Genomic DNA, 62,805 nt, shown 5'->3' with positions numbered 1-62,805 from the left:
GTATCTGAGTTACCGGCATTTTTGAAAAAAGGTCAGAAGTGTCTATCACTGAAAAACCAGGTAAAATATATTTGTGCCAAAATAAGACCAATAATAAGACATCACTCTCCGACAGCTACATATCCATTAGTGCTAGGGTCTCACTGGAAGGAAGAGGAGGCTGGCCTCGAACACGCTGAGAAGCCTACCCAGACACAGCCTGCTGGATGTTAAAGTCAAAAGCAGGGTGCCCGTGAGTCAGACGCTCCGGGAGCTTACTCAGCGCGGGAGGGAGAGGTTTCAGGGCCAACATGGGTGTGTTGGACTGGCCAACACTCAGGTGCAGAACATCCTGTTCCTGCTTTTTGTTCCTTGCATTGTACCCGTAACGAAAAATGCAGCCCAGCCTATTAGTGCTCAGCCTTTATAGTCCACAGTGCTAATAAGGTAAATATAAAACCCGGTAAACTCAGCACTGGGTCAGTGTCTGCTGATTCAACTCAAAAAGTTGAATACGGGTCTGGGCCATGAGGCCAGGGATGCTGAGGACTACGTCCCAGATGACACCGTAGTCCCTCATGACGACAGCCCACCTGTTCACCCTGACGATGGTCTGACCGGCCAGGTGAAGTGGACAAAGCGCCAGGCACACGGTCTGGACAAGGTGGCTGCCGCTGGGCCACTGAGCAGTCCAATTCTGTCCAAAAGGTAACGAGAGGAAGAGACATCGTGCGCACGCACGTCTGTGGAGACAAAATACGACATGCGCACGCATAAATCTTTGACAGGCTACTTACTTGAATCCCTAGTCGATACCCAAACTGTAGAAAGAAGAACACACACATCAGTGCCACATATATAGTACCGACACGGTCGCGGTTTGCTTAGTGAACACTTACAATGAACGCGGTACACCGCTGCACGTCTGCAATACAGACAATACCGCAATACGGTCGATCTCGAGTTGTGAAGCACCACTTCGGACGCGCATGCAAGCTAACTGGGTGCATTTAATCAGCCATTTTAATGTCATCTAGCCAGATAGTCAGACACTCTGAATTTTACACATAAATGACCGAGACGAGCGACCGATTTAGCAATTAGCAAGTTGTGCTTGCTAATTTCGCCCATTAAATCTCACTTTTACATTCTTGACGTACGTAGACGGGGAATAAAAACCAGGTAAAGAACCAGAGCGTAAAACCTACCGAAAACGGATCGAAGGGCTAAACTTCAAACAACAGGAGAAACCGGCTGTGCTGATCTCCACTGTAATCCGGAGACAGTCAGCTGGTGTTCGGCACCTTTTCCAGTCGCGCTAGTTTACTAGCTAGTTGGCTAACGTACGACAGCTTTCTTTCAGAGTAATCTAACAAAGCGGATGTGTTCAGATTCCACTCATACTGAATAAAATGTACTAAAGGTCATAAAGACGGTGAACTACCATGGCGTTGTTCAAGCATAACCCACTAATGCTAGTATTCAAGAAAGCTACTGAAAACACATCTGCTAATGTTGATTTCTAGCTAACGCTAGTTTAGCTGCACTGTAGCTACAGTACAGTACAGCATTGACCTGTTCCAGCCTCTCCATCTGTATTTCTCTCCAGTGTCTTGGCTGTTTTGTTTTGTTTTTTGATGATTTTTGCCCTGGTTTTCTCTCTGAACTGTGAACTCTCTTCTTCTTTGTGTACTGTGAGGACGAGCGTCAGGTGCTGTGCTGATCTCCACTGTCATCCGACTCCAAACACACCTGTACCGGCGTCTCATTAGAGGCGCAGACCTGAATGAACTCCAACGTCCACGAACGCTCCACCTTTACTGTTGATGGTTTATATGAAATTCACGAAGAGCTGTTTGTCCAGAAAATATTAATGTGTCTGCTGAATATAAGCATGCACAATATATAAAAATATTTGGATGTATTACTCATTGCATTGTTAAGTTTAAAATCTTGTACACTCGATGAGAATCTGGAATGCCATAAATTCCAGTATAACAAATGTAAAGGGGACACATCCGGTTTTAATTGGACCAAAATGCCGAAGAAATTGAGGAAGTTGATGGAGGGCAAAAAATTAAAAAGGAAACATTTAAAATTTATAAAGTGGCTGCAAAATAAGAAAGTACTACAAAGAGATTAAATGCGATCTTTGTCATCACACAATGAACCTACACAATAGCGACTGCTGGGACTGATGTGAATGGTAGACTAACGAGCTTACTTAGATGTTTTAGTGTAACTTTAATTTACAACGTATAGGTGGGAGCAGCTAACACACGCAGGCTTATATGTCTTACTTTATACAACAAGTGTGGACTGAGTGGCCATTTGAACTGTAATCAAACAGATTTTTGTTCAGCACATCTAGATACTTTCTGCAGTGTGGAAATATTTTAATGGTGCAACCGCAAACATCCATGTGTAACAAGCAGGAATAATTGTTTTATTCAAATCAAGTAAATTGTTTGATTAAAAGAAGCAAAAATAACCAGAGCAGTTCACATGACCAAATTAACTTAATTAACAAATAAACTTTACAATTTTACTGAGTACATTCAATATCTTAGTAAGGAAGTGTTAAATACATTTATTCAGTTATATAATCAATTTAGCACCATTATGTCCCTTCAGGTTTTCTCAAGTTTCTTGTCAAAATTGTCTAAGAAAGTGAGAGAGGCTTGTGTGGTGGCGATGGAAGAACTCAGAAGAAGGAAAGGAGGATGCAGACAGTTCACTGTCATAGATGAGAGTAACTTCAGGCATAGAAGAAATGCAGGTGCATCTTTTATGTGGGTATATAATTTTGTATAGTCTTAATAATGTATAATGGACATACACGTCTTCATGCTTCATACCTGTAATTTTTTCATCTTGTTAATAGTTCTTAATTAATGTAATAATGCTTTACTTTTTATGTTACACGGTATGGAAGAGGGCGGATGGCCGGGCGTTGTGGAGGAGGCAGTGGGTCTCTGGGATGCTGGGTGAAAATGCTGTCCACACTAAACAAGGACAGCCAGTTCTTCACCTAGTTCAGAGAAGGTCCAGAAGGGAACTAGTGCCACTTATCATTCAGCATGTAAGGAGGCGATCCACAATCCTCAGTGGTGAGTGGCGTGTCTACAGGCAGGCTCTGTCTCAGGTTGGCTACAGACATTACACAGTTAACCACAGTATATCATACATGGATGCTCCTACAGGGGCTCACATGCAGAATATAAGGAGGGCCTGGATAACATACAAGGAAACTGTTTGGAGGTTTAGAAGTAACCGGACAGAGGAGCTGTTAAAGGATCACTGGACAGTAATAGAAATGTATGAACGGCTAGCAAAAAAACACAATAATGGCCCTCTAGGACGATTCATTCATGATCTTGGAAAACTCCATGAATGAGAACTCCTACTATGCATATTTATTAACAAGCACATTAGTCTGAAGACATCAAGTCTTTTTTTTAATGTGTGTTTTATAAATTATTACCAAGTCATTTATACATTTCTTAACAGACAACTTAAAATGATACGTTTATTTGAAAGTGTGTCGTTTATAAATGGCCTACAGACATTTATAGATATTCGTGTCTATTGAATAGTTTTCACCTTAGCAGCTGTAAAATGCTACAGATAATTTCTATATGACAAATAATTTAGAAACTACAGCTGCTGTTTGTTACTGTTTAACAAATAATTTGTATGGCTACACTTTTTAATTATTTTAACAGGTTCACAAAGAATCTTAGGAGCCAGGATTAATAAAGCTGTCATTTTAATAATATATTAACTAATGGTGCATATCCTCTGAATTCCTGAATTGGTCACCATTAATTCTGAAATTGTAACATACATATTTACATTAACATTTAAGGTGTTTAGCAGACTCTCTTATCCAGAGTGACTGTTGTGCATAACACAATAGCATATTTCATAAATGCAATTAAAACTTTTTAATTTTTTAATAAGTTTTAATAAGTGCAAAACTAATGTTCAAGTAAGTGCATCTTCAGTCGGCGTATGAAGACAGTGAGGGACTCTGGTGTTCAGACAACCAGAGAAACTTCACCACCTGCAGGGCTACAACAAGGAGTCTTGATGCTTGTCTTCCAGGCCTCTTAAAGGATGGAGGTTAAGCAGGTTGCACCTGAAGTTCAATGAGTTCTAGGTACAGGTTGGGTTTCACCATTGTAAGGCTCGTGACATGACAGCAACTGGTTATGGCTACAGCAAAGTTTTACACGAGCGGACAGAGTTACCAGGGCATTCTTATATCTTATAAAGTGTAGGCAAGAAAACCTGTAGACTGTGAATATTACAGCAGGACATGTACAGTCCCAAGATGCCTCAAAGACATGTAGACTGTGAATATTACAGCAGGACATGTCCTCAAAGACAATGCCCACACAGAGGGTTTATTGTAAAACATGTTAAAAGAAGGCAAGAGGTAAGGAAACATCTCTTGTTATTCTAGGAAATACGACCTGCCACCTAAAGCCCCTGGAGCCCCAACTCCAAACCCTACACACAGTAACCTAACAACATTCTGAACATTTACTTTAACTAAATGCAGTTCCATTGTTCCTGCACGTATGCAATGGCACAATTCATTATCTAATAAAGAATAGCACTTAAAAACCCAATTAAGCATAACATCTGACTTCCTGATCTGTTCATGATCAGATAATTATGAAGTCAGAGCTTAGATACATCTTATAAATGATCACTAATATATTAATTCATGATGAATAACACTAACTCATTAGTTCATGATTAGTTCATTATGAATTACAAGCATATAAATGCTCTATAAACTATCGTTATTATAAAGTGTGAGCCTTAAATGCTTCATGCCCTCTCCATTCCCTCTTCTCTGACCTGTCTCCCAGATGGAGGGACGAACTAACACTCTTGCTTTCTTCAAACATAGACTGGACTCATTTATTTGTGGAGTATTTTAAGATTATTTGTTTGTACAGTAGTTAAAGAGTACTTATTTGTGGAGTATTTAAGAATATTTATTTATGGACTATTTTAAGAGCATTTATTTGTAGAGTATTTTAATCCTGCACATATGGAAATATCATTGCAATGGTCCACTAGTAAAGACACACGGATACACTCCTAGTGGATACAAAAGAAAAGGTATTTATTGGCTCTCAATATGCAGTGCAAACAAAAAGCCATATCCAATAAAAAACAAACAAAAATATTCAAAAAAAGGAAAATGCAGTATTTACAAGTATTTACAAGTTCAAGGGGAAAAAATCCCGCAATCATAAATTCTCCAACATCAATCAACTTCAAAACACAACTCTAGTGAATTTTCCCTTAGAAACATATATAAGGAAACATCACCACAGGAAATTATGTGACATCACTTCCTTTCTTTGGGAAGGAAAATTCCCCATAAAAGTCCCCTTCAACACAGGCTACAGTTTCTTTTCACTCTAAAACAACATGGAAGCTTCTCCACAAAAGTAATCACAGGTAAGTTAATTTTTCTCTTTATCTACTTTGTTTTACCGACTTAGTTAAAATAAACAAACTTTCCTGGCAAGATAAACATTAAACTTAAACTCCAGAAACAAAATTATAAGAACAATATTTAATCTCAAATACTTACAGTACCTTTCTCTAATGAGTGTGGGGAATCATACGTGACATCCCTCTGCCCAACACAAAACAACCCATGTTGAGTTTCATGATAAAGTCCTCAGGAACGGCTGTGGAAAAAACTTTACTGATACATTGGTCTGGACTCAACCCATGTATCACTCATTCAGGAATCTGAAATTGGCCTTGTGCTCTGCTCTAGCACTTGGCCTACCAAATTATAATCTGACCTTCCACCTTTACGTTTCTGAAAACGGCTCCACAGCCATGGGTGTCCTGGCCCAGGAGCATGGTGGCAGTTATCACCCTGTGGCCTACCTTTCCAAACCTTTTGATTCGGTCGTTCAAGGCATGCCGGCCTGCTTACGCGCCGTGGCTGCCGCTGCCCTGCTGGTCACTGACGTAGAGAAATTGGCACTGTCTCATCCAATGGTTCTTCACACTTCACATCAAGTTATTACTATTCTGAATAACATTCAAACACAGCACATGACAGCACAGCAACGTTCAGGCCTTGAGGCCATCCTCTGTGCCACTCGGAACTTAACCATTAAATCACACATGACCCTGCGCTCACCTGCTAGTCTGTTACAATCATTTTTGACATCGCTAAATCATTCTGCTGACTCTGTGCCCCACGACTGCATGGAGGTTATTCATGAGTCCTCTAGCATGCGTTCTGAACTTTCTAGCACGTTGCTGGAAGGCAGCTATTACATTTTTGTAGATGGCTCATGTTTTAAACCGTCTGACTCTCAAATTGTCTGTGGTTATTCTGTCTGATTTCTGCGTAACCTCATTTGGGAGGCTCACTCTGTCCTTTACAGGTCTTCTCAAGCAGCTGAACTAATGGCATTGACCAGGGCCTGCCATCTATTCCAGGATCAGTTTGTCACCATATACACTGACTCCTGTTATGCGTTTGGGGTTGTTCATGACTTGGGTAAGATTTGGCACTCCAGGAGGTTCCGCAGCTCAGACGGTAAACCCATATCTAATCCAGGACTAGTCTCTGCACTTTTGTCTGCATGTACACTACCAGCTCGGCTGGCTATCGTAAAGGTCAAGGGTCATGACACAACCTCTGAATCTGAGCACAAGGTGGTCAGCAGTGTTGTGAGATCAGAATGATGCCCAGTGCCACCACCAATTGTCACCATTTGAGGTAATTTATGGTAGACTATTTACCACCCCATGTGCCAGAGGTAACCCAGGTGTTTTTCTTTGAGGTGACATGGACGTGATCCTGGTTGACTACACCAAAATGTTGATTGAGAAATTGAACAGTCCTCAGGCACCCAACGCAACGTTTCTGCTACACATTTGACTCCTGCAAATTAGCTGACAAACAGTTGCAGATATTCTTTTTAGCGTTATTACCTCAAAGTTTGAGAGTGGCGGGAGTGTAGCTCAGTGCTAGAGTGCATACTTTGCATGTCAGAGGTCCTTGGTTCCATACTCAGCACCTCCAGCCTAGTTGACTGATCTTTAGAACAACTGCATGTGCTTTAGAATTTAGATATATCCTCTCTAGAAGGGGTTCATTTTGGAAGCATATACAGCTGTGCTTTATGCTGATGCTCTCGATAGTGCACGATCAGCTTCCAATGACAGTTACTCATGAGTCAGAAGGCTGTCAATATTTTAGTAACTTCCAACCCTTTCAAGGCTTTTCTATTGTCAGACTTAAGGTGCAAGCTCGTGCATTGTTAAAGACCAGTTCATGACTTGCTTCTAAGGCATGATGGCCAAGTGGCAAGGTGTTAGTTTTGTAAACCAAAGCCCACAGTTTCAATCCCTGTTTGTGCCTTTCAGAAGATTGTATTCATCTGAGAGCTTCAACTTTGTTCATGGAAGCCAGACAAAGATGTGCTGAGGGTAAACATGTTTCTCCAAATCTCAGGCTCTTTTCTTTCTTGTTTTCCCCTCATGCTCTCTCTCCTTAGGGAAATAGTTCAGGGACACATACTCTTGTGTCATAAGTATCTGGCGAAAAGCCTTTATACAACATCCACCACTCTCCTAGCTCACCGCAAGCAGTAAAACACACACCACTTTGAGCCGCTCTCCTCCAGTCATATATCCTTCTTTGTTTATTTGTCGTGAATGCCGCCATAGCTTCAACGACTGGTGCAGTTGATCCAGTTTGGGTTAAAGATGATGGGTGTATCACATGAGCTTCATAAACCAGATGTTTCGACTCAAACAAACTGCACCTTGTTTTGTCCATTAATAAAACAAGATGTGGTCTTGACTGCATGGGCCTTAAAGTCTTGCCATGGTCCTCGTCTGAGAACGGAGGTCCATACAGAGATCCATAATAGCTGATGCTTTGTGGATAATTCCTGCCAGACTACTGGCTAGTGGAGTTGATGACAGATCTCACACTGGAGCTCTGCATTTCTGACAGGGTAGTCAGGGCAGTTTGCAATGTATCATTACAGTACACTGGAAAATAGAGAGCTTAGATCAGTGTAGGGGTGAATAGAGGGCTTAGATCAGTGTAGGGGTGAATAGAGGGCTTAGATCAGTGTAGGGGTGAATAGAGGGCTTAGATCAGTGTACTGGTGAATAGAGCGCTTAGATCAGTGTACTGGTGAATAGAGGGCTTAGATCAGTGTATAGAGGGGTGAATAGAGGGCTTAGATCAGTGTATAGAGGGGTGAATAGAGGGCTTAGATCAGTGTAGGGGTGAATAGAGGGCTTAGATCAGTGTACTGGTGAATAGAGCGCTTAGATCAGTGTACTGGTGAATAGAGGGCTTAGATCAGTGTAGGGGTGAATAGAGGGCTTAGATCAGTGTAGGGGTGAATAGAGGGCTTAGATCAGTGTAGGGGTGAATAGAGGGCTTAGATCAGTGTAGGGGTGAATAGAGGGCTTAGATCAGTGTACTGTGTGACACTCGTCTGTCCTCTGTAACAGCTGACCCTGATGCTTGGATTGGCTGGAATGGCCAAGTACTCTCTCAGTCAGCCAGGTGGGGTGGAAGGGCAGAGGGCAGAGGCCACAAGGTACAGGTGGAGAACGGGAGGTGCAGGTGGTGGAGGGCAGTGTTACCGAAGGCCAGCATGCAAGAATGAGAGTGAGAGAATGTGACATTGAGAGAGACAGATAGAGAGAGAGAATGTGAGAGTGTGTGTGTGTGTGTGTGTGTGTGTGTGTGTGTGTGAGCAGGAGGGAGAGAGAGTGAGAGAAAAAACACACAAACACACACACACCTGATAGTTAGACATGACATGACAGAAGAGTGAAAGGTTCATTCAGCCAATGCGAATGTTCTGCGTTCAATACTTAATTAAATCTATTTATTAACAATTTACTATTTGCCATACAGTAGACAGCTCTGCCTTGAGATCTGAAGTAAATTTATTTTTTATTTAATATAGAATGTAACGTGAAAAATAAATTCTGGTTTTAAAAAATTTCTCTTTTCTACCACTGTCAGTGTTACACACTACCACCTGTTAGTAGATCGACTCTGGTTTTGTAGATTAATTCCTTTGTCACTTTATCAGATGCCTAAATGACAGAAAAAATACATATACCCTCTGACAGCAGGTGAGTGTAAACAAGCAATGTTAACACAAACAACTCCACCAACAAACAAATATGTACAAGACAAGCCTTATAGGAGCAAAGAAACACAGAGGACCAAGGAGTGGAACTGATCGAGATGAAAATACATTTTTCAGGATTTGCTAAATTGCAGCTGTACCTAGAACAGCTTTATTGTTTTAGGATGGTTTGCACAGTTTTGGGGAGTTTTGTTGTTCTTTTTGTTTTGAATTTTTGTTGATAGAAATATCTGATTAGGGTTACAAAAAGCAGTGTGAACAGCAGGGCTCTTACACGTGTTTCTTGAACTTCCTGGGAGTCCCGTAAGGATGCAAGAATTCCCTGAACACGGATGTGATGATTTAAATGAAGGAGGAAACATTTTGATCAGTTTTTTAAATCTAAATGAAGTTAGCGTAAGTTCCAGTGCGATGACAGGCCTGTTGAAAGTCTTCCTTAGAACAAGGAAATGCCTCAGTGCACTTGGAAAACCTGCCTACAATCACTAGCAAATACTTCAACTGACCACAAGGTGGAATGTGCATAAAGTCTATCTGTAGACACTGAAAGGGATATTCTGGAGCCTGTAAGGCATCATATTTGGCTTGTGTTTTGCCCTGGTTGCTTCTGGCACAGGTTAAATAGCAATCTAGGAGGAGTTTTACAGTGAGACGTTTTGCAGGAATACAAAACTGTTTTTTGAATGCTAGCCATCACTCCCCCTTTGTGCAACATGTGAAATCCCATGAAAATGACACACAAGAAATGGAAAAATAGATTTAGGAAGGGTGACACGCCATTAGACCATTTTAATCAGGACTACAGCCCTAATCAACCCAATGAGAGCAGTCCTGTTGTGTACTCTGAGTTTGTAAGAAATGCAGATTGATATTATTCGGCACAAAGCAATGAGAAAACATGGCGATAGCTTCACACATCGAGGATATAGTGTATGGGCATGAGGGGGCATTAACAGCTGCCCAACGTGGAATCTCATCTGCTGAAGCATTGCCAGTGGCCGTGTCAGACTCAGAGGTTGTGTCATGACCCTTGACCATTACGATAGCCAGCCAAGCTGGTGGTGTACATGCAGACAAAGTTGCAGACACTAGTCCTGGATTAGAAATGGGCTTACCTTCCAAGATACGAAACCCCCGGAGCAACAAATCTTATTGAAGTCATGAGCAACCCCAAATGCATAACGGGAATCAGTGTAGATGGTGACAACCTGATCCCGGAGTAGAAATTTCACCCTGCTATAGAGAGTTGAGGTTAGTATAGAGGGTGGGTGTGGCATGCCGTCCACTCCTCCTCCAGAATATGTCGGTACAGACCCACTCACCTGATTAAGCCCTTCTCGAAGTGATAAAGTAATGCCTTAAACAATTCCTTTGGTGTTTTTGCTTATCTTTTTTTCATTGCTTTCACATGCTCTTCCTCTCTGCAATATGCAGGATGATCTGTTGCTTAAAATGATATGAAGTTTAGTTTATGGGATCAGTATACAACCTATCACTGTATTGGACACTTCTAGCTAGAGCAAGCTAAGCTCTGGTTAGTTCCTACAACTAACGTGAGCTAGCTACCTGTCCATCCATACGTTCAGTGAACAAATACGCGACAACTCAAGAGATCCAGCTCTGCACAACCGCACTGTTTCACAATACCAAGCCAGCTTGTGTACCCTGACAATTCTGTCTACTGGCTGTGATGCTGCGTTTTGTTCTGGCACTGTTAACATCACGAGGCAAGCGGCAGTACTGGGTCTGTGAACCTTTACTGTAAAAACATGGAAAAATGAAATTGCGTGCGTGTGTGTGCATGTGAGAGAGAGAGAGAAACTGGCAGACTCTCCTCCCCTCAAGGTCCGTTAGTAAAAAAAAAATTTCATCTGGAAATCTAAGTTGCTATATTGTGCTGTGTAATGTTAAGCGCAGCACAACAATGTCCTGTAGGTCACATAAATAACGTAAGTAGCCTAATGTCATAATAACAAATATGAACAGGAATGATCAACCACTACAAACAGCATGTTAAAATACTAAAAATAACGAGTTGATTACAAATCGAGTAAACATTTAGAAAGTGAAACTTAACCAGAAAACCCATATTCTATCATTTAACCAATGAAAGATAGAAAATCACAACAACAAAAAACAACACAATAACATGTCGAAAAGATCTGCGCTAACATTAACAAGCATCGCTGTCACCATAGCAACCACAGCAGCTGGGGTTTTTACACAGGATACAAGATTTCATGACATTGCGATTAGCAAAGTAACATTTTCAAAAGAAACATAAAATAAACAATAATATCTCTGTACCTTTGATGACATATAAACATGTAAAAATTGCTTGTTAGTATGTGTGTGTGTGTGTACTACCCATGTAATAATAAATTGTGAGTGCCAGTGAGAAGTCCCCAAAAAAAACACATGCACAATAAACGATGCTAAAGGACTCTTCAGCTGCAGTTTATTTCTGTACATATGATACACGCTGTTCTACAAGTTACACATGCTTTGGAATCATAACTCACTGTGTTGAAGTCTCTGTACAAATCAACACATTAAAGTTGGAAATCTTTGGAAACTGGGAAAGGTTTTTCATGCTGTTTTCTGTGTGGTGGAGTGATACAGGTGCAGATGCACACAGTATGAGTGTAATGTCTTGTGATAGTTACCCTCCACCACAGTGTGTTCATGGACTGTGGGTTTGAAATGCACATATGCTGTGTGTATATATATTTATATATGTATGTAAATTAAAACACAGGATTAACACAGAAAAGTTTGTATATTTTAACAAAGTAGGTAAAACAAAAGTATATTAAGAAAAAATGAACTTACCTGTGATTTTTTTGTGGAGAGTCTTCCATGTTGTCTTTGAAGGGGAGCTTTATGGGGAATTGTCCTGCTTAAAGACAGGAAGTGACATCACCCAATTTCCTGTTTTTCCTTGTATTAGTTTCCAAAGGAAATTTCAAGAGTGGAGTTTTGATGTTGACTTATTTTGGAGAATTTATGATTGCTGATTTTCTTTTATTGAACTTGTAACTTGTAAATGCTAAATTCTATTTTTTAAAACATTTTTGTTTGTTTTTGTAGTGATTGCCAGATGAATCCTTGAAGCTTTCCATCCAATTGGTTCAAAAAAAGGTTCATATCTGGAGGCTTCATGTGCACACAAACCCCCCTACTAGCTAAACCTTTATTGTCATTTCAACTATTTGTGATGGATCTCTTGGCTGTTTTGCACCAGTGACAGCATGGGAATAGTCACTGCCAACAATAGAAATAAAAACACCTTAATATGATTTTGTGTGGTTCATTCATTCATCTAATCTGTTTTTGATGTGTAGGTAATGGTTTTGGAGGTCTACTAGTGTCAAAAAACAGGTTGATTTCAGTCAATGTTTAAATAAACCAAATAGGACATGAGATGTTTATGTTGAGATGTTCTTAAGACTGTTGCAGTGTTGTTCAAAGATGGGAAAATGGTTATGCTTATGAATACTGTGGTGACTTTATTCACTTTTATTAAGAAATAATATTTTTTCCACTGTGCTTGGACGCAGTTGGTTTCTCTGTTTGAAAATAACTTCCCTGGCTTTGAAGAAAACACTTTCACATGGTACTGAGGAGGCAGAGGTGCACAAGTATCCCACAGCAAACCTGTAGAGATTTGGATATATGCACCTCTGCCTCTGCCAGTACTGGAGGGGATCCTGTGTTCTGCTTTTCTTCAGTTCTGCCAGGTCTGCACTTCAACTGTGGCATCAGCAGTGACATTGTGTGTTCTTCTGGCCTCCATGAATGTGGCATCAAAATCACACCACAGTTTGTTTCCTGAGAAGCAAAACCAGATAATATGAATGAGGTCATAACTCTGAAATTGACTTTAATCCAATGCAAAAATATTAACCAGGTCTTTCAGCTACAGCATCTTGTGATGTTGAAGCTGCAGCTGGTATTGAATGTGACTGTCTAGACCCTATTACATTGGTACATTCAAAGGTGAGTTGTTTTATTCCTTTATCTGCCTTTTTTGGGCTAAAGGATCCAAGTGATTTGTATCTTGGGTCTAGCAGCGTTCCCAGCGATATAATGCTCATGCTGTGTGGAGCTTTTCCCTAAGGAGCCTGATGAGGTCTCTCCCAGTTCACTAGCTACTGGGACCGTTGCCTTTGCTGCCTCTTCCTGGAGCATCTTTTCCACCATTTTCAATAATAGCACCACTTTGGAGCCAGATACCTTTTTCTCCTCTGACAGCACCACAGTGGCCGTGTGAAAAGGAGACAGTATAGACAGGAGCTCACAAACATTATTGTACTCATCAGAGGTCAGCGCAGGAATACCAGTTTGTAAGCCTGCCAATGCTTACAGGCTCCCTGAGTTCTACTAATCGCTCCAGCATTTGAAAGCTGCTGTACCACCTTGTTTCAACCTCCTGAATCAGTTTCTTTTTTGGTTTTCCCATACGCTCTTGAACAAGGTCCAGCTTCTCCTTTAACAATAAAAACCTAAACGTTACATATGTAGCAATATAAAACAATGTGTAAACAAATGTGAAAATAATGTTACTAACTTTGACAGTTGTGCTGCTTCTAAAATAGCCCACCAGCTTCCTTGCCTTTGTAGGAATGGCAGACAGCACTGGGATTAGTTCAAGAGCTTTTTTAACAACTATATTCAGGGTGTAAGCAATGCAGAAGGCATGATGCAGCTTCAGCTGTTTACCACAGGCAATCATATCAGATGCGCCATCAGTAACTAGGCATGTTACTTTGGATTTTATTTCCCATTCTTCCATAAGAGAGGATTTCACACAGGCCAAATTTTCAGCTGTGTGCGCCTGTGGGAATTTCACTACACCGAGTAATGTGGACTTCAGTCATGTGTTGTCATCTATAAAATGGCAGGTCACACCCAAGTAGTTTGTCTGCTGTCACACTCACTGCAGGAACTTTCTGGACCTCAACTTTGGTCTTCTCTTTCTCTTGTTGATATTTGGTCTCAACCATGGCCTTTGCGGTCTAAAGGGAAGGAAGAAAATATTATTTTTTTAATACTACTCTCATAATTTATCCATGTCACCACACATACTTTCCTAGTTGGGAAAATATAGATTGGATCAAATTTTGCTACTAAATCCCTGAAGCCTTTATCCTCAACTGTGCTAAATGGCTGTGTGTCTCTAACAATCATGAAGACCAAAGCCTCATCCAGCTCTTCCTTTCTGGTCACTGCTTTGTAAAGATTAGATTACACTTTGTCATTTTTACACTTTGTAATCCAATCCAAACTGCAAATAACATGTAAGGTGCAGAGAATAATGCAGTATATAAATATATATATACACAGTATATACACATTATATTTTTTATATATATATATATATATATATATATATATATATATATATATATATATATATATGCATATTAATGTTAACAGTGAATAAAATTAAATTAGGTTATGGTTTAATTACAGTATTTGCATGTCAGAAGTCATTACATGAACATGTGCACATGTTTTGTTTTTATTTTGTGATGTGTGTGAGGAATGTAGCATCGTGGTCAATGTCATTATTATGATGGGTGATTAACAAATATGAAAATTGGAAATGCATACCCACCTTGGCTGGATCCAACTCTATCCCCCTCATTATACATGACAAGTACAGTAACATAGATGAGGTGTTGTTGTTGTATCCCAGTGGTTTGGAATGGAAAAAAAAAACGACTTGTGAATATTATAGTAGTAACACATTTCATTATTTACAGGCATATTATGTGCAATACCTTATTTGTAGAGATCTGCTCAAAGTGTTTCCATACAGGGGAAACCCTTTTCCTTTTAGCAGGCTCCATGAAAACAAGCTCATCAATGTCACAGGCAAATTGACAGAACACAAACATGCAAATTTTGCATGGATCCATTGCGCTTTATGTGTGTTCATAAATTGTGCCAACACTCGAAATGCTTCCTGAACCAGTGAGGTTTCAGGCATCATCAGTGACGTCATTCATCCTTAAAGAAGCAAGCCTCGATACATGTTTCATAAAAGACTTCCTGGAGCTCTCGACATGTGCTCCGAAGCCTCGGCACAGTAGGGGCCATCACTAGTATCTCACTTGGAGTGAGGAGTAGGAGTGAAGGGTGAGAGTGAGGAGTAGGAGTGTGGGGTGAGAGTGAGAGGTGAGAGTGAGGGATGAGAGTGAGTAGGAGTGAGGGGTGAGAGTGAGTAGGAGTGAGGGGTGAGAGTGAGGAGTAGGAGTGAGAGTGAGGGTTGACAGTGAGTAGGAATGAGGGGAGAGAGTGAGGGGTGAGATTGAGGAGGGGGGTGAAAGTAAGGAGTAGGAGTGATGAGTGAGAGTGAGGTGTGAGAGTGAGTAGGAGTGATGGGTGAGTGAGGAGTAGGAGTGAGCAGTGATAGTGAGGGGTGAAAGTGGGTAGGTGTGAGGGGTGAGAGAGTAAGTAGGAGTGAGGGGTGAGAATGAGAAGTGAGAGTGAGGGGTGAGAGAGTAAATAGGAGTGAAGGGTGAGAATGAGGAGTAGAAGTGAGGGGTGTGAGCCACTCAAACTAGGAGGTGCACCATATTAAAAACATCAAGGAAGCATTAACAAGAGAGCCTGACATTCTACCCGACTCACATGAACATGTAGGGAATTCCACAGCAGATATTTAAAAAATAAATGTTTTGTTTTAGTTGAGAGGAAATTCAACTATGAAATTTAAAACAAGCCTCGTAAGATGTTTATTGTAATCTAATCTGGATTCACAACCGCATGAGATGAATTTCTCAGATGTGTTTTCTTCTTCTCTTTCCCCCTGGTTTGCTTTAGTCTGTTGTCCAGTTTGTGGACATAGTGCCCATCACTTGTGAAACAGAATGTATGTCATGAATAAATGTCTTGTTTGGTCCTTCCTATTGTCCGTCTCTATGGTTTCCTTTCTCATGTTTCACTTTTCCAGTCCTGTTCCAGTCCCTGTTTTGGTTTTCACTGTTCATGATTTGCACCTGCGCCTTGTTTAGTGTTCATTAGTTCAAGTATTTAAACCCTGTGTGGTTCCCTGTGTTTTTGCTGTTCATTGCGTGTGTTTGTGTGGAATGTATTGCATGTATTGCATGTATTGCATGTATTGCATGTATTGCATGTATTGCATGTACTGCATGTATTGCATGTATTGCATGTATTGCAAGCTCGTCTTTGTTTCTAAGCCTCTGTTTATGTTAGCCTGTTTGATTCTAGCTGTTTTGTTTTTCCTTAACTCCGTATGTTACTTCTTTCTGTTATAGCTGCTTTCCCTGTTTGCCTTCGTGTGCTTTTGGTTTGTGTTTCCTAGGCTTTGTTATCCTAGCCCTTGTTTTTGTTATGTATTCTAGGACCCTGGACTACTCTGACTACAACTCTGGATTTGCCCCTAAGAAATCTCGCTCTCCTCCGCACATGCGACCACCTCATTACCGCTCACCATTACAATAACCTGAACAATAAGGGGAACTCTTAAATAAAACATGTTGACAAATGGCAACTAAACTATTTAAACTATTCAAAGATACTACAGACAAAATTGTCTGTTTTTCCATGACTTGACAAAAGTATTTACAGTTGCATTAAATTACATCACAGGATCGCATAGTAATATTTCCATAAACATATTTACAGTACTGGGCAGATCCTCTTATAGTGATTGATACATATTCATCAATATGACAGCATGTGTCCTCTCTGAGGATCAAACCTTACTGTACCTGCTCTACCAGGTGAGCTTCAGGAGCGCTCTAATCATGTATACATACACTGATCTTTGACCCCTGAATGGGACAGAGAAAGGCAGTGCGGATCTGTGTGTGTGTGTGTGTGTGTGTGTGTGTATTTAAACATACAGAGTTATAATTATATGTGTATGTACAAGATTGGTCACTGTGACAAGATCAAGAGGGATTGTGGGATCAAATTCAATCAAATTCAATCAGGAAGTAACTAGTACAGTGATGGAGAACTGTTTAGAAATCAAACTAAAACAAATCTGGATCTTGTAGAGAGATATTGTTGTAAATGTAGAATAGAAACATACTCAGAGTTCAAAGTGAATGAACCAGTGGAGAGAATGAGCTACACAAAGGGGGGGGGGGTGTACACAACAACAACAACAACAACAACAACAACCACCACCCTGATCACCACCTGTGCTCCGTCATAACTATGATCACTGCTGAAGCTCCAGTCTGTCATATTAACACACAGCATAATTACTGCACCATCACTGACTACATTTACATATTAACACACAGCATAATTACTATACCATCACTGACTACATTTACATATTAACACACAGCATAATTACTGCACCATCACTGACTACATTTACATATTAACACACAGCATAATTAGTATACCATCACTGACTACATTTACATATTAACACACAGCATAATTACTGCACCATCACTGACTACATCTACATATTAACACACAGCATAATTACTGCACCATCACTGACTACATTTACATATTAACACACAGCATAATTACTATACCATCACTGATTACATTTACATATTAACACACAGCATAATTACTGCACCATCACTGACTACATCTACATATTAACACACAGCATAATTACTGCACCATCACTGACTACATCTACATATTAACACACAGCATAATTACTGCACCATCACTGACTACATTTACTTATTAACACACAGCATAATTACTGCACCATCACTGACTACATCTACATATTAACACACAGCATAATTACTGCACCTTCACTGACTACATTTACTTATTAACACACAGCATAATTACTACAGTAAACAGTGGTACTGAGGCTGAAGTATTTGTTGATTTATTGAGGGTCGGCTGTAGAGGGATTGAGCTTCAGGAGCAGACAAGGCCAAACTAAAAAAAAAAAACATAAGACACACTAGAAATAAAACTACTACTACTATTATTATTATTATTATTATTATTATTATTATTGGTTACATTTATTTAGCACCTTTCTCAAACTCAAGGACACTTTACAGACAGAAATCATCTTTTATTCTCAAATCACTGATAGACTGATGAGAAGCGGCAGCCAATTTACACACACAGTCTGTCAGAAACTACAGACCCCTGTGGGACTGAAGGGTGCAGGGGAAGGGGAGGAGGTTCAGACCAGGACAGAGCAGCACCCATAGCTGGACATATACACACACACACGTAGAGCAGCACCCTTAGCTGGACATATACACACACACGTAGAGCACCACCCATAGCTGGACATACACACATACGTAGAGCACCACCCATAGCTGGACATATACACACACACGTAGAGCACCACCCATAGCTGGACATACACACACACACGTAGAGCACCACCCATAGCTGGACATACAAACACATACGTAGAGCACCACCCATAGCTGGACATACACACACACACGTAGAGCACCACCCATAGCTGGACATACACACACATACACACACACAGAGCACCATCCATAGCTGGACATACACACACATACGTAGAGCACCACCCATAGCTGGACATATACACACATACGTAGAGCACCACCCATAGCTGGACATACACACACATACGTAGAGCACCACCCATAGCTGGACATACACACACATACGTAGAGCAGCACCCATAGCTGGACATATACACACATACGTAGAGCAGCACCCATAGCTGGACATATACACACATACGTAGAGCAGCACCCATAGCTGGACATATACACACATACGTAGAGCAGCACCCATAGCTGGACATATACACACACACGTAGAGCAGCACCCATAGCTGGACATATACACACATACGTAGAGCACCACCCATAGCTGGACATACACACATACGTAGAGCACCACCCATAGCTGGACATACACACATACGTAGAGCAGCACCCATAGCTGGACATATACACACATACGTAGAGCACCACCCATAGCTGGACATACACACACACACGTAGAGCACCACCCATAGCTGGACATATACACACACACGTAGAGCACCACCCATAGCTGGACATACACACATACGTAGAGCAGCACCCATAGCTGGACATATACACACATACTTAGAGCACCACCCATAGCTGGACATACACACACACACGTAGAGCACCACCCATAGCTGGACATACACACATACGTAGAGCAGCACCCATAGCTGGACATATACACACATACTTAGAGCACCACCCATAGCTGGACATACACACACACACGTAGAGCACCACCCATAGCTGGACATACACACACATATGTAGAGCACCACCCATAGCTGGACATACACACACACACGTAGAGCACCACCCATAGCTGGACATACACACACATACGTAGAGCACCACCCATAGCTGGACATACACACACATACGTAGAGCACCACCCATAGCTGGACATACACACACATACGTAGAGCACCACCCATAGCTGGACATACACACACATACGTAGAGCACCACCCATAGCTGGACATATACACACATACGTAGAGCAGCACCCATAGCTGGACATATACACACATACGTAGAGCAGCACCCATAGCTGGACATATACACACATACGTAGAGCAGCACCCATAGCTGGACATATACACACATACGTAGAGCAGCACCCATAGCTGGACATACACACACATACGTAGAGCAGCACCCATAGCTGGACATACACACACACACGCAGAGCACCACCCATAGCTGGACATACACACATACGTAGAGCACCACCCATAGCTGGACATATACACACATACGTAGACCACCACCCATAGCTGGACATACACACACACACGTAGAGCACCACCCATAGCTGGACATATACACACACACACGTAGAGCAGCACCCATAGCTGGACATATACACACATACGTAGAGCACCACCCATAGCTGGACATACACACACACACGTAGAGCACCACCCATAGCTGGACATATACACACACACACGTAGAGCACCACCCATAGCTCGACATACACACACACACGTAGAGCACCACCCATAGCTCGACATACACACATACGTAGAGCACCACCCATAGCTGGACATATACACACACACGTAGAGCACCACCCATAGCTGGACATACACACACACACGTAGAGCACCACCCATAGCTGGACATACAAACACATACGTAGAGCACCACCCATAGCTGGACATACACACACACACACGTAGAGCACCACCCATAGCTGGACATACACACACACACGTAGAGCACCACCCATAGCTGGACATACACACACATACGTAGAGCACCACCCATAGCTGGACATACACACACATACGTAGAGCACCACCCATAGCTGGACATACACACACATACGTAGAGCAGCACCCATAGCTGGACATATACACACATACGTAGAGCAGCACCCATAGCTGGACATATACACACATACGTAGAGCAGCACCCATAGCTGGACATATACACACATACGTAGAGCAGCACCCATAGCTGGACATATACACACATACGTAGAGCAGCACCCATAGCTGGACATATACACACATACGTAGAGCACCACCCATAGCTGGACATACACACACACGTAGAGCACCACCCATAGCTGGACATATACACACATACGTAGAGCACCACCCATAGCTGGACATATACACACATACGTAGAGCAGCACCCATAGCTGGACATATACACACATACGTAGAGCAGCACCCATAGCTGGACATATACACACATACGTAGAGCAGCACCCATAGCTGGACATATACACACACACGTAGAGCAGCACCCATAGCTGGACATATACACACATACGTAGAGCACCACCCATAGCTGGACATACACACATACGTAGAGCACCACCCATAGCTGGACATACACACATACGTAGAGCACCACCCATAGCTGGACATACACACACACACGTAGAGCACCACCCATAGCTGGACATATACACACACACGTAGAGCACCACCCATAGCTGGACATACACACATACGTAGAGCAGCACCCATAGCTGGACATACACACACACACACACACACACACACACACAGAGCACCACCCATAGCTGGACATACACACACACGCAGAGCACCACCCATAGCTGGACATACACACACACACAGAGCACCAACCATAGCTGGACATATACACACACACAGAGCATCAACCATAGCTGGACATATACAAACACACAGAGCACCACCCATAGCTGGACATACACACACACACACACACACACAGAGCACCACCCATAGCTGGACATACACACATACGTAGAGCACCACCCATAGCTGGACATATACACACATACGTAGAGCACCACCCATAGCTGGACATATACACACACACACGTAGAGCAGCACCCATAGCTGGACATATACACACACACGTAGAGCACCACCCATAGCTGGACATACACACATACGTAGAGCAGCACCCATAGCTGGACATATACACACATACGTAGAGCACCACCCATAGCTGGACATACACACACACACGTAGAGCACCACCCATAGCTGGACATACACACATACGTAGAGCAGCACCCATAGCTGGACATATACACACATACGTAGAGCACCACCCATAGCTGGACATACACACACATATGTAGAGCACCACCCATAGCTGGACATACACACACACACGTAGAGCACCACCCATAGCTGGACATACACACACACACGTAGAGCACCACCCATAGCTGGACATACACACACACACGTAGAGCACCACCCATAGCTGGACATACACACACATACGTAGAGCACCACCCATAGCTGGACATACACACACATACGTAGAGCACCACCCATAGCTGGACATACACACACATACGTAGAGCACCACCCATAGCTGGACATACACACACATACGTAGAGCACCACCCATAGCTGGACATACACACACATACGTAGAGAAGCACCCATAGCTGGACATATACACACATACGTAGAGCAGCACCCATAGCTGGACATACACACATACGTAGAGCACCACCCATAGCTGGACATATACACACATACGTAGAGCAGCACCCATAGCTGGACATATACACACATACGTAGAGCAGCACCCATAGCTGGACATATACACACATACGTAGAGCAGCACCCATAGCTGGACATACATACACACGTAGAGCAGCACCCATAGCTGGACATACACACATACGTAGAGCACCACCCATAGCTGGACATATACACACATACGTAGAGCAGCACCCATAGCTGGACATATACACATACGTAGAGCACCACCCATAGCTGGACATATACACACATACGTAGAGCACCACCCATAGCTGGACATATACACACATACGTAGAGCAGCACCCATAGCTGGACATATACACATACGTAGAGCAGCACCCATAGCTGGACATGTACACACATACGTAGAGCAGCACCCATAGCTGGACATGTACACACATACGTAGAGCAGCACCCATAGCTGGACATATACACACATACGTAGAGCAGCACCCATAGCTGGACATATACACACATACGTAGAGCAGCACCCATAGCTGGACATATACACACACACGTAGAGCACCACCCATAGCTGGACATACACACATACGTAGAGCACCACCCATAGCTGGACATATACACACACACACGCAGAGCAGCACCCATAGCTGGACATATACACACACACACGCAGAGCAGCACCCATAGCTGGACATATACACACACACCCAGAGCACCACCCATAGCTGGACATACACACACACACACACACACACAGAGCACCACCCATAGCTGGACATACACACACACGCAGAGCACCACCCATAGCTGGACATACACACACACACAGAGCACCAACCATAGCTGGACATATACAAACACACAGAGCACCACCCATAGCTGGACATATACACACATACGTAGAGCAGCACCCATAGCTGGACATATACACATACGTAGAGCAGCACCCATAGCTGGACATGTACACACATACGTAGAGCAGCACCCATAGCTGGACATATACACACATACGTAGAGCACCACCCATAGCTGGACATATACACACATACGTAGAGCAGCACCCATAGCTGGACATATACACACACACGTAGAGCACCACCCATAGCTGGACATACACACATACGTAGAGCACCACCCATAGCTGGACATACACACACACACGTAGAGCAGCACCCATAGCTGGACATACACACACACACGCAGAGCAGCACCCATAGCTGGACATATACACACATACGTAGAGCAGCACCCATAGCTGGACATACACACACACGCAGAGCACCACCCATAGCTGGACATACACACACACACACACACACACACACACACACACAGAGCACCATCCATAGCTGGACATATACACACATACGTAGAGCACCACCCATAGCTGGACATACACACACACACAGAGCACCAACCATAGCTGGACATATACACACACACAGAGCATCAACCATAGCTGGACATATACAAACACACAGAGCACCACCCATAGCTGGACATACACACACACACACACACACACAGAGCACCACCCATAGCTGGACATACACACATACGTAGAGCACCACCCATAGCTGGACATATACACACATACGTAGAGCACCACCCATAGCTGGACATATACACACACACACGTAGAGCAGCACCCATAGCTGGACATATACACACACACGTAGAGCACCACCCATAGCTGGACATACACACATACGTAGAGCAGCACCCATAGCTGGACATATACACACATACGTAGAGCACCACCCATAGCTGGACATACACACACACACGTAGAGCACCACCCATAGCTGGACATATACACACACACGTAGAGCACCACCCATAGCTGGACATACACACATACGTAGAGCAGCACCCATAGCTGGACATATACACACATACGTAGAGCACCACCCATAGCTGGACATACACACACATATGTAGAGCACCACCCATAGCTGGACATACACACACACACACACGTAGAGCACCACCCATAGCTGGACATACACACACACACGTAGAGCACCACCCATAGCTGGACATACACACACACACGTAGAGCACCACCCATAGCTGGACATACACACACATACGTAGAGCACCACCCATAGCTGGACATACACACACATACGTAGAGCACCACCCATAGCTGGACATACACACACATACGTAGAGCACCACCCATAGCTGGACATATACACACATACGTAGAGCAGCACCCATAGCTGGACATATACACACATACGTAGAGCAGCACCCATAGCTGGACATACACACATACGTAGAGCACCACCCATAGCTGGACATATACACACATACGTAGAGCAGCACCCATAGCTGGACATATACACACATACGTAGAGCAGCACCCATAGCTGGACATATACACACATACGTAGAGCAGCACCCATAGCTGGACATACATACACACGTAGAGCAGCACCCATAGCTGGACATACACACATACGTAGAGCACCACCCATAGCTGGACATATACACACATACGTAGAGCAGCACCCATAGCTGGACATATACACATACGTAGAGCACCACCCATAGCTGGACATATACACACATACGTAGAGCACCACCCATAGCTGGACATATACACACATACGTAGAGCAGCACCCATAGCTGGACATATACACATACGTAGAGCAGCACCCATAGCTGGACATGTACACACATACGTAGAGCAGCACCCATAGCTGGACATATACACACATACGTAGAGCAGCACCCATAGCTGGACATATACACACATACGTAGAGCAGCACCCATAGCTGGACATATACACACACACGTAGAGCACCACCCATAGCTGGACATACACACATACGTAGAGCACCACCCATAGCTGGACATATACACACACACCGCAGAGCAGCACCCATAGCTGGACATATACACACACACACGCAGAGCAGCACCCATAGCTGGACATATACACACACACCCAGAGCACCACCCATAGCTGGACATACACACACACACACACACACACAGAGCACCACCCATAGCTGGACATACACACACACGCAGAGCACCACCCATAGCTGGACATACACACACACACAGAGCACCAACCATAGCTGGACATATACAAACACACAGAGCACCACCCATAGCTGGACATACACACACACACACACACAGAGCACCAACCATAGCTGGACACACTCAAATCACTCACAGACAGATGAGAAGCAGCAGCCAATTTACACACAGTGTTCTCTCTATTAGAAACTACAGGAGAACCAGGTGTAGGAGAAGGGGAGGAGGTTCAGACCAAGACAGAGCACCAACCATCACTGAACATACACACACACATACACACACACACACACACACACACACACACACACACACACACACACACACATCTATCTTTATCTATATTCATGCACAACTCACATTGATACAGGACAGTTTGAGTATCCAATCATCCTAACCTCCATGTTTTTGGGAGGATTCCAGAGGAAACCTACGCAGATACAGGGAGAACATGGAAACTCCACCCAGATAGGGACTCGACCCCCACACAGACACAAGAACACCACGGAAACTCCACCCAGATAGGGACTCGAAGGCTGAGAGGCAAACATGCCAACCACCAAGCCCTTCTGTCCAAACAACCAACTGTCCCAAATGAACACAAACAAAATTAAGTACAATAACCCTCCCTACTCCCAAAAACTAATAAACAGAAGTAAAGAACTGAGCAAATAAAAAAGGTGTCAAACTCCAAACTTCCCAACTACGATTCACGCAGGACTACTACAATACACTATACACAGAATAATATTTACAACAGTGAACACGTCCAGAAAAAGGGGAAGCAGAGGCCCAAAACCACAACAATCATCAAACACTCACTGAACAAACAACCAGCTTCAGCAACAGTGAAGATGTATCTCTGTCTGTCGCTTCTTCCCAGTCTTCCCCTTATATTCCCCTTATGCGCTGGGTAGAATGAGGCAGCCAATCAAGACAACACCGCAGCCGAGAACAATTCCAGCACAGGACAGAAGACTTGATCAAGTGGAGGAGGAGCATCAAGAAGGGGACGTAAACAAACACAAATTTTTCCCACTCAATCACTCTTTTGTTTTGGTATCAGCAAGCAAGCATCACACCAAGTGGTGTAAAACATCAGTGGCTGGATTCAACATGTCCATCCACCTCAAAGAGTCCAGTGAAAATCAACCAGGTCCACATGCTCTATTGGGGATATACTTTGATAAACAGGACCTCAACTAAGACCAAGACCTCAAACTATGACACTCAGTTCACGCTGTTTACATGATCCCAGCATTCATAGTCTAACTAATATGGAACCACGGATGTGCATGTAAACATAATTACTGATACTACGCACACCCCCCTCCCCAACAAAAAGTAACTAGGCAACATTAAAATCACAGTAACCATACTTACCTTCCACAGTAACTGTGTATGTCTGTATAATCTCTTCATGCTTAGTGTCTCTGATGATGTAAACTCCACTATCAGATGGTGTGGTTCCTTGCAGCTCCACAGCAGAGATAAGCAACACTCTCTGAGTGTATTCAGGTTTACACTTCAGTGAGTGTCCAGCCACTGTACAGATCTGTCCACTAGAGGGAGCAGCTGCACCTGTGCTGTTATAAATCACCTCCACTGACTCTGATATGAGCAAATCCAGCACCAGAGGTTCACCAGGCTTAATCTGAACTGAAGAATTACAGGCTTTGGAAAAAACAATTAGAAACTTCAATGTAATATACAACTGATTTGACCATGTAACCTCAGAACGGCAAATCTGATATAAACATTTAAACGTTACATACAAGCTCCTTCTGTTTTTCCCCACATATCTGATATTTGAAGTTTACAATTCTATGTTCTACTTAGAACATACTCTAAGTTCTACTTAAAGTTCTCTCTGTCTACATAAATAATGGTTTAGTAACAATAACTAGGTAATCCATTGAGGACACTTACCCTCTATCTGTAGACTCACATCACAGAGCTCTTGACCTTTACAGGCGCAGGTGTACAAGGACCTCTTAGTGTAATCAGCATCAGTGATGGTGAGGGAGAGATCTCCCTTCAGGTACTGATCATGGGACATGTGAAATCCCTCCTCTGACTGGCAGGATGTCTGGTTACACTGAGCCAGTACGTCATGTGGTTTATCATATAAAGTCCATGTGACCAGACCAGAACATGTCTGAGTGCAGGGGAGAGTAGCATCATCATGAAGATTCACCTTTACTGAAGGAAAAGAACCTGAAAGACACATTAAGAAAAGAGAGTATAAAACGTTACAGTGGTGCTTGAAAGTTTAGGAACTCTTTAGAAGTTTCTATATTTCTACATATATATGAACTAAAACTTCATCAGATTGTCAAAAAGGTCCTGAAAGTAGATAAAGAGAAACAAATCAAACAAATGAAACAAAATAATACTGTCATTTATTTATAGAGGAAAATGTTTCATATCAAGGCAATAAATATCAACTTGTAAACAATATTTATTATTTAGAATGTTATTTATTTTATCTGTCATATCCATGCATGTTACAGCGCAAGTATCTATATATAATATATAATTATACATATATAAAATACATCCCACACTAAATAATCCCCTACACAACTGAACCACAGTGGCTTTTAATGAAAAAATATCAGATTGGTATTTACATCAGGCGACAATCAAATGCAAGACATCAGTATCAGATCAGTAGAGAAAAACTGGTATCATGCTCTCTCTATAAATACAGTAAAACTAAAAATAATCAACCATTCACTCAGACTACTTAAATATTCTTGGTTACTCAAATATGCATTTCTATGTAAGAGCAGAACTGACTGATACTGCTCATTCGTACGACTGCAGGGACATCTGTGCCTTCTATGTCTGTGTCTACATGACCATTCTGGTGAGCTTTTAATTAAATGGTTCTGAAATGCAAGTCTATTAGCAAAGTGACAGGAAATCTGTCCAATGAAATTGATTAATTTTGTCACTCTGGGGGCGGGCCATTAGCAACCTATCCCTTCTCAGTGTTCTGAAAAAAAGGTTACGACATTATTAGTAAAGGATCACTGTGTTCATGCTACCTTAGCCAGCTGACTATGAATGGGGTCTATGAGTGAGACAGACACTGTAGTTATACAGTAGGTACGACGAGCTGAGCATCCACAGTGAGTTATACAGTACAGTTCTCATGAATAGCAGCAATGCAATAAATATGTTTACAATCCTTTTAAATGTTAAAAAAATGGATAATATTGTTTATGCTGTGCAGCGCAAAATGAATTATTAAAAACAACCATCAGAATTTATTACTTAATTTAATAATAATTTTATTAAATATAAAGAAGATTAAATAAAGATAAAGGTCAAGCAGGTACAATAATCTGGTTAAAACACCAAAGTCATGGATGAAATTCTGATGACCTGAGGGAACCTGTTCTGTCCACTTACCAGCTATGACTGTCAGCAGCTGTAACAGCAGAACACAGTGACACCTGCTGCAGGACAGCATGACTGAGGAGACAAAAGAGAACCCAGTGAGTACTGTAGAGAGGAGACAGGAGAACCCAGTCAGTACTGTACAGAGGAGACAGGAGGACCCAGTCAGTACTGTACAGAGGAGACAGGACAACCCCAGTCAGTACTGTACAGGTAGGAGCAGAGTGATCACTATTAGGAAAAAAGTCACTTATTTACCGTACCCTGATTACAGCACCTGGCATAAAATAAACAGGACTAAACCCCACTACACCTCAGCAGCACAGTAATCCTCCTTTACCAGAGGGGGTTAATCCAGGGTCCAGAACATCACAGTCCTGTCTGCCAGTACGTTGTGTCACTGTTCAGCTCCCTTATTCCCAGCAGTCATGCTGTGATTAATATTTCTGGCAACATTAAAATACTAATCAGACGGGACTAATTTTCCAGTCATATGTACGTATAGCAACTTTACCACAAGACCTCTGGAGTGTATGACAGACTCACACAGGATCAGAAACTTCAGGCTAAATTACAGACATGTCAGTGGCTACTGGATTTACGTATTACTGTCTCACTAAAACATCCACGTGTGATACATAGCCTTCGTTGGTCGCAACCACTAAATATTTTTCACACATCTGCACAGAATTCTGTTATTTAATGAAACCACTTATAGTAATGACTTGGGTTTGAACATTAGCAGGTTACATATGTGTAGGGGAATTTACTTAAAACCTCTGAGAAGTCATTTGCCTATTCGAGCACTTCCGAGATTGGAGAAAAAAGCGCCCAAACTCAGATATGTGAACCCTGGATAATCGCCCGGGATTAAAAACCCGAGATTACAGCAAACAGCCATTTAGAGCAGGAAAAAGGCGCAATAATTATTACTGACACTGCAGTAGGTAAAATGACGGACATGGCGAGAGTAAAATCACTGAGGAACGAGGAAAATAATTACATTACCACACCTCGCCATGTCAAATGAATCCTGTCCGAAAGGTTTTAACACATGAGGTTCTGAACCTTGGTTCTGGGGACGCACCGCCCTGCACAGTTTCCCATCTGATCCAGCTCATGAAAGACTTGATGATCCAGAAAACCTGAAGCTGTCCGCCAGTGGATGCACTGTTACCAGCCTTAAATATTCATGACAAACACGGAAATAAACCCGAAACAGTTTTTCTTTGGGCTGATAAACTGTTCCTGGCAACATGCAGAATCAATTAGTCTGTAATGCACCTATAAAACAGGAGTATTGTAACGGTCAGTAATTTGCGGACTGTCCCCTTAAGTTACGTTTACGTAAAAGGCGTGTGCACGTAGGCCACGCGGAAGAGTTGGTTTTGTACTGTGCGTGACGGACGTTGCCGGACCCAGCTCTTCATTTATCGTTATTTACTTCTTTAGAAACGCGTTATGAGCTGTGGATGTTTTTACAACTCATGTTTGAGCTGTCTACAATACTCCAGGAGCGAGCCTGTGTCACCTGGTGAATAAACCAGCAAGTTTACTACTAAACTGAATGATTCTGCTCCGCATCTCCCCCACGTGCTTCACAGGCTTCTCTCTACCAGTTCCAAAGATCTGCTCATCTGGGTTGGAGCATAATTTAAACAGGACTAACTCCAAGTGTTACAGTATGTACTAAAGTAGACAGTTACTGTAGGTGCAAGGCAGGTGTTCTTAATAAAGTGACCGGTGAGTTTATGTAGCAACATTCGTACTTGGGATATTTATCTAACGACCTCGCAAATATTATTGTGGAGAAAAATGTGTGATAAAAAATAGAGGCAGTGAAACCCACTGGCTAATCACAGAGTGCGACAGTGCTTTTGAATATTATTATTATTATTATTATTATTATTATTTAATAGCAATAAAGGTTTGTACGCCACATGGACATTATCTCCTACCAAACGCATTTACTGAGGTAACTGCACGCAGGAGACACACAGTCCATCTACTGAACTGCAGCATAAGAAGGCAGAACAGCACGCGGAGGGAACAAAGCGCACAGCTACTATCGCTCAGTGCACGAGCTAAAGTCCCTAAATGAACACATGAACCCGTTCAACAGTCCGCGAGAACAACCAGAGTTCTTAGCAGACATGCAAACTTTAAAACAGCTGCACTAAACATTACATATTAATTTATTATCTATGCAGTTGCCTAGTTGCGTTCATAAATCAGACTTTCTGGCAGCTAGCGCGCATATTTGGACGGTAATCAGAAGTACATCGACATATAAACACTTTTAAACTCACCGCTAGAGATGTTGGAACTTGAAATGTCAAATTTTTTTCTCCTCCAAACCCTTATCTTTCTCTTTATGGTTCTTTCAACCTACAATTCACCAAGACACACAAGTGGCAGGCCAATCCGTTTCAACTCAGGCAAGCATGTATGCTTGCGGATAAATGTGTGTGCGGTTTATTTGTTTTTTCACGTGAAAGTTAAGAGGTGCGGTGTGACTGCGCAGGATGCGAGCGCCCCTGTTCCTCTCCGAGCAGAGGATAGGCAGCCGTATCCACGCAGTCTAAGCCACGCCGACCCGAAATGGGAACCCGAGTTTGACTTCAGCTTTCTGTTCGAGTACAGCGGCCGAGGCGGAGACACAGACACGGAGAGACGTTTGGAGGCAGGTCGCCGATTGCGCGTAAGCTCAGGTTCAGCCGCCCAGTTCAGTAAGATGATCAAGTGTATCTATTAATATTTTATATGAACTGTTACCTTATAGAAAGCATCACCCTTGCCGTTCCTGGCAGCTTCACTAAATATTACATATTAATTTATTATCTATGCAGATGGATACTTTTTCCGTCCTATATTGCTGAGCCGTTATGTTCATAAATCACTTTCTGACAGCTAGCGCGCATATCTGGACGGTAATCAGAAGTACATCTATATAAAAAATCTTAAACTCACCGTTACAGATGTCGCCTTTCAACCTGAAACTTGATTCAAAATGTTTCAAAAATTAAACCCGCGTGTAACCTCTGCCTAAAGGCGCCCTAATGAAATCATTCAGAGGGAGCACATCTCAGAAATTTCGTGTTAGATCAATGCAAATTAGCGCGGTGCCTCCAGAAATGTGTCTAGTACTATGTTGATAGTAATAAATCCTTTTAAACCCTCTCATGATTAATGACCCGAATGATTCACAGATTAGTAAATACAACAAATGACACTTAATTTAAAAAAAAACAAAAACGTATATCCCTGCACAAAAGAAAGCAATCGCGAAATAACAGAAGCAAATCACAAACAACGAAAACCGATTCAACATAAGTATGACCGATTAATGCAGTCACCTATTAACGTCACCACAAGCGGCGGAAAAAACTCAACGCGAAAAAAATACCAATATTAATATTTCTCTTACCCTCAGAGGCTTCAGTTGCAAATCAACCAATTGAATAATTACGGAAATTAGCAAATAAACGCTCAACAAAAATTGGTCAATACAGCAACGTAGTACGTGGATGTTCACAAACGTTTGTGTTAAGTAGTGATAGCAAACGCACTGACCCTTTTTCCTAACTGTACCAAACAAAAAAGTTCATTACTCACAGCTTCATGACACAGTACACAATAGCGGCATCTGGTGGCCAAAACTTCAAAGTGCTTTGTGCATCTGGTTGACAGATCTTTATTTGTTTAGGTAGTTGGTTAGTTATCTATTTATTTATTTCCAGCTTTTAAAACGTGTGCATGTCTTCAAAATCTCATTGCTGATGTGGGTACATACATCCAGGGCAGGATACTTTGATGGCTGAATAATGTGATGTATTCTATTACAATACATAAAACAGTAATATATTCAGAATACATTTAGAATGCACCCAGAACACATCTTACTAAGTCATATTTAAGAGCAAAACTATTTTATATATTTTAAATTTAAGTTCTAAATTGTGAACAGCTTATCATTAAACTGCCATCAATTTATGACTTTATAAATTAAAGAATTATAAATAATTATTATAATAGCGTTCTTATAAAATATTCTACCTTATTTGACGGCAAAAGTTAAGTGTTCAAACTTCAGAACGCTTTTTCCCATTTCCGGCTCTGTGGTCACGTGATCATTGTAGAACGAATGAAGCGCGAGCGTGTTTCATGTTTGAATCACGCGCCAAGGTTCAGGTTCAAGTTCGACATTTAGCGGTGAGTTTAAAAGTGTTTATATGTCGATGTACTTCTGATTACCGTCCAAATATGCGCGCTAGCTGCCAGAAAGTCTGATTTATGAACGCAACTAGCCAACTGCATAGATAATAAGTTAATATGTAATATTTAGTGCAGCTGTTTTAAAGTTTGCATGTCTGCTAAGAACTCTGATTGTTCTCGCGGACTGTTGAACGGGTTCATGTGTTCATTTAGGGACTTTAGCTCCTGCACCAGACCAGAGTCTTAACAAACATTATCGCGCTTGTGTGAGAAGCTGAGAGGAGACGCGAGTAGCTGCTTGTTGTGGCGCTTCGGCTCCTCTCCATGAATCATGGACTTGTGAGTATCGGAACAACCAGCCCCGTGTGTCTCAGACGCTTCATTCTCCACTTGTGCACCAACGAGTTATAACACAAACGCTTGTGAACATCCACGTGCTATATTGACCAAAAGTGCGAATGTTTCTACATAAACTAACCGGTCACTTTATTAAGAACACCTGCCTTGCACCTACAGTAACTGTCTACTTTAGTACATACTGTAACGCTTGGAGTTAGTCCTGTTTAAATTATGCTCCAACCCAGATGAGCAGATCTTTGGAACTGGTAGAGAGAAGCCTGTGAAGCACGTGGAGGAGATGCGGACCAGAATCACTCAGTTTAGTAGTAAACTTGCTGGTTTATTCACCACGTGACACAGGCTCGCTCCTGGAGTATTGTAGACAGCTCATACATGAGTTGTAAAAACATCCACAGCTCATAACGCGTTACTAAATAAGTAAATAACGATAAATGAAGATCTGGGTCCAGCAACGTCCGTCACGCACAGTACAAAACCAGCTCTTTCGCGTGGGCTACGTGCACACGCCTTTTACGTAAACGTAACTTAAGGGGACAGTCCGCAAATTACTGACCCTTACAGTACTCCTGTTTTATAGGTGCATTACAGACTAATTGATTCTGCATGTTGCCAGGAACATCTTATCAGCCCAAAGAAAAACTGTTTCAGGTTTATTTCCGTGTTTGTCATGACATATAAGGCTGGTAACAGTGCACCCGCTGGCAGACAGTTTCAGGTTTTCTGGGTCATCAAGTCTTTCATGAGCTGGATCAGATGGAAAACTGTGCAGGGCGGTGGGTCCCCAGAACCGGGGTTCAGAACCTCATATGTGTTAAGAATATTCAGACAGGATTCATTTGACATGGCGAGGTGCGGTGATGTAATCATTTCCCTCGTTCCTCAGTGATTTTACTCTCGCCATGTCAGTCATTTTACCTACTGCAGCGTCAGCAAGAATTCTTGCACCTTTTTCCTGCTATAAACGGTTGTTTGCTGTAATCTCAGGGGTTTTTAAATCCCGGGTGAATATCCAGGGTTCACGTATCAGAGTTTGGGCGCTTTTATCTCCAATCACGGAAGTGCTCGAGGAGGCAAATGACTTCTCAGAAGTTTTAAGTAAATTCCCCTACACGTATGTAACCTGCTAATATTCAAACCCAAGTCATTATTATTATAAGTGGTTTCATTAAATAACAGAATTCTGTGCAGATGTGTGAAAAATATTCTGTGGTTTCTTTCAACGAAAGCTACGCATCACACGTGGTTATTTTTGTGAGATGGTAATACGTAAATCCAGTAGCCACTGACATGTCTGTAATTTATCCCGAGGTTTCTGATCCTGTGTGCGAGTCTGTCATACACTCTAGAGGTCTTGTGGTAAAGTTGCTTTACGTATACGACTGGAAAATGAGTCCCGTCTGATTAGTAGTTTAATGTTGCCAGAAATATCAAACACAGCATGACTGCTGGGAATAAGGGAACTAAAGTGACACAACGTACAGGCAGGCAGGACTGTGATGTTCTGGACCCTGGACTAACCCCCTCTGGTAAAGGAGGATTACTGTGCTGCTGAGGTGTAGTGGGGTTTAGTCCCGTTTCTACTGTGAGATAGATGGTGCTTTAGTCCCGTTTCTTTTATGGCAGGTGGTATAATCAGGGTACTGTAAATAAGCGACTTTTTTCCTAATAGTGATCACTCTGAGATTTACTCAGCTGCTCCTACCTGTACAGTACTGACTGGGTTCTCCTGTCTCCTCTGTACAGTACTGACTGGGTTCTCCTGTCTCCTCTGTACAGTACTGACTGGGTTCTCCTGTCTCCTCTGTACAGTACTGACTGGGTTCTCCTGTCTCCTCTGTACAGTACTGACTGGGTTCTCCTGTCTCCTCTGTACAGTACTGACTGGGTTCTCCTGTCTCCTCTGTACAGTACTGACTGGGTTCTCCTGTCTCCTCTGTACAGTACTGACTGGGTTCTCCTGTCTCCTCTGTACAGTACTGACTGGGTTCTCCTGTCTCCTCTGTACAGTACTGACTGGGTTCTCCTGTCTCCTCTGTACAGTACTGACTGGGTTCTCCTGTCTCCTCAGACATGCTGAGCAGGTGTCACTGTGTTCTGCTGTTACAGCTGCTGACAGTCATAGCTGGTAAGTGGATAGAACAGGTTCTCTCAGGTCATCAGAATTTCATCCTTGACTTTGGTGTGTTAACCGGACTATTGTACCTGCTTGACCTTTATCTTTATTTAATCTTCTTTATATTTAATAAAATTATTATTAAATTAATTAATACATTCTGATGGTTGTTTTTAATAATTCATTTTGCGCTGCACAGCGTAAACGATGCCATCCATTTTTATAACATTTAAATGGATAAACAAGTTTACTGCATTGCTGCTATTCATGAGAACTGTACTGTATAACTCACTGTGGATGCTCGGCTCCTTGTACCTACTGTATAACTACAGTGTCTGTCTCACTCATATACCCCATTCTTAGTCAGCTGGCTAAGGTAACATGAACACAGTGATACTTTACTAATAATGTCATAACCTTTTTTTCAGAACACTGAGAAGGGATAGGTTGCTAATGGCCCACCCACAGAATGAGAAACATAAAATTATTAAATTTCATTGGACAGATTTCCTGTCATTTTGCTAATAGACTTGCATTTCAGAACCCTTTAATTAAAAGATCACCAGAATGGTCATGTAGACACAGACATAGAAGGCACAGATGTCCCTGCAGCCGTACTAATGAGCAGTATCAGTCAGTTCTGCTCTTACTTAGAAATGCATCTTTGAGTAACCAAGCATATTTAAGTAGCCTGAGTGAATGGGTTGATTATTTTTAGTTTTACTGTATTTATAGAGAGAGCACGATACCAGTTTTTCTCTATTGATCTGATACTGATGTCTTGCATTTGATTGTCGCCTGATATCAATACCAATCTAATATTTTTTCATTAAAAGCCACTGTGGTTCAATTGTGTAGGGGATTATTTAGTGTGGGATGTATTTTATATATGTATAATTATATATTATATATAGATACTTGCGCTGTATCATGCATGGATATGACAGATAAAATAAATAACATTCTAAATAATAAATATTGTTTACAAGTTGATATTTATTGCCTTGATATGTAATATTGGGTCGTTTTCCTCTCTAAATAAATTACAGTCTAATATTTGGTCTCATTTGTTTCTCTTTATCTAATTTCAGGACTTGTTTGACAATCTGATGAAGTTTTAGTTCAAATATTTGCAGAAATATAGAAACTTCTAAACGGTTCACAAACTTTCAAGCACCACTGTAACGTTTTAAACTCTCTTTTCTTAATGTGTCTTTAAGGCTTTTTTCCTTCAGTAAAGGTGAATCTTCATGATGCTGCTACTCTCCCCTGCACTCAGATGTGTTCTGGTCTGCTCACATGGACTGTGTCCTTTAAACAACTTGACATTCTGGCTCAATGTAACCAGACATCCTGCCAGTCAGAGGAGGGATTTCACATGTCCCATGATCAGTACCTGAAGGGAGATCTCTCCCTCACCATCACTGATGTTGATTACACTAAGAGGACCTGGTACACCTGCGCTTGTAATGGTAAAGACATCTGTGATGTGAGTCTACAGATAGAGGGTAAGTATCCTCGTGGATTATCTAGCTATTGTTACTAAACCATTATTAATGTAGACAGATAGAACTTGATTTATCTGGGGTAAATAAAGTAGAACAGAAAACTTCACAAACATTAGATATGTGGGGGAAACACAGAAGGAGCTTGTAGAATGTTTAAATGTTTATATCAGATTTGTAGTTCTGAGGTTACATGGTCAAATCAGTTGTATATTGCATTCAAGTTTCTAATTCTTTTCCACAGCCTGGAATTCTTCAGTTCAGATTAACCCTGGTGAACCTCTGGTGCTGGATTTGCTCATATCAGAGTCAGTGGAGTTGATTTATAACAGCACAGGTGCAGCTGCTTCCTCTAGTGGACAGATCTGCACAGTGGCTGGACACTCACTGAAGTGTGAACCTGAATACACTCAGAGAGTGTCACTAATCTCTACTGTTGAGCTGAGAGGAACAGCTCCATCTGATAGTGGTGTTTACAGCATCAGAGACATTAAGAATGAAGAGATTATTCAGACATACACAGTTACTGTGGAAGGTAAGTGTGGTTACTGTGATTGTAATGTTGCCTAGAGTTGAGGTCCTGTTTATCTAAGCATATCTCCAATAAAGCATGTGGACCTGGTTGATTTTCACTGGACTCTTTGTGGTGAATTCTCACATGGACACTCACATGGACAGCCACTGATGTTTTACGGCACTTGGTGTGATTCCTGCTTACTCATACCAAAACAATCATGAGATATTGAGTGATGAGTCAGAAAATTTGAATTGTTTGTGTTTGAAGGTGTTACAGCCTTGTTTGTGTTATGGGTAGGGTTATTTGTGTTTGTTTACATTTGTTACATTTATGTTTGTTCAGTGAGTATTTGTTGTGGTTTTGGGCCTCTGCTTGTTAAATCATTCTCAGTTATCGCATCACCTCTTTCTGGATGTGTTCACTGTTGTAAATATTATTCTGTGTATAGTGTATTGTAGTAGTCTTGCGTGAATCGTAGTTGGGAAGTTTGGAGTTTGACACCTTTTTTATTTGCTCAGTTCTTTACTTCTGTTAGTTTTTGGAAGTTAGGGAGGGTTATTGTGCTTAATTTGGTTTGTGTTCAGTTGAGACAGTTGGTTGTTTTGGGCAGCAGTGGTTGGCATGTTTGCCTCTCAGCCTTTGAGTCCCTCCCTGGGTGGAGTTTCCGTGTTGTCTGTGTGGGTTTCCTCTGGGGTCCTCCCAAAAACATGGAGGTTAGGATGACTGGATACTCTAAAACTGTTTGTTTGTGTGTGTGTGTGTGTGTGTGTGTCCGTGTCCGTGTCCGTGTCCGTCCAGTGATGGTTGGTGCTCTGTCCTGGTCTAAACCTCCTCCCCTTCTCCTACACCTGTTCAGTCCCCCAGGGGTCTGTAGTTTCTGATAGAGAGAACACTGTGTGTAAATTGGCTGCTGCTTCTCATCTGTTTGTGAGTGATTTCTGTCTGTAAAGCGTCCTTGAGTTTGAGAAAGGCGCTAAATAAATGTAACCAACTAAATAATAATTTTTTATTTCTAGTGTGTCTTATGGTTTTTTTTTTTTTTTTTTAGTTTGGCCTTGTCTGCTCCTGAAGCTCAATCCCTCTACATACGACCCTCAATAAATCAACAAATACTTCACCCTCAATACCACTGTTTACTCTAGTAATTATGCTGTGTGTTAATATGTAAATGTAGTCAGTGATGGTGCAGTAATTATGCTGTGTGTTAATATGACACTGGAGCTTCAGCAGTGATCATAGTTATGACGGAGCACAGGTGGTGATCAGGGTGGTTGTTGTTGTTGTATACACACACACCCCCCCCCCCCCTTTGTGTAGCTCATTCTCGCCACTGGTTCATTCACTTTGAACTCTCAGTATGTTGCTATTCTACATTTACAACAATATCTCTCTACAAGATCCAGATTTGTTTTAGTTTGATTTCTAAACAGTTCTCCATCACTGTACTAGTTACTTCCTGATTGAATTTGATTGGATACTGATATCCAGGTGGGAGGTGCTGAGCTCACCAGAGAACACACACAAATCTGTAGAAGTGGTTACTATGGTAACTGGTGAAACATTATGCGTACCTACTTGTTAAGATCTTGTGCAGTGATGCTGTTGAGATCTTTTTGTAAGGAACTGGAGCTGAACTGCCCTTGTCCCACAATCCCTCTCAATCCCATCACAGTGACCACTCTGGTACATACACATATGATTATAACTCTGTACTGTTTAAAGAGTTGTTCATAATTTCTGACCATTTTTATGTCTGTGTCTGTTGCAGAAGTCCAGCCACGTCCCAATCAGAGCTCCACAGTGACGGTGTTGACGGTGCTCCTGGCTCTGACGGGGGCGGGGCTTGTGGCAGCAGTGCTGGTGATTGTGCAGCTGAGGAAAAAAATCCCGGAGCTCTAGAAAGGAAGTACAGTGAATGGAACAGTAACCATGACAACAGAGGAGTTAATATGAATGGACTAAACCACTCAGATGAAGAGCAGAGGTGATCTCCCAATAATAACCGTGAGAGTCTGAGAGATGATAAATTATTTCGTTCTCTTTTACACACAGACAAACGTATCCGCACTGCCTTTCTCTGTCCCATTCAGGGGTCAAAGATCAGTGTATGTTCGGTCATGCATGATTAAAAATGTAATCACATTAGCTCTCCTGAAGCTCAACTGGTAGAGCAGGTACACTAAGATTTGATCCTCAGAGAGCACACATGCTGTCATACTGATAAATATGTATCAGTCACTATAAGAGCATCTGCCCAGTACTGTAAATGTAATGTAAAGATGTTTACGTAAACATTACTGTGAGATCCTGTGATGTAATTTAATGCACATTAAATACTTTTGTTAGCTCATGGAAAAACCGGACATTTTGTCTGGAGCATCTTTGAATAGTTTAAATATTTTAGTTGCCATTTGTCAACATGTTTTAATTAAGAGTCCCCCTTATTGTTCAGGTTATAATTTCAAGAGTCTCCCTTATTGCTCAGGTTATAATTTCAATAGTCTCCCATGTGGTCTTGGTGATTATGGTCAGTTGTTGTGGTTGGTTTTCCCAATGCTGTAATGCTGCATTAATTTCAAAGCATTGTATTATGGAAACAGGCCTCATGTCATTTGGCCTGCTTCATGCCACTTGTGACAAATGTTTCAGATCATTAAACAAATTTACTTGTTATCTTTGTCCAATATTAAAACACAAAATGCAGTTTTTAAATGAAGGTTTTTATTATTAACGAGAAAATAAATAGGACCTGCGAGACAAAGTGAAGTAGACCAAAAGATCCTTAAAACTAGACAGCATGCTGCGAGCCAAAGAAATTCAGAAACTCATCGTCTTACTTTCAGATATGTAATGAGCATTGATTTAGGCAGAAATTCACCAGGACACTTCACAACACAGTTAGTAATGCTATAAAATGTCATTTAAGATATAATTGGTTCAGTAATAGTACAGTTTTGAAGAGAACCACAACCGAGGCATACAAGCGCTAATCTTTTTGTATATCTGTAACGGCGTCAGTCCTACCCACTAGCCTTTCTCTGCCCAAACGTAGATCACTGTCGCCTGATTACTGATTAATTACACCAGTCTCTCATTTTAGTTTCTTTTATAACCTCCCTTTTCCCATAGTATCCTCGCGAAGTATTGCATTCTCATGCATACCGAGCGTTTCTTGTTTCTGTTGCTTTCCCCCTAAACACCACCTCACTCTTAGCCCCTTACACAACCTCGGATTCTACCTTCTGGTTTGGACTTGGACTGCCCTTGACTCTCCCCTTCACCATTCCACTCCTGTTTATGACTACCCTTCTATTTTGCCTCACAAGTCCTTCCTGCCTGTACTGAAAATAAACTCTTGCATTTGGATCCACACTTACCTGTGTCCTGACGATTCCTTACAACATCCTTGTATGATGCACTTACATACGCGTGACCCACCTTGCTCAGACCACGTTAGGCTGTTGTGCATGTAGATATCAGGAGCACACGCAGTGAACGTATTCCAAGGCTGTACTTCACAAAAGGAGCAGACCGTGGTGCACTTACAGGTGTAGGGCTGCACCCAAAACGTTCTCGCCCCAGTTCTGAGAATCCTGATCTGTGCAGCCAGTGAGGATTTATTACGACACCTTCACTTTTTTCTCTCTTTGCATTCAAATGTTTAATTATTCAATTTTTGGTGTATACAATGAGTCCCTTTTCTATCTAATTTAATCTTATTTATTCAAAAGAGGCACTTTTTTCTCTCTAAACAGAAAATGTCTCCTGATAACTTAGGTTTATTTTAGGTTCGGTTTTAAAATTAGGTTTATTTTAGTCCGTGATGATCAAAACCGTACCATATGGAGCTGTCTTCAATCGTATTAGCTTTTCAAAGCTTCAAATGTGAAGTTTTACATTCATTTTTGTAGACTTTTTAAAATCCAGTTGCCTAACTCTTTCTGGCATCATCCACTGGTTCACTGTATCACTGTATGTGACAGTTTCTCTTCCGCCAGCTTGCCTGAACGTTGGTATATTTTGACAGTTTTCAGTCTGTTCTGCAATGCTTTCCTTTGTACAGTTATCCATGCTTGGTTAAATATGTGGATTCAGATCTGGAATAAATACTAACATACCCATTAAAGATGTTCCTACATGCTGCAGTATGTTTTTCCATTTTTTATTTTTGTTTATTTTTTTGGACAGCTAATAAGTTAAAAACAATTTGCAGACACTTCAATACTGAACAAAGCAGAATATCCCGATACATTTTAGACAGTTTACATCAGTGTCCAGGATACATTCCAAGAACATCTTAACCTTTACAGCATTTGGCAGGTGCTCTTATTCAAAGCCAATCACATTTTAAAGCAAATTCTAGCTGGTTATTCATTAATAGGTCTTTGTCATTGCTGTACATCAAAAAAGCTGTAATACCAATAATATACAAGAAATACTTCTAAAAGAGCAAGAATTTGCCTCTCCAAAGCAAGACATGCCTCTTTCTTCCGCATCAAAATTTTTGCTTGTATTAAAAGTCAAATCCTAAAACCTTGGCAAGTTAAACAACCAGAATTTTTGATGCACCTTGTTCCTCACTGCACTAGTGCTCTGCATATGTAAAAATGAAGACCCAGAACATGCAAAGATGTCATCAAAATATAGAATAGTTGCTTTAAGGAATCTAAAATCTACGATTGTCAATATTTGTTTATCACAGCTGCTAGCTAGTGTAACTAGTTAAGAGTGCATTACGACCAATATCTAGCTAAGGTTAGCTACTTTGAGTGGTTACCTACCTAACCTAGCTAGCTGCTTTACTTGGCTATTTTATTCTGACATGTTCCAATCAAAATGAAATGAATAATCTCTTCTGATTGTTTTCTGAATCAATTCTTGATGATTCAGGGTAGCTAGCTAACCTAGTAAATTTAGCCACCTGGTCAAAGTGTAAAAGCCATGATTATTAAGGTTGTCTGCCAGATTTAATTTAAAAAAAGAAAGAAACAAGTTCACATGAAATGGGCCTTTATGAAGACATTGCTTTAGCCAGCGATGCTGACTTTTGTATCATAGCAAGCTTTAGCTAGCTAACCTAGCTAGTTAGATACTCGATAGAAATCTGATCATTTCCAATGTACCATTACGGGAGGAGAAAAAACACCAAAATAATCTAGGGTGAAGTTTAAGATAGCATGTTAACTAATCATCGGCATGTGAGTGACTATATCAGCTGATACCTGCCTGTAAAGTGTCCTTGAGTCTGAGAAAGGTGCTATATACATGTTAATAATAATAATAATAATAATAATATTATTATTATTATTATTAGCTAGCAAGATGAAACAAAAAGCATCAGGGAGATGAGGAAGAAAATATGTTACTTGCAGGTTTGTCACCATGGGGAGATTTACAAGTGGGTTCTTACAACGCGACACATAAAAAACTGAACGGAGCCCGAATGATGTGATATTGTTAAGGGACTGAGGGGGCAAAACGTTCAATTAATATTACACATACAAGACATTTAATACACGTTCACAGTAATCATGGTTTATACATTGAAAAAATGCATCAAAAACAAATAATATGAACAGTTCCATAGCTGGATACACCTGATATATTAATGGACAGAACACAGGAGTTTATGGAGAAACAACCTCTGTGCTTGAGAGGAAATAAGATATTTTAACATACACTAAATATCAATCACAAGGTCCAGTAATACACAGTCCAGTAGTACGTTTTAGTAATGCTAAAATGAGACAGCAGTGTACATGTCGTCACACCTGGTGTTTGTGACGTCACTGAAGCAGATATATAAAAAGGCTCATCTGGTGTCATGGTTACCATTTGGACAAAGTGCGCAAACTGAACAAACCAAAATACAAACTACAAGTATATTCAACAATTGTTATTTCACATTTTCCTGTGGATAAATTGGATTATTGTCAGTATACATTTCTCCGATATCAAAGATAGGCCTAAATATTCTCTTTAATGCAAACCGGGAAACGTCTATATGAAAAGAGTGCATAAAGGAAATAATTTCTTTCTATGTTTCGTTTTGATTGCGACTTTAATGTCTTTATATTAAAAGCTTAATTTTGCTTTGAAAAGTGCTGGGTTTTGGATTCATTTCAGATGTCCCTTAAATTCGCGTTCCTTTCGTCATCGATGGCACGCGCCTTCACTGAAATCAGCGCTTGGTCTAAAAGGAAGAAGGTCCACAAAACGTTTTATGCCCGTTTGTATACTTGTCGGCGTCGAAAGTATCAGCACTGTAGTGGAAAATATATTTGTAATACAACTTTTCTATTTTGATTTAAAAAAAAATCGTTTCACGAAATATCAGTTGCGCTGCGTTCTGACATTGTGTGAAATTCTAAAAGTTTTCAGATTATAATCATGAACGTTTTCAGATTCTGTCATTAGAAACACGATGACTAATACATGCATGTTACTTAAATTATTTAATAAATGAAGGAAAGATTGCTTGTAGATGAAACATTAACATTTTCACTTTCAAAAAGTGGTGGGCATAAAAACAGCCATTTAGGAATGTTACAATCTGATTTTCAGCCGTAGTGACATGTAGCATCCCCATCATGATTTACGCACATGCTCGTGAACAAATTAAAATTGTTATTTGTGTGTTGATCAGTTTAAGAGACTATTGAATAGATTAAGAAAAGTGTGACGGCCCGAATCCTGCAGGGCAAGGAGCAGGACACACAGACCTCTCTCGTCCCAGACAGACATTTATTCAACACGAAAGATTAGTAATCAACGTTAACTGCACTCATATGTAACGAACCATTGCAGCAGAACACAGGGAGAGGCAGACACACACACACACGAGTACAACCAGTAAACAATGAACGCTAACACTAACATTAACGTAAATGAAACACACGAAACACACACACACACATAAACGAAGAACTGGGTGCAGGTGTGTGCTAACGAGGGGGGCGTGGTTACAAACAAGACGCACGTCACACCGGACAGTCAACAGCGAACTCCCACTGCACGTGGCGGGGCGTACCACGTGATCAGTGGGAATGGGAGCTTACCGTGACAAACGTTTGCTGAAGAGTAGTTGGATATCAACTAAGGGGTTTTTTGTAAAATAATGTACAAATAAAATAATAAAATAAAATACAAATAATATACACAAATTATGCGTTATGTAAGATGATTAATCAGAAACATTCTTTAATAGAAACATTTAGACTATATATATATATATATATATATATATATATATATATTAGTTAATATGCAGTAGGAGCTGTAGGAAGCTCTTTTAAATTTATAGGAATTTTAATTATAATTTTAATTAATTCTGTGTTGAGATTAGTTTAAATACATTAAATTAAATTGTTCAGATTCAGAGACGATGAAGGGGATATTAAAGAAAGTATACATACAAATTATTTAATATTTGTTTTATTTATGTGTTGTTTAGCCTAGATAAGGAGAATGCTGTATAGTTTAATCTCAGAGAATGTGTATTAATATACATTGTGGGATATCAATTGATAAACTTCAAATAATATATTACCAAAATGCCGCCAGTGTGACTCCAAGGTCGAAGCTACCCGGCACCACCAGCAAGACCTGAGCTGCCACACACCGCTGCTCATCAGGAGGGCGAGCTTACATAAGGTAGAGAGCAGAGCTGTATGCCCAGCTCCGCCTGCCCCCTCCCTGGTGCTGCAGTGCATCCGTGTGCCCCGGGTGTGCAAGACTGAGGAAAAAACAAAGAGGCAGGACAAGTGCCAGGCTGGCCAGGCTGCCTCTAATCCCCCTGGAGCCAAAGACACATCTGTTGTGAAGGTTTATTTCTCTCTGTTGTTAACAAGGTGGGACAACAGACAGGTGAGCATAGGGGACCTTGGATCAATGGGTTAAAAAAATTACTTCTGACATTTACTTCACCCTAGAATACTAGAGAATTGAGTTAATTTTCTATTAGGTTCATTTCATCAGATAAACTAGAAAATGTATTAAACGATGGCACCTCTAAGGATATTTGAGAATGGAGTCTGTAACGAAAACTGCAGCAAGAGAAACAAGAATGTACTAAAGAGATTCCATATAAAACTCCTAAATTAACCTTATATTTCATAAGTAGTGAAGAAACAGTCATTTTAGGCAATAGTCCTGTTCAGATTTGTTTTATTTGTCTGTTGTGTCTCAGCGCCTGCACATGTGAAATGAATGGACTTCACCTGCTCTGCAGATGACCAGGGTCAGTTGCCCTACAGCCTCTGTAAGCAATAGAAACCTTCAGGGCCATGTTTGCAAACTTGTTCTCCAACCTGATATTGTCTGACATCCAGCATTCCTGACACTCGTGCATATTACTTCCTGAGAAAAATCTTTAATTAAATGTAGTTTTAAATGTATGCAGAGATGTTGGTCTGTGATATTTCCATTTCAATCCCCTTGAGTGTGTCTCCGTTTCCTGTAGGATGACTAAAGAGAGAACCTCCAGTGCAAATGTAAAAATGGGGGTACGTTTGTTGTCTTTCTTCACAACTGCTTCCTCTCCAACATACACATACTTGTGTTCTTTTCTTTCTACTAGACAAATACAACACACATTACATTTACTTTGACTTAAAGCACAAAGTTCCACTTCTGACTCTTGGTCTTTCCTGATTCAGAAAACACCAGTTCTCTTCTGCTGGTAATCATGGAAAGAAACTCATTACATATCTAAACGTTTTATGTTTTACACAGTCACAAATGACCCCAAACATAAGTAACCAAAGCTGATTTTAAATTCCTTTTATTGTAAAGATTTTTAAAATAATACTAAAAAAGAAATTCCCACTAATATCCTGCAATTATGCCAACTGCAGAGTCGTTAAGCACAGTGCTGCTCACCTCCTCCTTAAGTTAGTAATAGGACTGTGATGAGGTCATCGGGATACAGGACTGTGATGGTGTGATAGGGATACAGGACTGTGATGATGTGATGGGGATACAGGACAGTGATGAGATGATGGGGAGGCAGGACTATGATGATGTGATGGGGATACAGGACTGTGATGAGGTGATGGGGAGGCAGGACTGTGATGATGTGATGGGGAGGCAGGACAGTGATGAGGTGATGGGTAGGCAGGACTATGATGATGTGATGGGGATACAGGACTGTGATGAGGTGATGGGGAGGCAGGACTGTGGTGAAGTGATGGGGATACAGGTCAGTGATGAGGTGATGGGGAGGCAGGACTGCGAAGCTTTAGGCTGCTTGACAACTCATTTAATATGAATAGCCGCTTAAACACTTTACCTGCACTCTTTACATGTAAAATAGGGTGACATATTGTCGCCCTTTTCTCTCTCTCTCTCTCCTGTGTTTTTTCCTCTTTTCATTTTTGGTAACCAGATTTTTCTTTTTAATTTGACATGATGCTTCATTTCCAACATGCAGTGCACTTATTGCAGTTACAGTTTGCACCTTTTTGAGGGCTGAATCGGATCTTAGGAAGTGTGAAAAACACAAGTAGGCAGTGCCCAACACAGAGCTAACACACTGAGAGGACTTCAGGGAGGGTTTTGTTCATATAGAAACTTGGACCAAAGAATGTGCAGAAGGTTTTGATTGGATTGTTTTTATTATTATATTATTATTATTATATATTATTTTTATTTAGGTTTTGTCTGGCTCCCAAATGGTGTAACTCACTTCCACTGGCTGTCTAGACAGCAAAGTCCCTTGCAATCTTCAAATGCTGACTGAAGACTCACCTATTTGTGAAATATTTAGAATGACCATTGATCCTGTTTGTTATTGCACTTATTGTTGCCTTGTTTTTTGCACTCATGCACCCTGTTTTTTGCACCCTGTATTTCTACAGTATTCTACTTCATTGGTATGTTGTACTCTATACTGTACTGGCTAGGATGTGTTCTATGAGGAAATGACAAAGCACCTTTGTAAGTCGCTCTGGACAAGAGCAACTGCTAAATGCCAAAAATGAAAATGTAAATGTAAATGCTTGATGGTCTGTGCTTTTGTTTTGTAGCAGAGTATGGAAAAGTAATTACACTGTTTAAATTCATTTTATAGATTTTTTAAAAGTAATATTAATAAAGAAATTTCCACTAGCCTGGCTCCAGCTCTGGATTTTTTCCTTTTTCTAATGGGGCTGACAGGGCATGTCAAGGTTTTCTCCCATGGACCCTGCAATCAAGGCATCCAGAGGGGGTGGCTGGCATACGGCTGTTTTTCCCTCCGCTGGCAGGGGAATGTCGTCCAGAAGCTGATCTGCCTCTTGTGTGACCAAGAACACTGACAAGTCTTCAAACAGGCAGACTAACCGGATTCAAACAGGCAGAGTTCCCCAGCCAGTGGAGTCCCTCCTGAGCAGCTGGTCGACCATGTTCTTTTCTCATGCTGTTTTCCTCACACACCTGCTCACTAATGTCGTAGAGGCACATCCAATATTGCACTCCTGTGAATGGTCCTTACTGCGTCCGCATTGGGTCTGCCATTCTGTGACATGATGAGCATCAGGGGAAAAGGACAGGATGCAGGCACAAGTCTCAGAACAGAAATATGCTGAATTAAAACAAAAGTAAGGCAAATGTCATTTCAGTAATTTCTGCAGACAGGGTAGAGCAGGCATTGCATAAACAATGACTGGCAACTTCACCGGCAACACAGTGCTGATGTTCCTTCTGCCTCTTTCTTTTAGCTGTGCTGCCGGAGTCCATCATTGCACTTTATAGCTCCCGAATTTACACACCCTCGTACATGCCTAATATTCTAGTCTCTCTGCTTTTGTTTTGCTCCATTCTATAGCTGGTATCCATAGCAAGTCTTGGTGATTTCACTAAGGAGGTTCAGGCCAATGCAGAACTGAAGCAGGGACAGGGTATATCCTTGGTAAATCCCACACTTGATGGTGACTCGTGATATTGGTCTGAAGTTAGCCTCTAGGTTTGTCTTCTACAGCCCCATTTAATTCTTGATGAAAGCTCTTGGAGTCCTGTTGATGTGATATAACCTCATTTAAGGATCCACTGAATCATAGGTTTTCTTTCACCAGCAGCTGGTGCTTGGCTCCTCTAGTGTTCTTGCTAATAACATTTTTGGCCACGCTCATGTATTGGGCCATGTGCCTACTTAGCTGCAATGATGCCTGACAGGAGCTTCCATGTTGTACAGTGGAAGGATCAGGACTCTCCTGCCTCCAGTTAACCATTTAGGGTGGGTCCCATCCATTAGCAGCTGGTTCATTTTTGCTGTGATGCACTCATGGAGAGCAGCCAGCTTCTTCAGAGAGTAGGCATGGACCATGTTAGGGCCTGGAGCTGTACAGTTCTTAATGCTTGTGACTCTTTCTTGGATGTCTGCTAACATGATGGTTACTGGATCCTGTTCATCTCTCAGGTTCTGTATACACTGGGTATTGTTGTTGCGATGCCTCCTTCTCCCATATGTCTGTCCAGTAATGTTCAGTCTCGAGCTTTGGTGGGTCTGTCCTTATGCAGATTCCCTGCCACTGAGAGTACACAGTGGACGGCTAATGGGAGAACATCCTGTTTATTCTCCTGGCTTCGACTTCTCGTGTATTATTACTACATCTCTTGTAGTAATAATTCTGATGCTCTCATCTTTACTCTTATAAATCCCACACTACCCTGAAAGGTATGACAGGTGTGTAGCTTTTGTATGACTTTTGATCTGGGACCTGCACGTTCTACCGAAAATACATATCTTCCTCTTTTTGAAGGAAAGCTACACTGTTCTCAAGTCAGCAGTTACAGGATATTTCAAGTAGTTCTGCATGTTGTGTATGACTGTACTTGTACAGTCTGGCTGCATTCCTGTAATGTTTGTCCGAGTGCCACAGGGCGTGGAGCAGTACACACACTCTCTTGACGTGAAACATTTAATGACACAGTAGCAGTGAACATACACACACTTAACACTAACTATAAAGATTGTAACATAAACACAGGCTAGACAAACATGGACACTAACATATGCTCTGACTATGACAAACAAACAATGACCAACACTAAGGCACACACTAACGGGTGTTTAAATAGACAAACAAACACTCAACTTTAAACTCCGTGCAGGTGCGTGCCATTACAGGGTTGTGGCTTTAAACAGGAGTGAACCACCTCCTGCACGGCAGGCCGTACCATATGACTGCGGGGGGAGTGTCCCGTAACAATTCTTTAATGCATTCTTACCTGTGAGCCACTCTGGGCCCATTCCTGTTATTCAATACTGGGAGAATCACATGATAAACTGAACAGGACAAAGAGATCGGTATGAGAGAGACTGAGAGAGATTATCACTTAATTAGAGACACATAAATCTAATTCAGAGGAAAATTAGTGAGTATATAAATATCTACTGTAGATTCAGAATGATCAGAATTTGAACTGAAATTCCAGTAGATGGTGTTAGTGGAGACAGACAGCAATAATAGAGGTCCTTAGTCCTTCTGCTGTACTTTAACTTTTTATCTTGTTAACCAGCTCAATTTAGCTCATTTTATTTCTAATTCAGCCATGTTATTTTGCTTTGCTTACGTTATGTGAATTGTTTGGTGACTATAACACTTATCTACTGTGGACATTTATTCATTTATTCCTCTTTGGGAACATGTCACATTTGAGTGTGGCCCCCACTTTTATTTGATTTTTCCGCATTTTACTGAAACTCAAATATATTGAGTTTTACTGAAACTCAAAGAGTTCCTGGGCTGTGATGCCATTTTCACAGGCATGAATTCGCTAGGGTCTTTTTCACTGATACATTGTTCATTTTAAGTTGTTAAAGGAGAGCATGAGTTCCAGACCCTGAGACATGTGTCAGTTCTTCTCACTGGCACTACTGTTCTGTTTATGGCTACAGACTGGCAACATTCAGCAATAAAATATGAAGATACATTTTGTGAAGTAGCAAATAAAATTATTTATTGTACAGCACACAAACTCTTAAAGGACCAGAGTTAGACAAAGTTTAAAATAGACACACCAGAAAATTTAATCTTAGCTTTAATTTGACAGAACAGTAATCTACAATGGGAAAAGAAGAAAACAGATCAAGGAGTAATTTCTTATCAAACAAACAACAACAAAAAACAAACTAACAAACATAATTTGAGTGCAGTTCCACAATGTCTGACTTCTTGGACTCAATGTCTGTCCTCTAGTACATGGGATGTGTGTGGTGATTCAGTGTTTGATTTGTTGGGACTGATCTCTAATACATGGGAGTGTTACAGTCCTCAAACAGACTATACATCGACTATAGAGGTTTTTAATCAAATACTATACATGAACATTGTATTTTTTAATGTGTTTTAATTATTATTATTACTATTTTACAGCACAACATTACTAATGTTTGGGTCCAGATACCTAGCAATTGTTTATAATGGCGAGGAAAAACTTCCTGGGTGAAATTAAGGAAGACATTGGGACAACCCAGATTCAAGATGGAACCTATCCACCACTGGGCAGCCCAGCTAATAAACAGTCCATGCTTTATTATATTATATATAATCCATTTAGTATAGGTGTATAGTTCAGTACAGATGTCAGCTTCTCCAGTGGGTCAAGGGAGGGCGAGCTGTTTCTGCAGCTGTTCCTCTGGGTGTGCTGGAGTGGGTGGATGAATACAGCAACATCAGTTTATCTACTGGCAGCACTGGGACAGTTTTTTCTATTATCTCAGATTCTTCATCACTGATGAGCCGGTCTAGTCCATATGCAGTCCATAAGCAGTAGTCATGTGCCAGTGATCTGCATACAGTTCCAGCAGGTTTATCAGTAGCACCAGAACTAAAAGGGAGAACTAGGGGGTGACCATAGTGCTGAGGGTCTCTGAGACATTGTGTTCCACCCACATTATCATCACAAATTTGAGTGATTGCTTGCAGTGCCTAGGCAACACTGTCAACACCTCAAATTTCTAGAAAACTCTTTCAGTTGGGGCCCTAGGGTCTGCACCTTTATATACAGGTAACTAACCAACCTTTTGTGTAAATAATTAAGTCTTCAGCATGGATTTAAAAACTGCCAGTGTGTCTGAGTCTCCCATTAAAATTGAAAGGTTGTTCCGTAACTGAGGAGCTTTAAAGATTGTTTTTACTTTGGCTGTAACTAATTCTAAGGGAAATTCTGCATTTATCTTAGGAACACATACTCACTCGGATACTGCTGGGCCAGAACATTTAGAGCTGTATAAGTGTGACACTCAGATACTGTGGGCCAGAACATTTAGAGCTGTATAAGTGTGACACTTGTTGCGATGTGGAGTTAGAGCAGGATGTGGGACGAGTTTCGTAAAAGATAGGCATACGTTAACACACAAAACAATGAAGACATAGCATGCAGGCTATCAGGGTTAAACACTGACACAGTCAAACATAAACTATAGACTTTTATATTTATATTTACATTTATGGCATTTAGCATTCTAATGCCACACAATGAGGAGCAGGTGTGGAACACAGGGAGGGTGTGGCCACATGGACGAACATATGCACACACTCAAACACACACGGGGAGACGTTTGGGAGCAGGGGCTGTACTGTGACAGAGCCCTTCCCCAATGGTGCGACTCCCAGCGTGCCAACCTATCGGGCTACAGCCCCGAAGCCAAAGGCCAATGGCGAAGCCGGAGGACCGAGCGAACCAACACGGGCCAGTGAGAGCAGGACAAAGGGGGGAAGGACAGGGACCATGATGACAACAGACACAGGACAGACACACTGACAGGGACAGGCACTGACATAAAGGGGGACCAATTGACCAGCACAGACAGCGTGATGGGGACAGACACAGTGACAGGGACAGCTACAAAACTACATTGAGGAACATTAAGGAGTCCGGGGAAGCTGCCAAGAGCCCCAGGCTGTCCCCCAGTCGTCAGCTGGGCTGAAGTACAACCGGCCTGTGGAGGATCGCCCCTCGCCGATTTGGGGGGCTGTGACTTCTGCGCACCCGTATCAGGAAGCACACAAGCTGTTTTGCCTGTCTCTGGGGTGGGCACTGGTGTCACTACCTTCTTGCCTCTGCCAGGCTTAGGTATGGGTGCATGAGTTGCAGGGCTGTGTGCCCTAGTGGAGGGAGTTTCCTCCTCGAACGTGGGATGGCTTGCTTGTTCCTGAGCGGCACTCCATGGGTGGAGCCTTGGGTGGTATTTTAGGTGCCATTGGCTCATTGCTCCTGGAGACTACAGACTCAATGTCACTATCAGTGGGAGGATCCCCATAGAGGATCTCCTCTGCCTCCATTGGTGGATCCTCCACACAGTCGAACCCCCAAGTCCGACCTCAGATTGACAACTCTCCCTCCATAATCGGTGTAACCTTCATAGTAGTCCATGAACCCAGCGGAGTCCACTTCCAAGTACTGCTTCCCATAGTCCGGCTCGGTTCTGTAAAACTCCACAGAGTCCGACCCTGGATCATACCCAGGGCCCCCTTAAAATCCACCAGTGGCCTTCTCCCCCATTGTGGGAGTAAGGAGTGAGGCCAGGATGATGGAGGGTCTCTCTGCGAGGGTTGTGGAAGGGTGATTGCTTCCTTTCTTCCCTTTCCTTCTTTTGCTCCCCTTCCCAGGCATCCTTCGTCAGTCAGTGTTTCTGTCACAATGTGGAGTTAGATGCGGGGAGTTTGAAAAAGATAGGCATACGTTTATTAACACACAAAACAATGAAGACATAACACGCAGGCTGTCAGGGTTAAACACTGACACAGCCACATATAAACCATAGACTTTTATACATGCATACTAACGACGCACAACGAGGAGCAGGTGTGGAACACAGAGGGCGTGGCCACACGGATGAACATACACACACACACACACACACACACACACACACACACACACAAACAAACATACAGGGGGAGACGTTTGGGAGGAGGGGCTGTACCGTAACAACACTCAGATATTGTGGGCCAAAAAAGTGTGTAGGATACAGACATGAGCCATTTACATCAAACAAATGGATTTAAATGAAAAATGAAGTTAAACATGGAGAAGTACAAACTTGTAATGCAGGGCAACAAGACTAACTAGACAAACAAAGCAAATAGTCCAAATAAGTGACACTAAAGTGTTGAAAGGAACAGACTTTATAGGGGGTGTTGTGAAGTGGAACACGGGACCTCTGTGTTCTGTGAGGATGTGGCCTTGAAATGAAAACATAAACCACATGGAAGATAGAAAACAAACAAGGACCATGTGGAAAGGAGGATGCTGGTGAGGGGCATTACAATATGTCAAGATATCATCAGTCTTTCTACAAGTTGGAGTTTGTTTAACTGAATTTTTAGAGCATCCAATTAGAATACTATTAATATAAATATAATCTTGCATATATATATATTTTTCTCTATGCACCCCTGTTTTCTTTTCTTCAGTTTGGACAGAGCACTCTCCACACTGCGAGTTATACTGTGTATGACTATGTATGTGACAAATAAACCGAACTTGAACTTGAACTTGAACTTGATCTTGATGAAATAAAAGCATGGACCTATTTCCCTGCATCTGTTGAGTAAAGTATATGCAATGTAAATATGAAAATGTAAGTTTTACTCGTTTGTTCTACTTCACTGAAATGTGGGACATGAAAAGGGGGATATTGTATAAAAGGGCTGTAATTCCTATCTGGTTCATCCTGTAGAGATGTAAATACTCGGATTATAACTGCTATTCTGAGCTGTAATCTCATGGCCATTGTTTTATTTTAAATCCAGTCTTCTGGAGTAAAGAGCCAAAATCCACTAAAACCATGCTATTGTCCATTTCCTTACAGATTGCACTGAACTACATGTTAAAACAAGAAGGAATTTGAGGTGATCTGACAGAATCAAATACTTTATGAGATGTGAACACTCTGGACAGCACCAACTTGTGAAGAGAGGAACATTATGCACTTTGTAGAGGAGAGTGTCTGAATCTGAGCTTTATTTATACGCCTCTGCATGGAGAGCAGTTTTTATCTGATTTTTGACCTAATCAAATGGGCTTTCTCACCATGTGAAGGTTTTCCTGTAAGTGAACAGTGATAAATCTAAAACAATGGTTTTGGCGTGAAGTCAGTATTTATCCTGCAGTGTTTCTGATGTTGAGCTGGCCTTTGGTTCATTTTATAATTGAATATCCTGCATTACTGAATATATTTATTGTCGTGCATTATGTATCTGCATGCGTTTTTGCAGGTTCACAGCTGTAATCTGTAACAGGAGACATGACCTCCAGAATGAGTCTCTGAGGAACAGCACACACAGAAAGGAGAGAGCTGAGAGAATAGAGGGATTCTGTGGAAAACAAATTTTCACCAGCACTGATCAAAAAAACTCAGAAATGTATGAAAATACCTCAATGCCTTAATCCCTCAAATATTGGTGAAATTGAATGACAATTTCATCAAATGCACTAATTGTAACACGGGAGGAGGTGGAGAGCGAACACGTGTGAAGTGATGACGCCGTAACGAACCAAACTGATTGACAAGAATAAATAAATAATAAGTTTCAATAATCGACACAGACTAACAATACAGAATAGAATGAAGAACAAACAGGCTAACAGGAGAATAATGTGATAGCAGGGTTATGGCGAGAAATGGGCAACCAGGGAATACAACATTAAGGAAATACTAACGGAGAACAATAATAAAACATAACAGTGAGCATGAAGACAGACAAATGGGAACAACACAGAACTGGGCTACATAAGATCAACAAACAATACTGACGACGAAGATACAGAACTAAACAAGGAAAGCAACATGCAGCAAGAGTAACTAAACACAGAGAACAAACAAGATTGAACTAAACAAAGAACAAATGAGATCAGACTAAATACAGAGAACACACGAGAACGGACTAAACACAGAGAACAAGCGATATCGGACTAAACACAGAGAACAAACAAGAATGGACTAAACACAGAGAACAAGCGATATCGGACTAAACACAGAGAACAAACAAGAACGGACCACACACAGAGAACAAACGAGAATGGACTAAACACAGAGAACAAACGAGAATGGACTAAACACAGAGAACAATCGAGAATGGACTAAACACAAAGAACAAACGAGAACGGACTAAACACAGAGAACAAGCAATATCGGACTAAACACAGAGAACAAAGGAGATCGAACTAGAAACACAATGATAGAGCCCAAACGAGAACTGACCAGAAACAGTGAGAGACACTCTAAGACCAACAAACAAGATACGTAGGGACAGAGTTTTTATACCACTGCAATCAGGACAAACTAGGAACAGCTGGAGTGAAAGGGGAGGCGACAGGGAACCGTGGAGATGAATGAAAACCCAGAAGTGATTTGGTTGCCATGACAACGGGGAATGCTCAGGCTTGTAGACGTGACACTAATCAGATACACTGAGTGGTTGGTTGTGTTTTAATCTGATTCAGGGTAAGAGATCAGACTCACCTGAACCCAGCTATGTGTCCATGAAGAGTAACTGGTCAATGGGAGCTCCTGAGCCCTTCAGAGAGAGAGAGAGAGAGAGAGAGAGAGAGAGAGAGAGAGAGAGAGAGAGAGAGAGAGAGAGAGAGAGAGAGAGACTGTTCTACTGAGCTCAGGTAAGGATGATGTAGGGAATGTGACTTCTACTGAGCTCAGATAAGGACGATGACCTTTCTATGACTGTTGTCACTTTCTAAATAATTAACTATAAAACTAATATTCTGCCTTTGTGTCATACACAAACTCATCTAGAAATCTGGTCCTACACTTCACTTCCCAGAATCCTCAGTAGAGTCAGGTTAACATCCCCTATCAGCAATCATCTAGTCAGATGGACTTATTGAAATCATCATCTCCGGAGTATTAATTAGATCAACTTGCTCCTCATTTCTATTCCTTTGTAAAAACACTGTTGATGTTCTAAGACTTTGTAAAGTATTGCCTCTGTTTTTCTAGAGCTTGCCAAGCTGTTCCATTGTCTAGTCAGCGTTTCTGTGTATTGACCGGGTTTTGTATTCATTGACATTGTTTTTGGATTCTCCCTGTTTGGATTTGTTTCCTGGTGGAATACATTTTCTGGCTTGGCTTGGACTGTTTTTGACACTCCTATTGCTCCTTTGCTCCAGCAATGCCACTGTTTCAGTTTTGATATAGGCCTGTTATCTGAATTTGTTTTTTGATTATCCATATACCAATAGCATTTTGGATCATAAAAACATTTTTTATTATTTATTATCTGCAAGTGTTGCATTAGCCTTTCATATTCCTAAGCTTCACAAAGCAATCATAAGAGTAACATTGTAAAATATATATAAAATAAAATGAATAAAACAAAAAGAAATCCAATATGACAATGTATGTATGCATGGCAATTCACACATAGTTTCCAGTATCTTCTCCCCAATTGTGCGTTTTAGTCTGACTGAGGGTAAGAAGTCGGATTCACCTAAACCCCGCTGAGTGACCAGTCATTGGACCATCTATGGAACTTCAGAGGTGGAGAGTGTTGTAGTGATGAGAGGAAAGTGTCGTTCCTAGATCTTCCTAAGTTCACTCAATACACACTAAATAGAAATAAAGATGCAGACTCTGGAATTAATTGAAGAGAAGAGCTGGTCCCGTCTTTATTCTGAGCTCAATGTTACAAACGAGGCATTGTCCGGAGAATGTTTAACAGTCTCAGGTGGGCACTCCTTTTATACATTTTCTTCTTAACCATTTTTGTTTTTTCATAAAAACTTGGCCAGGTTCCACTATTGTTCTCTAAACCATACATTATTCAATGTATGCAAATTGATATTCAATACTTACACCAACGAGTTCTTGGTACCATTAGGTTCATCCTGAACTACTTCTATTTTTTAAAGGCGATCATATTCTTTCCTGCATGAAACCAGTTTATTCTGGACCATCCCTATTTTTCAGTTTTCAATATTATTTTATTACCTCATAAGGATAGTCTCCTGGTTTAGGACAGTGTTCCTCACTTACAGTCCCACCTGATCAAACTCACTCAGCTCATCATGAAGCCCTTCATGAGCTGCATCAGGTGTGTTAGAGCAGGAAAACACTAGACTATGTAGTGCTGTAGGACTCCATCACAGGAAGTGAGGATCACTGAATTATGTGATTAAATCAATTCATCCAACACTGGCAATGAGGAACAATGGATTAGAGAATTAAATCAATTCATCCAGCATTGACAGTGAGGAACATTGTTTTAGGGGATTAAATTAGTTTATCCAGCCTGAATTGTACAATTGTGCTGGTGTATATAATGGTGTGTGTTATATATGTATGAATGTGCTACACATTCCCTATTAAACTCAGTGCTGTGTTTGTCCACACTGTACAAAAGGAGAAATCCGCAATCACCTCCAAAAACAATGTGGAATTCATATTCAAGGTGTGTGCATGTATGTGTGCGTGAAGGCAGTAACAAATGCATAGAGTGCTCTCCATCATATAATACAATCACATCATAATTTTCTTTTTTGTAACAGTGTGTTCTTATGACTGTCTGCTGTTTATTCCCAACCAGGAGCTGGAGCACAAACTCATCTCTCTGGTAACGAAGGAGTTGAAGAGGTTTAAGAAGATACTAAGTCCAGATTACCCACATCCTGCAGAACATGAACCAGACAGACCTCGCTAACATACTACAGACCAGTAAGAGTTCTGGGTCATGGCTTTATGATGGCACTGTTACTCTAACAAAAATTTTGTTTTAAGGTTTTTATTAAAAAATGACTTCAACATCAGTGATAATAAGGTGAAATATTTTGATAATGTTCTTCTGTTTATTAGAGCTGATCTCTGTATATCAGCAAAAGATTAAACACAAACTGATGTAAAAATGTAAAAATAATTAATGAACTGAATGAGATCTACACAGAGCTCTACATCACTGAGGGAGGGAGTGGAGAGGTCAATAATGAACATGAGGTGAGACAGATTGAGACAGCATCCAGGAGACCAGCAACACAGGAGACACCCATCAAATGCATTCACCTCTTTAAAGACAAACCTATCAGAAAAGTGCTGACTAAAGGAGTTGCTGGAATTGGAAAAGCTTCTGTGCAGAAGTTTATTCTGGATTGGGCTGAAGGGAGAGAAAATCAGAATGTCATCTTCATATTTCCACTACCCTTTAGGGAGCTGAATTTGATCTAGGAGAAAAAGTTCAGTTTGATGGATCTGCTTCATGACTCTTTCCCAGAAACAAAACAATTACAATTAATAGACTGTGATGCTTACAAAGTGATTTTCATCTTTGATGGTCTGGATGAGTGTGGACTTCCTCTAGATTTCCAGAACAATGAAAGATTGTGGGATGTAATAGAGTCGACCTCAGTGAATGTGCTGCTGACAAACCTCATCAAGGGGAATCTGCTTCCCTCAGCTCTCTTCTGGATAACCTCTAGACCGGCAGCAGCCAATCAGATCCAACCTGAGTGTGCTGACCAGATAACAGAGGTACAAGGGTTCAGTGAACTTCAGAAAGAGGAGTATTTCAGGAAGAGAATCAGTGATCAGAGCCTGGCCAGTAGAATCATCACACACATGAAGTCATCAAGAAGTCTCTACATCATGTGCTACATTCCAGTCTTCTGTTGGATTGCAGCCACAGTTCTAGGGAGAATGTTTGGTGAAGCAGAGCATGCAGAGATCCCCAAGACTCTGACTCAGATGTTCACACACTTCCTGATCTTTCAGATAAGACACAAGGACAGAAAATACCATGGAAACACTGACATTAATTTTCACCAGACTAAAAAGACAATTCTGGCACTGGGAAAACTGGCATTCCAACAGCTGGAAAAGGGCAACCTGACCTTCTATGAGGAAGACCTGAGAGAGTGTGGCATTGATGTCAGAAATGTTAGTGTACTCAGGAATGTGTACCAAAATCTTCAGAAAGGAGTCTGGGCTGCACCTGGAGAAGGTGTTCAGCTTTGTGGTTTGTTCAGGACTTTTTGGCTGCTTTATATGCCTTTCTTTCCTTCATCTCCAACAACACAAATGTGTTGGAACAGCAAAAGAATGAACTCTCTAAAAGATCAACAAGGTTAAAAATGTCTGAATCCTTAGGAATGCAGTGGACAAGGCCTTACAGAGTCAAAATGGACACCTGGACCTTTTCCTCCGCTTCCTTCTGGGTCTCTCACTGGAGTCCAATCAGACTATCTTACGATGCCTACTGACACAAACAGGAAGCAGCTCTCCTAGCAAAGAACTGAATGATCATTCTCTAGTGCAGGAAGTCCAAACATACCTGAACAGAGAAGGTGACAATCGTCTTTGTGGAGTCAATCTCTCTCCTGCTCAATGGTCAGCTCTGGTGTTTGTGTTGCTGAACTCAGAACAGGATGAGCTTGACCTGATGAAATATGAGCCATCAGAGGAATGTCTACTGAGACTGCTGCCAGTGGTCAAAGCATCCAGAGAAGCCATATTTTCATTCATAAACACATTACTGCACTGGGATCAGTGAATCAGTACCCTACTCACTATTTAAAGTGCTAGCTGACCCATTCGTTAATCCTAAAGTTCTTCTTAAGTGTCTTTGTGCTGCCTTTCCTCTGATTACAGGCAGTGCTCACTAAACACACCACAAAAATAATAATAATAATAATAATAATAATAAAAAATAACACACATAAATTTCTCTTTAACTTTCATTAATTTTATTAATTTTTGATTCTGTTGCTTCTTTAAGTGAATGAAGTTGCAAGATTAACAGGTCAGTTTGCCATGATTATTTAAATGCAGTTAAATTAATAGAGGTGTTTTGTAATAAGCCGTAGAGAAGTTTTTGTTAAATGAATAGAGATGTTTTGTAATAAGCCATAGAGAAGTGTTTGTTAAATTAATAGAGGTGTTTTATAATACACCGTAGAGAAGTGTTTGTTAAATTAATAGAGGTGTTTTATAACTTTTCACTTTAGCTAATTAAGCTACATGAATGAGGCTAACCAGTTAGCTTTTTTTTTTGATACATTGAAAGGACACATCACATTAATGCAGGTAACAGTTTAGATTATCATCATCAATACCATACACATGACTATGATATGATATATTACGATATATGATTTGATATGAAGTTACTCTTACATAGCATCTTTCTCTGTAATCAACATACTACATGATGGAAACCACAGTCCCCTGGGGGTCTGCATCAGGCACAGGAAGGGGAGAGAGAATAATACACCACTTGGCATGCAGTTCACACACACACACACACACACACACACACACACACACAGTCAGTGTATCATTCAAATCAAGTTGAGTTTATTGGCATGACTGTACAAAATGCAAAATGAAAATAGTAATAATATCACAAATAGTATAATAATAAAACGATCAACAACAATAATAGTAACAATAGTAATAACAAATAACAGTTTTAATGCCATTTTAATCTAACAAGTCATTAAGACGTTAACATTATATGGTAGCTATTTAATGAAGCACAGGGGCACTGAGTTAGTACTCAGAGGATGAGGATGATTTCCCCTGAGGATTCTGGGACATGTAGTGTGTGGTGGTTTTAGAGTGCTGACAGAACCCCCCCCCCCCCCCCCCCAAAAAAAAAAGGGGACTGGCCAGACTCTTGTGGACTGCTCAGCACAAACCAGAATGTGAACACCTGGAACATCTTCGAGAGTGGACTGCACCACGTCCAAGGCGCTTGCTATCATCCTTAGTGCGCAGTCATCCCCTGGGATGAGACGCTGGCTTGTCAGGGTACTGACTGTAGAAATCACTTATAAAAGCAGGTTAATTTATATGGCACCCCCAATCTGCTAGATACTGAAGGACTCCACCGTGCCTCCTGGAATCTAGTAGTTGATGCATCCTCTGCATCTTATTATCTACTGCATCTATCTGAGGGGCTGGCAGTCCATGGAGCCATAAGAGGTTGATAGCCTAGTATAAATTCAAAGGGTATTGTTAAAATATGCGCAAAAATGACCCAATTCTTGATTAGTGCATTTGCACTGTCCATTTGATTGGTCACAGTACCAAGAAGTTAGGCTAATGGACAAACCTATGCATTCAATTAAGGCTGACCAAACATGTGATGTGAACTGGATCCCTCTATCTGATAGGATGTCCTCTGGGATCTGATAATTATGAAATACATTAGTGAACAACTCCTCTGCTGTTTGGATGGTGGTAGGTATGGCTGTGAATAAGACAAACCTTATTCCACTCGAAACTCAATCGGGGTAGTAAGTATGGTCATATATCCTACAGAAATAAGGTCGTATATCCTTAAGTCAATATCCTTAAGTCTATGGTGATGTGGGACCAAGGATGTTCTGCTACAAGCAATGGTATTAATGTACCTGCTGTCAGGGTCTTAGGGACTTTACACTGAGAGCAGGTGGTGCAAGAAGAAATTAACCAGTGTACTTCCTGTATTACAGATTCTCACCAGTACCATTTCGTAATCAGCTGCCACATGCATAATTAACCTGGTTGTCCCATGGTCATAGAAGAGTGAGCTCAGGTGATGAGTTGGTCCCTGAACTGTTCAGGAATGTAGATCTTACCCAGAGGACAGTCAACTGGCATCTTTAGAGTCTCCAGAGCTCTCTCAATTTCATTATCTCCCAACAGATGGACACAACTGTAACATGATGGAAGCATGTCGTCTGGGACCATGCATGCACTCATTATCCTGGAAAATAGCAATGGCATTAAAGTTTCTAAAAAATGTCTTTAGAAATGACCAAGCTCCAGAAATCATTGCAGATCTTTAACTGAGCTTGGTTTGGGCCCGTTGGCTACTGCCTGCCCCTTACAATCATCCATTGTGACCCCATTGGTGCCTATGATGTATCCCAGGAATGTGGCTGATTGGAGGTGAAACTCAGATTTCTCTCTCTTGACAAAAAGTTGATATTCAAGGAGTCCCAGTCTAGGCAACATGAAATAATGACATACTTTACCTTCTCTAGATATTGTGGCAACAGAAACTATTTAATCCTAGCAATTGATCTAAGATGGAAAAAACTACCTCTGAAAACAGAATTAATTTGTTTATCAAATCCAAGGTCAAGATCAAATATTATCCCTAGATTCAACCAACACTTAATTTCATTTAAACATTCATTCAGTCATTTGAAAGAATGCAGGTCCGTACAGGTGGGTGTCACTGGCGTAACAATAAAGACTGTGTGTGTGTGTGTGTGTGTGTGTGTGTGTGTATGTGTGTGTGTGTGTGTGTGTGTGTGTGCTTGTGTATGTGTGTGTGTGTGTGTGTGTGTGCGTGTGTGTGTGTGTGTGTGTGTGTGTGTGTGTGTGTGTGTGTGTGTGTGTGTGTGTGTGTGTGTGTGTGTGTGTGCGTGTGTGCTCTTTTCTATAGCTAGGCTGTGCTCACTGAGCTTGTACTTGAGTTGGACCTCTTTATGTCTCTGCCAGTAAGTAGATACTTTGCTAATTCCCTGTTTAGGGCCTGACGAATTTACTTTAGTACATTTTAGT

The 62,805-nt window shown here is 41.3% G+C and overlaps 2 protein-coding genes and 1 long non-coding RNA gene across 7 annotated transcripts; 1 reads left to right on the top strand and 2 right to left on the bottom strand.

Moving 5' to 3' along the window:
* Window positions 1-11,675: 11,675 nt before the first annotated feature.
* On the bottom strand, window positions 11,676-27,308 carry LOC145652019 (uncharacterized). The gene is made up of 6 exons (XM_081701095.1): window positions 27,131-27,308; window positions 26,585-26,875; window positions 14,785-14,801; window positions 14,105-14,182; window positions 12,822-12,995; window positions 11,676-11,699 (listed from the first exon to the last, which is right to left on the bottom strand). The coding sequence occupies exons 1-6, from the start codon at window positions 27,258-27,260 to the stop codon at window positions 11,676-11,678; spliced, it is 714 nt and encodes a 237-aa protein (XP_081557221.1). The 5' UTR covers window positions 27,261-27,308.
* Window positions 27,309-27,327: 19 nt separating this feature from the next.
* LOC145657273 (uncharacterized) lies at window positions 27,328-32,508 on the bottom strand. Its single transcript, XR_014122980.1, has 3 exons — window positions 32,037-32,508; window positions 28,622-28,684; window positions 27,328-27,418 (listed from the first exon to the last, which is right to left on the bottom strand). It is a non-coding gene; the product is annotated as an uncharacterized LOC145657273 (long non-coding RNA).
* Window positions 32,509-32,760: 252 nt separating this feature from the next.
* LOC145657225 (uncharacterized) lies at window positions 32,761-41,612 on the top strand. Of its 5 annotated transcripts, none has more exons than XM_081711705.1 (6): window positions 32,761-32,821; window positions 33,038-33,163; window positions 35,253-35,309; window positions 36,533-36,805; window positions 37,047-37,337; window positions 39,088-41,612. In XM_081711705.1, exons 3-6 carry the CDS (start codon window positions 35,255-35,257, stop codon window positions 39,216-39,218), a joined length of 750 nt encoding a protein of 249 aa, XP_081567831.1. In that variant the 5' UTR covers window positions 32,761-32,821; window positions 33,038-33,163; window positions 35,253-35,254; the 3' UTR covers window positions 39,219-41,612. The 5 variants fall into 5 exon arrangements, with proteins under 5 accessions (XP_081567831.1, XP_081567829.1, XP_081567830.1 ...); XM_081711703.1 differs by having other exon boundaries at window positions 36,518-36,805; XM_081711704.1 differs by lacking the exon at window positions 33,038-33,163 and having other exon boundaries at window positions 32,762-32,821; window positions 36,518-36,805.
* The last annotated feature ends 21,193 nt before the right edge of the window (window positions 41,613-62,805 follow it).

Source organism: Electrophorus electricus, chromosome 1 (assembly GCF_041902795.1).
Source record: "Electrophorus electricus isolate QZ-2024a chromosome 1, ASM4190279v1, whole genome shotgun sequence".
NCBI classification, from domain to species: domain Eukaryota; kingdom Metazoa; phylum Chordata; class Actinopteri; order Gymnotiformes; family Gymnotidae; genus Electrophorus; species Electrophorus electricus.
Note: the sequence above shows the minus strand (reverse complement) of the source record. Positions and strands in the feature narration are given on the sequence as shown.

Bases quoted from the DNA above. Each gene is read 5' to 3' on its own strand.
- LOC145657225 (XM_081711702.1), top strand. From the start codon at position 33,852: ATGACATATAAGGCTGGTAACAGTGCACCCGCTGGCAGACAGTTTCAG. The intron at 33,958-35,252 runs GTGGGTCCCCAG...CTGTCTCCTCAG, and splicing joins ATGGAAAACTGTGCAGGGCG to ACATGCTGAGCAGGTGTCAC. The intron at 36,806-37,046 runs GTAAGTATCCTC...TCTTTTCCACAG, and splicing joins TGTGAGTCTACAGATAGAGG to CCTGGAATTCTTCAGTTCAG.
- LOC145652019 (XM_081701095.1), bottom strand. From the start codon at position 27,260: ATGTCCCATGATCAGTACCTGAAGGGAGATCTCTCCCTCACCATCACT. The intron at 26,876-27,130 runs GTAAGTGTCCTC...TTTTTTCCAAAG, and splicing joins TGTGAGTCTACAGATAGAGG to CCTGTAATTCTTCAGTTCAG. The intron at 12,996-14,104 runs GTGAGTGTGACA...TTTGCTTCTCAG, and splicing joins AGGTCCAGAAAGTTCCTGCA to GAAACAAACTGTGGTGTGAT.